This window comes from Lycium ferocissimum, chromosome 3 (genome assembly GCF_029784015.1).
Source record: "Lycium ferocissimum isolate CSIRO_LF1 chromosome 3, AGI_CSIRO_Lferr_CH_V1, whole genome shotgun sequence".
NCBI classification, from domain to species: Eukaryota; Viridiplantae; Streptophyta; class Magnoliopsida; order Solanales; family Solanaceae; genus Lycium; species Lycium ferocissimum.
In genome coordinates, this window is record NC_081344.1 from 12,935,138 (window position 1) to 12,994,900 (window position 59,763).

Sequence of the window (59,763 nt, forward strand, 5' to 3'; positions counted from 1 at the left end):
AAATTTCTTACTCCTTTAATTTCTTTGATTCCTTGCATTTGTATTGAAATATTTGGGCATTTGTATTGAAATATTTGGTGTAGTTTGTGTATTTTCAGATTTGAATATTGTGTCTAGAGATAAAACAATATTAGGATTTTGATTATAATCTTATCGCTTTTATATTAAGGGAAAATGACCTAATAATACTACTTAAGACTCTATATTACAAAACATAAGGATACTTTTCCTTACTTACAAAACATACCAACAAAATTACAAATTATACCAGATTTGAGTTTAATGAAATCCCACGATTTTAGTCTTTTTTTAAGGAAAAGAATCTGATTTTAAATGTGGACTTAATTTTAGGATAGTTACCAATCAACTTCTTCTTCTTTTTAAAAAGATTTCTCTCTCTCTCCCTTTCCTTCTATGATAGACATCATTTCCAGACCTAAAATTCATCTTCTCTCCTAGAATAAATTTTCAAACCAATATTACAAGTATTTTTTATTAATGACCTGTGTATTAATTGTATATAAAAATTGGTTTGTATCGTTTTGAGATATGTGTGATCATTGTGTGTTTAAAACCTTTATTTATTATATAAACTGTAGATTTCAAAAACGTTGAAAACTAATATATGTATGAAATGTGTATGAAATCTGCTATATATCATTTAGATATATGCGGTACAATGTGTATGAAATGCGAATAAATTCTATATGAATTAATGTATGAAATGTGTATGGAATCTGATTTGTATCAATCAGAAAACTTATTATACATATATACTTTCTCATAATCTATACATACTTTGATCAGATTTTATACAATTTATATGTACTTTATCATAATCAAAATATACATACAACTTTTACACATATTTCATACATAAAACTTATAACGAATTTATACAGTTGTACATATTGCATACAAAAATTTATACATATTTATTTTCTGGTGCATGAACTTTGTATGAAGTCTGGTTTGTAACAATTAGAGATTTATTATACATATTTTCTCAAAATTTATAAATACTTTGATTATATTTTATACAATTTAAATGTACTTAATCATAATCAAAATACACATATGATTTTTATACATGCTTCATATATAAAAATTATAACGAATTTATACAGTTATACATATTGCATACAAAAATTATACATATATGTTTTCTGGTGTATGAACTTTGTACATAAAAATTACCGATTAGAATAGACTTTTTGAGTAAAAGTTGGAGAAAATTAGGGAACAGTATCTCTTAATTTTGAAAGGAGAGAGAAAAGTGCATGAAATAAAAGAGCAAAAGTTGGAAAAAATGAGGAACAATATCTCTTAATTTTGAATGGAGAGAGAAAAATGGATAAAATAAAGAAAACAGTTTATTTAATGTATTTTATTTACTTCTTTTTAATTTACTTGATTCGTAGTTTTTGTAACAAATCTATTGATATATTTTGTAAACTGAAAAGCATCGTCATGTTCTGTAAATATACCCTCTTACTATGTACATATATGTTTTTTGCCCCTAGTATTAATTGGGTGCTTAGTAGTCTATCAATGGGTCTTCGTTTGTCTAACTAATTTTGTAATATTATTGTTTTTCAAAGTAAGTGATCAACCTTAGGACATCCCCTATTATCTTTAATTAAACTCGAGAGAGGACATTAGGGATTGGACTTTAGATTAATTAGTGCGATTTGGGGCTTTAAACCTAATCTAATAGATTTAACGTAGAGATAGGAAGAATCTAAGTGTAGCCTAAAATTGGAATATGCTATTAACTGGTGAATTTTAGCATTCACCCTCCAAATCGAAGCTGCTTCTTTTTTTTTTTTTTTCAGTTCCAGGAGATCAAAATGTCCATTGGTGAAGCTTGAACTTCACCGGGGTACTCAATAAAGTTGGTAAAATGCCTCCAGCAATTGAGCACTGAAATTAAAGAAAAAATTTACTTACATGAGAATGTTGTTTAGTACCGATAATACCTTCTATTTCTATCCCTAAATGTAGTTGTCAGTGTGATTAAGATCAAACAAAAGCCTCAGCCAAAATACTGAATCTTTCCGGTTGCTTGAACCAGCCCCCTGCTGAATATTTCACTTCTGTCGAAACAAGTCAGAAAGGGAAAAGCTAGATATACTAACTGATAGACTAGAAGAATAAGAGCAAATTTTCCAATTCAAATTGTTTAGGACGAAAAGGATGACCGTTCTAAAAGTATCCTGCAAAACTTGGCTACATCGGCTATTAGCATCTATGTTAACGAAAAATCAAAGATTTGCTTGTACCAACAAGGGCAGGAAGTTAGAGTATGTACAATTGAAAAAGAGATATTTGATTATTTAGGGATGAGTAGTGGTATGCCAGGATGACTACTCAAGGTTCATCTGCATCGCTACCAAGCTGAGCATCGTGGCTTACTGTATAGAGGCTTCCATCTGGACCCGCGACCTTAAACCTATGCAGTAGGACAAAGAAAAAGAAAATAAAATTAGGCTCTTGAAATAGCAAGACGCAATACTTAAGCTAGCGCAAAAGCACACTACATACCTCTCAAGAATGAATTTCCCTTCCTTATACTTTTGGGTCTTGTCATGTGCAGCTTCCTGGAATATTTTGAGAGTTGTCAGTAGGAATATCAGGATAACTAGAGATTAGATGAAGAGTTAAAAATCAGATCAGGAAACTCACATATTTCCAGCCCACAATTGAGCCACACCCCACACAGAATATGTCAACAACAGTGTGCATTCCGGTCATCATCAGCCGTTCTTCTTTCTCTCCAACGGTGACATTCACACTGCAATGCACAAAAAAGGAGAAAAACATAAAACACAAAATTGCAAGTGCGAATCATGAAGCATTGGATGGAATGGTGGTTGCTAAACTATCACATCTCCAGAAAATGCAAAGAAAGTTGTGACCTCAAGTAGATTAATTGTGTTGCTAGTACTTCAAGCAATTGAAAAAGACTACCAGCCAAAAAAAAGGTTACTAGAGAATGCAGAGATGCCTGAATCAATATAATACAAACATTCACTGCCAAATTTAAATTTATTATAGCTTCAAGGTTTTTAAGTGTAAAAGAACATCCATATAAAATGGCAGGTATATTTGAGCTTCACAAGTCAAAGAGCACTTACACGTTATCAAAGAGGTAAGCCTTCCCATGACTGCAGTGGAATGACTGTAAAAAACTCAAAGGTCATCTTAGAATACATATATGTGAAGCATTCAGAAATCACGCAAGTGTAATGATTTGTAAGCGACCCAGTTTGCAGTTAGTAGCATAAAGAACAACATAATCCAGAAGCCCAGGAATAACCCCAGTACGAACTACTAATAGTGTCAGCAAAGCTTATTAGAATGGCCAACGTGCTCTTTTCGAGGGAATAGCCATTAGAAGTGAATAACTCCACTCAAAATTCGAAATAACCTAGCAAGCTCAATATTCACTGGGATAGGAAAAAGGTAGCAATATATTGAACATGAAGGTTCAAGGTGGTCTTTTCAAGGGTGTAGCCATTAGAAAGTGACAAATTTCATTTATATTCCAACCTAGTGAGTTCGATACTCACAGAGATTTGAATAAGATAGCAATAGATTGAAAAGGTTAGGCTTAAGGACCAGTTTTTCTGGGTGTCTTTATATAAAACTGATAACAACAAATGAAAAATTATCCAAACTTCATCATAGAAAAATGGACCGGACCCACTAAGACTGAAGGCTAACCTTCAAGATGAAACAAATCAAATAATTACCTACAAACGTAACTTATAAACACGAACCATTACATTCATCAGGTACCATAGGTTGTCAGTACAAGAAGTATGTCAGTTGCTCTATTTGGTTGTTACGTCTTTTCCCTAACAATATCAAATAGCTGATGTTTTACATGTCTTCGTCTACCATGGTTAGTATAACAAAGTTTCACTGGTGATAGTATTAGAATGACTTCGATATACTACAGAAAACATCCAGCAAATTCAATTCAGACCAAAATATCTTCTATAGATACAGGATAGATAAATGATAATGAAGTATTAGTGTGCCAGTGTAATCAGTCATGGTTATTCGAAAAAACGCAGACGTGAACCCAGCAATTAGTGGTCATCTACAACTTAACTCATTTAAAGAAAAGAAAACTCTGTAGCAGCCCTATGCTAAAAAGACCAGACTAGGCCCAGTAATTCTTGCCCGGGGTAGCTGATCTATTGCAAGCTACACTAGCCTCTACTCCAGAGGTGCAGATTATGAGAGATAAGCCATGTGAAGCCAACCTCAATGAACCATACTGGTGGGATCCATTTCATTGTGGATCCTGCCAGGGCCAACACATTTGCACAATCCTACTAAATCGACGACTACAATTTTGACCAATCAGAATGGCGTGTCTAGGCCCCAGAAAAAATTAATAGATAAGACGCCCTTGTATCTGAAGTCCGTTATGAGCGCCACAAACTTGATCTCAGAACATAGGCTTCACTTAGGCTACCCAATTTATTTTTTGCACAGTTTTCATCTCTCTAAATGTTTGTTTTGGCATGAAAGGAAATTAATTGATCCTTCCCTTGTTTGATATCATTGAATCTGATCCTGCAACTTAAAATGGAAAAGAATCATTTGTAAATTGCATGCACATTTAAGGATTTAACAAGTTAATAAAACCTACAATAATAAGGCAAGTAAATAATAGGTCCACATGAACTGAGACCAACATATTCAAACTAATAGTAGGATCCCCCTTTCCTAACTAATCCCCTTACAGTAGTGACAGATTCACGAATCACAAAGATCCTATAACTTCATGATTCTGAACTTTTTAAAGCGCAAATGAGAACTTCCAAATTCATTGTATCTTGAAGATCCTATAATTTGAAGAGACTTGTATTTCTCTAAAGCACTGTTACTCAAAGTGCAAAAGCGAAAATGAGTCCATCATTATTAGTTGATGGGAGACCCCTACAAGAATGCAAATGAATACAGTTTGGGCTAAACATAGTCTAGTCCTACATGGAGGCAAATCAAGTAACTCTTAAAGAGAGAAGGTTGCCTACCAAGTTGGATAACGGAGAACTTCTGAGGGACACTTATCATCTCTCCAGCCTTTGCTTTCTCCCCATATCAAGACTCTAGTACCTCAAGATGTTTATCACTCCAAGATAATAGCCTACATTTTTACTGGGATATATCTAGCTAGGTCGCTTCTCATATTCCATTCCAAGTTTCCAACTAGTAGCAAAGGCACCAATTTGGTGGGGGTGGTGGGGTGAGAAGTGGGGAAAGGGAAAGGAGAGGGGGGAGAGAGAGAGAGATAATTATAATCATGCGATGGTTAAAATCAGAAACTGATCCATTTTCCATTCCGAGGATGATATATCACAGAATTATTGACTCTTTTTTCTGAATAGAACTAAAAACTTCACTTTTTTAATAGTTGATAATTGATATAATAAAGAAGTTGGTGGAAACACCATAACTCAATCAACTTTACCTCAGCCCCCAAATTAGTTGGGTCGGCCATATGAATCCTTTATATCCATTCCTCATTATTCGAGCCTATTTCGTTCAAATACTGACATATTTTAGACAACTTAATGGTTCCATAAATTATAGGCTCTATAAATGTTACACTTATTCCTACATGGACATACAAATATTCAACCAAACTAAAAAGACTCACACTGAACCTCATGTATGTATTGTGGGTGACAATTAGGCCTTAATCCAACTAGTATTGTCCAGATGGATCATTTCCTTCCATTTTGTTAGCTCTTAGCAAGATCCACAATGATTCGAAGGGATTTAGGTATTTTGAGACAATTTGGCTGCTTGCAATTTTAGTTCTACCTTGTCTTCTTTTAGAACCTTCAATCATTACGGTATCACACATGTTGATCAGCGTATTTTCAAGTTTACAAAGAACATGACACTATCTCAATCGTCCTTCTCTCTTTTTATCCTATGTGAATGTTGCTTGTATCCTCTATATGATGTAACCATTTCTCATCTGGTCCAATCTTGTATAACCCTATATCTATCTTAAGATCCGCATTTCCAAACTACTCATTTAGAATACATGTTTGAGGCTCAGCATTCACTTACATATAACATTGTTGGTTACACAACCATCACTAGAACTTGCCTTTAGCCATTCTCCTCGAAGACCACCTAGATTTCTAAACTGTCTGCATTTAAGAATCCTACCCAATCTTACTTCACCTCCCCTTTGTTCCACTTCTAGGAACTAAACTTATAGTGCAATATTCTATCTTACTTCTAATTATCCTAAAACCTGTACTCTTTAATACTGCTTCATGGTTCCGTTTGAATTCCGAGCTACTTTGTCAATATTAACATTGGTGGAAACAGCTGGCCCTGACTCTCAAGCAGGCTCATCCACAGCGTGGCCCACACCCTCCGTCTTTCGGTCTATCCTAACTCCCACCGTATAGAAAGTTTCTTCTTTTTTCTTTTTTCTTTTGAGCTTCAGAGTATGGAAATATACTAGACAAGAAAATTATATTCTTTCTCCATTTGCAATAAGGTGTTAGATATCATATAGCTATGATGGAAATAAGGAGCTTGCAGTAGACTGCAACTAAGTCCCTTCTAACAGAAGACAAACATTTCGACCAAGTATGTCCAAAGTTCCAAGAAACAATATCGGCACAAAAGATCTATAAATCAAGTATGCCTCGATCCAATATTAGTTATGACCAGTTATATGCATCCTCTGTATTCATTCCACTCTGCTCAAATCAGTTCCCTAATAGGCAGAACTAATATCAGCACTGAAGTTAGCAGGATATATATGGTAACGCAGTTTCTCTTCTAGGCAGCCGGTGGAGCTAGAATATTGAGTTTATGGGCTCCAAATCCTAGAAAAGGCAACTTAGTGGGTTCTCGATAAATTATTTATACACAGTAAGTTGATCTTTTAACACAAATACAGGATATGGGCCAAAGCTACGGGTACCGGACCCATTAGTAGAATTGGAGCTCCACCCCTGCTTGTAGCTTACGAAAATGTCAATAAATAAAGCATCTTTTTATCCTTACAAAAAAATGAATCTTTTATGAAACTTACAAAATTTCAAGTCCACCTGCAGATTCCTAATACAACCTTAATATAAAATCACAAAAGACATCATCCATAAAAATAAAGGAATCCAGGCAATCAGTAATACATGTGTATACAACAACAACAACATACCATTGCATCCCACAAATGTGCAGGGAGGGACGATGTGTGCAGACCTTACCCCTACCTAGTGGCAGAGTCAAAATTTTCACTAAGGGATGTCAGATTATAAAAGGGTAAACCCACGAAGAAGCCAAGAGGAGTCAATATATAGTATATATACATAAAGAAATTTACCTAGCTACACAATCCAGTGTAAAATTGACACCCCTTGAGTACATGTGGCTCTGCCACTCCCCTATCTTTGTGAGGAAGAGAGGTTGTTTCCAATAGACCCGATCTCAAAAATAATATAAGACAACAAAATAGCAAGATACAAAACAAATGCAACTACGGATAGCAATACACATTGAAGAATAAGAAACTACGGGATAACTAAATATTACTACTAAAAGTAATACATGGTGTATTATATGCAGATAGATATATACCTTAGAAATAATGTGATCAGCCAAAGCTAGATGGGTTTGACAGTGCTTGCATTTATAGCTGTTTCCTTCAAGAGTTATCACAAATAGCCTACCCATCTTCTCTAATTACCCTTCAAAACCACAAAGATCACTGTTTTATCACTAATCAAATCATAAATAAAAACCCAAAGAAGAAATAATAGAGAAGAACCACAAGATCAAAATAAGATTTGTGTAAACACATTACATGAATCAGTGTAAGTATCCTGTACGATAATTTTGCAAAATTAGTGCTACATTATTGGTACAAAATAACCGATCCATATCGTACCAGTTCGACATGAGTACGTAAATATCATATGATACAGTATACTCTACAACATCGAAAATACAGATGAAAGGAAAAAAAAAATGATCTCACCTAATCAATGATTGGAAAGAGAGAAAAGTATTATTAATATTTACAACAATTGAGGCATGTGTTATGTCAATTATAGCATGGCAATGTGATGGAAATTTTGAGAAACCCACTAAACCCCTGTTTGGATGGTGGTTTCCCATGGTTCATTAATGTATGGTTTTGTATAAAACCATGTTTGTTTTCATTGTTCTTAAAATTATGTGGTATGGTATTGTAAACCCGTGGTTCATCCCATGGTTATATAACCATGAAAAGTCCCAATTTTTGTAACTACGGATTTGGTGGTTTTTCCGTGGTTACATATTTCATTTTCCCATTATACCCTACCCTCCACCATCCACCCCACCCTCACCCTACCCCTCACCCCCACCCTACCACCCTTATCCCACAACCACCCATGTCACCCCACCCACCCCTCCACCACCCACTACCCCTCACCACCACCCACTACCCCCATCCTCATCCCACAACCACCCACTACCCCTCACCACCACTACCCCACCATCATCCCACCCACCCCTCCACTACCCCCACTCACTTCCTACTTATTTTTTAAACTAATTTCTAATTAAGAGTTAAGGGTATTTTAGTAAACTTACAAGTTATTATACAGTATTATACAGTCAAACCAAACAATACAAATGTTATTAAACCACAACAAACGATACTGTCTATCCAAACATTATGTTAATTAATACGGTACAATACAATACAACACCATACTATAACATACCATACCTTACATAAGAATTAAACTCCGGATTTGCAGCTGCCATATTTCCTCTTTTTTTTTTTTTTTTTTTGCCAACAATTTGCATGATAAATATTACTAGTATATCCCTCCATCTTTTATATTTAGTTTTTTTTTTCACATAATTAAATTGAGAAATGGTAAAATAGATTTATGAGACCTAAAATTTAAACTAGACTTATGAGTTAACTTAAACTAGCGACATTATTTCTTGAATTGTATATTTGGGGTGTGTGTAGTATATGACTGGAAAAGGTATTATTTTTTTTTCCTTGTTTCATTGCGCACTAAATATCTTGAAATATGTTTTTCTATGAAAAATGTTTTCCTCAAAATAGTAGAAATGTTTTTCCTAAATGTTTGAGGGAAAATATGCTTTGGATAATAAAAGCAGAATAATGCATCCCAACCCACCCCCGCACTATCCACCCTTACCTACCCCTAACCCATCTAGCCCCACACCCCTGCCTTGCCTACCCCCACGCTACCCCACCTCCGCCATGCTAACCCCTATCACTAGAAGTTGTACTCTGAATTCAAAAACCTAATGGTATTTTTCTTTGAATATATGCAAATGCCCTTAAAATAATATTTTCCAACTTACGTACCAAACACAAAAAAAATGAGTAAAAAAATCACTTATTTTTTGAAAAAAAAAATATTTTCTTGAAAAACATTTTTCAGCATACCAAACACACCCTTCGACTTGTAAACTATCTCCTAAGACCTGTTTACGAGTAAAGAAAATCTTAAATTTTGGCATGTGATATTAGCATTAATAATGTTAATTATTCGTATGAAAGCATGTTAGAAACCAACCTATATAATTTTCATATATCAAAATTGGGATGTAAGTATCACAAAAATTAATTATTATTGCATCAACGAATAAGTTCTTTCGATTTTTGTTGAAGTAAATGAACATATTGTTTCTATATTATCATACGTGTTTCGAACTTAATAAGTTTGTTGGAGAATTAGATATACGTCTTTTGATAATTAGGTGAGAGCCACAACAACACACAACTTTCTGGTAGCATAAACTATAAACTTAATTATAGTACATAAAACCTTCCTTTTTCATAACAAAACTAGTTTGTAGTTTGTAAATATTTAGTTCCAGTTGTTTTGTTTCCTTAAGTCCAAATTAAAGGATCGAGGAGAAAATTGAAAATCATCAATCTATAAAATTATTACTCAAGTACTTGCTTGTAATGAAAGCTCAACAAATATTATGTCACATCTGACTTGGTTTTGATAATGCCGTTCTTTTCATGACTCTTACGTATTAAGCTTCTTTTTTCTTTGGAGGGGGTTAGCTAGATATACTTCGAAAGGCCATTAAACTTTACATAATGTTTAACACAAAGGCCATTAATGTGAAAATAGATCAAAGAATAACCTTCTGGTAATCAATTCTCATTGGACAACCAAAGGCCGTTTATTGGAATAGAAAATTTCGGAAGAGTTAGGTTCGAATAAATTTCCTGGAATCCTCTTCCTTTCGAACTACAAACATGGGTGTATATATATATATATATATATATATATATATATATATATATATATATATATATATATATATATATATATATATATATATATATACCGTTTATTGGAATAGAAAATTTCGGAAGAATTAGGTTCGAATAAATTTCCTGGGATCCTCTTCCTTTCGAACTACAAACATGGGTGTGTGTGTGTATATGTATATCATGTCTTAAAATTGGAATGGGTTTGGGACCAAAAGAAGCTTAACGTATCGAGAGTTGTCCTGTGTTTTTTGCGCGAGCCGCGGATTGCTTTCAAAGGCGCTGGTCTTTAATTTTCGCCCCTCAAATTGCTGGTCTTTAATTTTTTCCCTTCGGTTAAAAAAATGGCCAAAAATACTCCGGGATTCTGGGTTCGAACCCAGCTCAATAAAAATAAAAACAATTTCGCAAGGCAAATCTTTAAGAAAATTCTGCCTTATAAGGCATAACTAAATTCTACCCTATAAGCCAAAATTTTGAATTTCGCAAGGCAATTTTTTTAAGGCAATTTTTTTTTTTTTACACTGCTAAGATTCTACAGAAGTTAGGCCTTAATTTTGACCGAATAGGCATAATTTGCTATTAGATTCTGCCTTGCGAGTTTTCTTTTATACTATGCTAGGGTTTGAACCCAGAATCTCAGGGATATTTTCAGCCACTTAAAGTGTCGAAGGATAAAAATTAAAGACTAGCAATTTGAGGGACATAAATTAAAGACCACCCCCGAGTAAGGATATTTGTGTGAATGACCCTTATCCAAGTGGATAGGCCCAGTAGTTAAGTGGGCCTTTCACAGTTACAGGGCCAATTAGCAGTAATGTCCTTATATTGGGGTGGTCTTTAAGTTTTAGCCATCAAAATGAAAGTATTTAACTTTTGTCCTTCACCTAAAACCTCAGAGTTTCGGGTTTGAATTCCTGCTCAGTTTTTTTTTTAAAAATAGCTAGGCAGAGGTTGCCAAAAACTCAACCTTCGATTTTTTTTTTTTTTTAATGAGCTGAGATTCCAACCGACAACCTCGGGGTATTAGGCGAAGAGCAAAATTTAAAGACCACCAATTTGAAGGGAAAAATTAAAGACCACCCCAAATGAAGGCCAATCCGTACAAAAAAAAAAGTAGTTATAGCATCTTTGGATAGCAAAGCCCAAAAGGACAACCATGGTAAACTGTCCTTTTTTTGAAAAGAAATACTCTCTCGTTTCAATTTATGTGATACATTTTTCTTTTTAGTCTGTCTAAAAAATAATAATACATTTCTATATTTAAAAATAATTTAAGTTCAAATTTCCCCTTTTACCCTTAATGAAATGATTTATAGTCACACAAATATCTATGACTTGTTTTAGGCCACAAGTTTCAAAAAAAATTCTTTATTTCTTAAACTATGTGTCTAGTCAAAGTATATCACATATATTGGGATAGAGGGAGTAGCCATTTTTTAGACCTTTAGTTAAGTTGCAGCCAGTATTTCAAAATTATTTTAATGTTTAATTATTTTAATGTAAAAATAAAATTTTAACAAAAATATCCCTATAATTAGAAACAAGGAAAAAAACTCCAGAATTTTTTTACTGGAGTTCGAACATTTATTTGTTGGAACTCCGTGAATTGTTCTTGTAGTTTGAATTTTGAAATTCTAGCAATTTATTACACTTAGATTATGAAAAGTTTGAACTCCATGGATCATCTATGGAGTTTGAACCTTCAGAAAATTTCACATTTAGATTGTAAAAAGTTTGAACTCCATGAATCGTTCCTGGAGTTTGAACTGATAAAGGTTTGAACTCCATTAATTGTTCATGGAGTTCGAAACTCCAACACATTTGTCGGAGTTCCACTTATCAAAGTTTGAACTCCAGCACCATGTGTTGGAATTTTTTCGTGTTTTAACTAAGGATATTTTTGTTTAAATTTTATATTCGCATTAAAAATTGCCACTTTTTACTAATCATCCCACTTAAATTTTACCTTTTTTGTGTGGATCAGCAGCTAAGCCCAATGGGCAGATGTTTATACACTAACATAAACTCACAAAGTCCCTTTTCAAGGTCCAGCTCTGCATTCCTTTGGAATTCGAAGTGACAAGAAATTAATTAATTCCAGAATCCAGATCAATACCAAGGCTGGGAAAATGGAGGTGGCTGTCCAAGCAGGATGAAAGACATCTCAACCTGCCCAATTTAATTCTCTTGAATTTATGATTGTATTGGTCAAAACCATTTGTATCACATTACTAGTTGGGGATGGCTAATAGCTAGAGGTAAAACTAGTAACTAAATAATATCGAAAAAAAATAAATACTCCCACAAAAAATATATTTAGATTGCAGCTGGCAAGAGTTTTGATGTATGAACGCAAATATGAATGTGCATGTAAAATACAAAGTAAGCTTGCTAAGATGCTTACCTTTTCGTACCCAGTTGTCATGGCCTGATATTGGGATTTTCTTTTTGCCATAACTTAATTGTGTCTAATAGATATGTACGTGTTTAATATTTTACTGTACGTGTTTAATATTTATAAAAATATATATATTTCGGGAAAAAAAATAAAAAACGAAAAAAATATGAAAATCCGTCATGTTTTGTTTATTTACTTTAATTATCGTTACGTTTTCGTAAATATTTTAAGGTATTATATTTTGAAAATAACTTTTAAAAACATTCTAATTGTTATTATATATAGCAACACATACAAAATGTATTTTATGTACCATCACTTTAGTTATAATTAAAAAAATGGAGTTGATGGAATTAAGTCTTTGAGATGGAAAGAGTCGGACTTTTTTCTCATTATCATGACAATGAAAGTTATTCATCAGTGTAAAAGAAAATTAGTAAGAATATGGGGAAAATTAATATTTTGATTCTAAATTTTTTCTTTTAAATTCTTTAATATTTTATATGTATACCGATTGTGTTGATATCCATTTCAATTAAGTAAATCGTTCGATCCAAATATAAGAACTATTGTTGTATATATTGGAATTTTTAAAAGCAAAACTAATAAAATATTTTTATTAAATTAATTAAAAATATAATATAATTTTTTTTATATTAACAATTATAGATAAAACAAATTGTTACAAAGAAATCAAAATTAGAAAGATATATGTTATATTATTAATCACCAAATTTTAATTCTGAAATGAAAATATAAAGTAATACATTTTATAAACATAAAGAAACAATAATCAGAGACTGCAAAGGAGAGTAAATAGGTAAAGTATTGACAATGAAGGAAACGGGGATAAAACGGGGATAAAAGTTACTCCCTCTCTTTACTTTTACTTGTCGACATTAACATATGAAGGAAGAAAAAAATCTTCTTCTTATTTTACCCTTCACATTAATTATTCATTTTCAAATCATTGTCTGAGGCTATTGAGACTATATACCAATAAATATGGATATTATGATAAAATATATACTTTATTTATTAATTATCAAAGAACGTGAAAAGTCAAAAGTGAACAAGTTATGTGTAGGAGAATTAAAATAACTTTTGGTACAAATGCATTGCTATTGTTCGTCCTCTCTTCACGTTTAAAGTATTGACAAATGCAATTATTAATTAGTGTGAAACTTCAATTATGTTGATTGTGTATAAAGATAACGACTACGCATATATTATAGGCATACATATTTGTATACATGTCATCCTTTTTTTTGTATTCTTTTATTTATCATGGGGACCATCAAGCTAGGCAACGCAAGAAGAGCGGTGAGAATCATGCAGAAGGGGCTGGCCATTAATTTCCATGGAATTAATGAGTGAATATTTGTGTGTTCTTATTATTAATTTTACCCCTTAATTACCTATTTTCAAATTATTTTCGAAGGCTATTGAGAATTACACCAATAAATATGAATATTATGGTAAAATATATACTCTCTCTGTCCCATATTACTTGTCACTTTCCTTTGCACGCCCTTTAAGAAATCGTAAGTAAAAAGATATATTTTACTATCTTATCTTCTCTCCAATAAATACATTCTAATCAAAATTGACTATTTTCAAAAACATTTATTACTAATGATAAGATGGGAAAGATTTAATTAATTTTATCTTGATTTTGTAAATGGACAAGTAATTTGGACATATATTTTTAGTAATGTGGCCAAGTAATATGGGACGAAGAGGATAAGATGTGAAAGATTTAATTATTTTTTCTTGGTTCTGTAAATGAACAAGTAATTTGGACATATATTTTTAGTAATGTTGGGCACTTCATTTATGGACAAGTAAAAGTGCATGGACGAAATAAAGATGTGTCGGACAATTAAAATTGAAGTGCATACTTGTATACATGAGCAGAGAATAAATATTCGGTAAAAAAGTAGTTTAGTAATGTGACCAAGTAATATAGAATGGAGGGAGTACTTCATTTATTAATTCTTAAAGAACTTGAAAAGTCAAAAGTCAACAAGTATAAGTGCACGGAGGAAATAAATGTGACGGAGAATTAAATTTGAAGTGCATACGTGTATACATGAGAAGAGATAAATATTCAGTACTATGACTTATGACCACGTGGAATAAAAAAGTAGTTGGTTAAAATGTACAATTTATATAGCTTGTGGTACAAATTTCTATTGATGTGTTAGTCCTCTCTTCACACTTAGATATATTAGAAATAGAAAAGAAGAAAAATATAAAATAGAAAAATAGACATATATTTTAGTAATGTGGCCAAGTAATATGGTCGAAGGGAGTACTTCATTTTTATTAATTCTTAAAGAACATGAAAAGTCAAGTATAGTAATGTGGCCAAGTAATATGGGACGAAGAGAGTACTTCATTTATTATTTCTTAAAAAACGTGAAAAGTCAAAAGTGAAGAAGTAAAAGTGCACAGAGAAAAAAAATATGTGTCGGATAATTAAAATTGAAGTGCATACATGTATACATGGGAAGAAAATAAATATTCAGCAAAAACGTGAAAAGTTAAAAGTGAACAAGTAAAAGTGTACGGAGGAAATAAATATGTGTCGGAGAATTAAAATAGAAGTGCACACGTGTATGTATGAGAAGAGAATAAATATTGATCTATGGACATATATCCACGTGGGATTTATTAATTCTTAAAGAATGTGAAAAGTCAAAAGTGAACAAATTAAAGTGTACGGAGGAAATAAATTTGAGTAGAAGAATTAAAATTGAACTGCATATGTCTATACATGAGAAGAGAATAAATATTCAACTAGAACACGAAAAGTCAAAAGTGAACAAGTAAAAGTGCACGGAGGAAATAAATGTGTCGGAGAATTAAATTTGAAGTGCATACGTCTATACATGAGAAAGGAATAAATATTAAGTACTATGACATATGTCTACGTGGGATATAAAAATAGTTGGATAAAGTGTACAAGTTATATAGCTTATGGTACAAGCATTCATTGCGTGTACAATTTGTGAAGCTCATGGTACAAGCTGGAGGAGCGGTGTTCGTCCCTCCTCCACGCTTATATATAATAGAAATATGTATATACCTATTTATGACATACTAAGTAGGCGTTTGGCCATAGATACCAAAAACAAATTCACTTTTTTTTGGAATTTTTGAAGTTGGAGTTGGAGTTGATTATAGTATTTGCTTTTTTGAATGTACTTTTTTCAATAAACATCAAATCTGATTTATACCCCCCAATTTTTAAGAACTAGAAAAATCACCCAAGATAGAAAACAATAGTTCTCAAATATCTACATAGATGTAAATACTGATATTCTCTTCACAAACACAGCCAAGAATAACTAGAGAAACATTACAAAGCACTAACTGGTGAATAAAAGAGCGAGCAACTCACGACTAAGGAAATATTGACAGGAATTAATAAACATAATTACATCAAAATCTCTGAACATAATTATTAAAACTCAACAACACTATTAATTTGATATTCTTTAATATAATCCTCCCACATTGTGTGAACAATCTGTTCTCGTCGAGCATGCATTTCCCGATCAGCTGACCGAGAAGACGAAGATGCATTGTTAATCCCCGTTCCTTGTTCAGCGGTGCCATCAACATCTATATCATCATGTTCATACTCTATAAATATTCCATCACTGCTTTGGTGTTCCCGTAAAAAATTATGCAACACAGCATAATCAATCACAATCCTAACTTGTGTGTCTACATCATAATTGTTCATGACATGTTGGAATATTCTAAATCTACTTTTCCATGCTCCAAATGTTCTTTCGATCACATTGCGTAAAGATGAGTGTCTACAGTTAAATAACTCTTTGCCGTTTTGAGGCTCTCTTTCACTCCCTCTGTAGTCCTTCAAATGGTACTATATTCCTTTGTATGGCGCTAAAAATCATCTCATGTTCCGAAGACCAGCGTCAACAACGTAATATTTATCTATCAAAGTAACTACTCAAACAAGCTAACAACAAATGAAATATAATGTATTTTAGGTTATATACCTTGTGGTGGAAAAGAAAATTTTGCCTCCGAATCAACAATCACATTCTCAAGCACTCTACAGTCATGTGCAGTACCTTCCCAACTTGAAGGGTAAAATTTGAAAAATGAAAGAGAAAAGTAACAGTCCAAAAAGTGAAAATTGTGAAAAAATTCCAAATTCCAGAAAAAAGTGGAAAAAAAATTTCGAAAAAAAATGAATAATTCGCATGGCCAAATGGGTCCTAAATTATGCTTAAAGTGGGTAGCCCCAGTTGAATTTCCCTAAGAAGTTAATTTCAAAAATTGAAAAATTTGATATGCCCCACCCCCACTATTCTATTGTCGTACTTTTCAGCGTACCTATAGCAATGAAGCAATGAGTTAAAAATTGACAACTGCGGTTGCAACTTGCAATGAGTGCTTTTAAAAGAAGAACAAACCCACACATAAGTTTAGCATTTGCCGAGGTGGAAAGAAAATTTTCTAATACAAGAATATACAATAAAAAGGGGACATGCAACGGTGTAAGAATGTTGATGTTTTCCTATTTAAATAATCGGAAAAGGGCCAAATATACCCTGTACTATTGAAAAAGGTTTAAATATAACCTTCGTTATATTTTGGATCCAAATATATCCTGCCGTTATACTTTGGCTTCAAATATATCGCTTCTTTATACTTTAGTACAAATATATCTCTCATTTTAACGGAGAAACACTTGTCATCATCCTATTTGCCCATTTTAAACTATCCACTAATTAATTAAAATTCAACTCATAATCCGGTGTCCAATTAAAAGACTCGTGACCAGATATCCTATTTTTCAATGGCTGCTTCTTCAAATGCCGGGCACCCTGTTCGCCGGTATGCCGGAGCTACTCAATGCACGACGATAACTACCAAATGGTGGATAAGAGGTCCTGCCCGAGCAAAAATTCTTCAGTCTACCTTACCTCGTTAGAAATCATAAAACCATTCTAACTTCTCAGGATATAAGGGAGTTAACAAAGCTCAAATGCAAGAAGTTTGAGTTCACTCTAACTAACATTTTGTTCGGATGATTCTAAAAGGAAGTTCGCATGGTATAAATTCCGATCATCTAGAATTCCATTTTCATGTTCTTCTTTTTTCAAAGCATTGAAGCGGATCGAAACACAAGTATTTTCAGTCAAATAACGAACCAAACAAATAGATTTTTTTAATTAATTCAAAACCGAAAGAAAATTAAAATGCACCATTCAAATTTTTCGGGTCATGGATCTTTTACTTGGATACTGGGTTATGAGTTGATTTTTAATTAATTAGTGGATAGTTTAAAATAGGCAAATAGGATGATGACACGTGTCCTTCAGTTAAAATGAGGGGTATATCTGTGCTAAAGTATAAAGCAGGAATATATTTAAACTCAAAATATAACGGCAGGGATATATTTAGACTCAAAGTATAACGAAAGTATATTTAACTCTTTTTTCAATAGTACATGAGTATATTTGGCCCTTTTCCATTAAATAATTGAGGTTGTTGGTCCTTCTACTCTACAAGTCTTCTTAAAAAGAGTTGTAAAGACAGACACAGAGACCAAAAAAGAAACAGACTAAGAGAAAACTAAGGATGGTTGGACCAAATAGACCACAAATAGTTCTATTTGGATCATCAATAGTACAGTTCAGCTATAGTCATGAAGGCTGGGGTGCTATTCTCACTGATTTATACGCTTGCAATGTATTTATCTCTTCTTCTTCCTTTAATTTGTTGTTTTCTTTTCCATGTTTTTGTTTCTTTAGTTAGTTCTGTAAGTAGAGGATAAAATTGTTGAGTTTGGGTTTTAGTAGCCTAATTGTTAATTAGGGGTGGGCGTTCGGTTTTTCGGTTCGGTTTTTTTCAAAGTTCGGTTCGGTTTTCGGTTTCGGTTTTTTGAAAGTGGATAATAACACCGCACCGAATTAGTTCGGTTCGGTTCATTTTTTTTTTGAAGTTCGGTTCGGTTCGGTTTCGATTTTTTAATTCGGTTTTTTTAGCAATTACAAATCTCTCCATTTATTTCCATTTTTCCTTCTTGATTGCTTCGAGTTACGGAGGTTTACGCTAGACTAAATGTTTGAAGGTTTGACGACTTTAGAATCCAACCATAGTGATCATCCACACATACAAGATAATATCTTCTATATACAAAATATAATGTACTATACAACGTATAATAAAATCATACGAGGTATATAAAATTTTATATAGTGTATAATCAAATTATGTGAGTTATATCTAATTTATTATAATAGGTGAAATAAATTATATGAATATTATTCTATGTATAACATTTTTATTATACTATATATAATAAAAATCAACACTCAAATTATTAGTATACTTGTATTCAATATCTTGTAGTGTTAAATGAAAAACCGAGATTTTATTTTTATGAAACAATGAAAGAAGTTGAGAATAAGGAGGAAGTAGAGAAGGTAAGAAAAAAAATTGGAAAAAAATCTTGCGAGAATAAGGAGGAAGTATGAAATTGTATAAAAGAAGCAGTTATACTATGAAAAACAAATAGGTATTGGAGTTATTCACGTACGAAGGGTTTCCTTATATATAGCAATTTGATTTACTATAAAACATTTAACTTGTCATGTAATGTTTAATAACATTTAGTTGCTAAGAGTATGTAAATATTATAATATTATTGTCTACTTATGTTTTTTTTCCCAAAAATAAATTGTATTCATGTAGTAAAAAAAAAAAAATTCGGTTTAACCGAAAAACCGGAACCGAACACCGAACCGAACATCGAAATTGTTATTAAAAGAAACCGAAAACCGAACCGAAAAATTGAAAAATCGAAACCAAAAAATCGAATTAATTCGGTTCGGTCCGGTTTTTCGGTTTTGGTGTTTATGCCCACCCCTACAGTTAATGATTGTAAATTTTAGGAATAACTACATGATATAACAAACATATAGTGGGTATTGACATTTAGTAGCTATAATTTAATTTAATTATTTCTCATAGCAAATATTTATGTATTAATACCATTTAGTAACTATATATATACACACACAAAATAGAATACTCATCCCACTATTCACTTCCAACCCATCTCTCTCTCCCTTCTTCTCCCCACTGCTCCGCCGCCGGCCACCACCGCCGCCGGAGCTCCGGCGAAATGCCGTGCCCCTTCACCACTGTCACTACCAGCCCCTTCCCCTTTTCCCTTTCTTCTCCGGCCATACCCTTTTTCCCTTTCGTCTCCGGCGCCAACAAAGAAAAAAAAAACTCAGATCTACACCGGAAAAGCGCCAATAGTGACGGATCTGAGCATTGTTGGAAGCAAAAACGAAAAAAAGCTCGGATCTATGACGGATCGATATTAATATTTCGAATATGTATCAAGAAAGATTGACGGTGGCTTCTTCTGAGAAGAAGAAAAAACTCGATATCTACGTATAAAAAAAAATATTGTCGTTGTATTTGCTAGAATTTTTTCCGGTCAGATCTAGAAAAAATCTAGATTTTTGCTGTATTTGTTGTATATTTACCGTATATACAATATTTTTCGCTTGTATTTGTTTTATACATACCGAAAAATATGGCGTACTTGTTAATTTTTTGGTGTATCTATGTTGTATACGTATTTTTTTTCGTATTTGTTGTATATACATACCGAAAAATATGGCATATTTGTTAATTTTTTGGTGTATGAATGTTTTATCTCGTATTTTTTTCGTCGTATTTGTTGTATACATAATTTTAAAATATGATGTATTTTGTGTAATTATTAGTGTATATGTTTTCGGTTTTTAATCGTTGTATTCATGAATACAACAAGCCAATTTATGAATACAGATAGTTATTTTATTAATACAGTTAGAAAAAAATTGTTGTATTCATGAATACAGCTAAAAAAAAAATTGAATATACATGTGGGAGCTGGGCTGATTTGCTACAGAACGTAAATATTGAAACATTAGCTATGCAGCTTGATTAAACCCTAAATGTTTGCTATTTATGTAAAATGCCCTAAATTTTAATTGAAGAGCTCTGAGAGAAAGCACTAGTATTAAATACTACTTTTGGCCTTTTTATTTTATTTCAAATTACAGTGTCCGCTCAAAACTTTTGGGCCACATAGGCAGTTGCCTAAGGGCCCACAATTATGGGGGTCACACATTATTTTATAGGCCAAATTACACCCTATGTTAATTAGGGTAATAATGCTATCAAAATTAACCTATTTTTTAAAATTTTACAAAATATGACCCACTCCCTCCTTCTCCTCTCTCTTTCTACATATGCACATGAACTCCCTATCTCTTCTTCCACCAGACAAGCCTATGTGTGACAGTACCTTTAGTAAAATTTCAACAATTCAGAGAAAATAATGAAATACACAAATATTAGCAACAATATTTGGAGTAATTCATTTTTTAAATACAAGCCAAGTATATGACAAAGCTCAATTTTGACATTTATAGATTTCGAAGTTATCTTTAATTTGATTTGAGGAGTTTGAATTTGTTGAATAGAATCTATTGTTTGAAGGTAAAAAAAACGTGATTATCTATTGATTTAACATGAACAAGAAGCAGAAACTCCATAAGCGGCCATTGTTAAAGCTCGAAGCTTCAAAGTTTGAAATCGGGTTTTCATAAATAAGCTCCATTTTAAGCGGGTATTGTTGCAAAAGATCGGGTACGTATTGAGGAACCTAAATATGAAATTTAGGGGATGTGGTGTAGCTTTTGAGGTGTTTTGGATGGATTTGGTGCTTGGATTCAAGGAAGAAGATGAAGTTACTTTTTGTATAATAGTATATAATATTGTATAATAGCGTATATGAGTGTATAAACACCTCTTATAATTTTTTATAATGTTGTGAAATATTGCAAAAAATAGAGTATATTTGTATATAAACATCTCTTATAACTTTGTATAATGTTTGTATACTGAGTGTATAATATTGTATATCGAGTTTTTAAACATTATAGTAAAAAATAAAAAAAAAATCGAAGTCTTGTAAAATGTTGTATACCATGTGTATAATAATGTGTACCAGATTTTGAATGATTGTGTATAAATGTGTATACGCGATTATTTTCGTATATAATGTTGTATAATTATAATTTTTAGTGTATATACCTACACATTGTACAATATTTGTATAATTGTGTATAAATGTGTATACGTTCATATTTTCGTGTACAATAATATTTTTTTAGTGTATATACCTACACATTATACAATATTTGTATAATTCTGTATAAATGTGTATACCTTCATATTTGCTTGTATAATATTGTATAATTATATTTTTTAGTGTATATGCCTAAACATTATACATCTTCAAACACTTATATACATACTGTACCTGTCTTTTGTATATAAGTGTATAATACTGTATAAAAGTGTTTTTGGGCTAAAACTTTGCAATGTAAATTTTGGGCTATTTTTTTTTCAATGTAAGTAAGCAAGTCGTATATTTATGAAATTTTCCCTATTTTATATGTACTTATTTTTTTTAAAAAATATCTAGTAGTTTAGAAAAAAATTACCACGTATTGGGTTGTTGCATAAAAAGGAGAATCAGCAACCAAATAAAAAAAAAAAGCATAAAAAAGGGAAGAAAAGTGACTGTTTGGGATTGAAAGAGAATAAGAAGAGTTGGTGAAAGAAAGATGAAAAGTATCATTTATAAAGACAATATTTTAGGGACACGTAATTTCATACCAAGAGAGTAGCACTATAGCTGATATATCTTTTCTCTATTAAATTATTATACTTTATATTTAACTTTTAAATTTTTTCTAAACATTTATTTAACTTTTTCTCAATACTCATTATTTATCAAACACAAAAGTTCTCTTTGATTTTTTATTCTTTAATCTCCAACTAAACTCTTTAATCTTTCTTCTCCATATGCTCAAAATCAATTGATCAAACACTATTTTGAGATGAAAAAAGAGTCGAAGATATACTTTGGATTTCGTTTTTAAGTTTCAAGGGTTGTGGATTTGGAAGAGCGAAAATTATTTTAAAACAAGTTATCCATTTATTGAATCAGGTTCTATCTTTCTACTTTTATTAGTTTTCATACTTTGCATTGATATTAATATTTCATCTGTATATGTATCAAGAAAGATTGAACGGATTAGCTATATTGTCAATTGAAAAAGAACTATTAGAAGATATTGATATAAAAAAAATTATTTGTAATTTTGCGTCTCAAAAAGCTAGAAAAAAAAAGTCTTAATATATATATATATATATATATATATATATATATATATATATATATATATATATGGAATCTATTCCAAACATATATGCCATGGTTCCTTACTTCTTAGGTACAAATATCTAAATTTGATATTTTTAGATACTTTTTCGTACCTATTGCCAATACTAAGTAGCATTAAAAATTTGTATCCATTTTTTCCCGATATTATGCATGGATCAGGTATATCATGGCGAATTCTTCAGAAAAAATTGTGTCTTCCACAATGGAATCTGATAAGTGAGATAAGTGAGATAAGTGAGATCTCGAGTAAGTGTTTACATAATCTTTCGAGCTCTCTTATTGAGAATGCTCATTCAATGAGCATTCTCAATATTATGCCTTGAAGAGGACTCGAACCTCCACGCTCTTTAGCACGAGATTTTGAGTCTCGCGTGTGTCTACCGTTTCACCACCAAGGCATCTTGAAAGTGAATCGTATTCCATGAATATGATATCTATCTAGTGTGATGTATGGAATATATGACAAAGGTGGATCTATTGATCGGTCATGTCATATAGGCCCGAGTTGACATCCAATTGCTTCGATTTGAATTATTCCGGAGAATGCAATGCCTAATATATATAAAAAAGATGGACATCAATTGCGCTCATATTCATTACCGTAGGAATTGGGTTCAAACTTTCACCATTTCCCCCTTCTCACCAATGGACTCGACGTATATTCGCCGTTCGTTCGAGAAATTCCTACCTCTCTATCTATCTCTCGAGATGTTTGGATTTTTCAAAACTCCATGGACATGCGTAAGAGAAATGCTATCCCCACTCGGACCAAGACAGAACTTTTACTTGTTCAAATAACAATTAAGGTGAAGGCCCCTCATTAGAGTTTGGCCTTAGGCCCCCGATATGGTTGAGCCGCCCCCGGTTCAGAATAGGTGTCCACTTACATAATCAAGATAGTATTAACTTTATTTTTTTTGGATTTGCACTTATTAAATGCTATGTCACCAAATCTCAATGTGCCAAGTTAATAGTACTCATGCAAATTTTAATTAAGAGTACTTTTGTCAAAATACCTATTTTTTCTAGAAGTTAGTATTATCTTAAGGGTATGCGAACGGCTAAGTGGGTACTTATTTTGAACCAGAAGGAGTACTTACTTGCACCTTGTGTTTATACCAAACGAACAAATGCAAGACACGTAGCTTTTGTTTACATATTTTCACTTAAATCATGATTAACTTATATATAATTCTTACTTTAATTTGTAACTGCAAAGGTTAACTTCTTGATTGGTGTAACTGTAAACATGCATACTCAAATTAAAATTGAATGTCCAATGTGCTTAGTTGAACGATAGGATAACACAAAAGATGGAGATAGTATATTAGGGGATCAAAACAATATTTCTTTTTTTTTAGGATAACGCAAAAGATGGAGATAGTATATTAGGGGATCAAAACAATTTTTTTTTTTTAAATATCCCCTGTTATATTAAAACCAGTTTGATTATGCTTTTGTTATGGGCAGATATAGTGCTTCGTGGATATGGCGGTTGGAACACAAGGCTCGCTCTTCAAGTCTTGGACCAAATATTTCCCAAGGTATTCAACTTTACCTACTTCTCAAATAAAATGTCTCCTTTGTTTATTCTCCTAATGACTTTCGGTGATACTTACACAAAGTTGAATGACTTTTTTGTTACAAAAATAGTTTAGTAACTTTCGTGATACTTAGGTAGAATCATTAAAAAAATTAGTTTATAGAAAAACAAAATAATAGTTGAGCGACCATCCATATAATTAACCCCGTAGATTGTTGAAGATGCTATCGTATGCTTAATAATATTTATTTGTTCATATAATTAAGGATGCAGCTGTGCAACCATCACTTGTAATTGTATACTTTGGTGGGAATGACTCAGTGAGACCTGATCCAAATGGTATAAGTACTTCTCATGTTCCTCTTTCTGAATATGTACAAAACATGAAGAAGATCATACTTCATCTCAAGGTAACCAATTTAATTTGAACTCAACTGTGTGTCCATCATTATATTATTCTTGCCAAATGAAAGTGCAAAAACAAAAAAACTCCGAGCAAATAATAAACAAAATATTATAAAGATTAAAATTATACGATATCAAATTGAAATTTTTTGATTTATTAATATAATTGCTTGCAGAGCCTATCGGAAAAGACTCGGATAATAATTCTTAGTACTCCAGCAGTGAATGAAGAACAGATCATCAAAGTATACGGGTAATATATAATGATATTTAACTAAAACTGGGCTTTAGACTAATTTTCATAACTCGGGAAGGAAATTTGTCGGAAATTGGCTTGTTGGAAATGATTCCAAACGAACTTTACGTCAGAAATCTCACATTTTTAATAACATTTTGATGGAATGTCCATATGAAATGTTTTCGAGAACTTTTTGTCAAAATGTCATATTTCCAATACCATATTCTTACAGGATGTCCGTCGGAAATTCACGTATTTTAGTTCTTAGCAGGGAAATTCGTCGGTAATTGGCTCGTCAGAAAGGGTTTTGACAAACTTTTCGTTTGATATCTCACATCTTTAATAGCGTTGTAACGGAATGTCCGTCGAAGATTGACTTGTCGGAACATTTTCAACGAACTTTTCGTCAGAAATTTAATGTTTTTAACAGCGTTTGGACGGAATAATTCGCATTTTGTTAGTGATGGCTTGCTATTATTGTTTGCTTTTGGAAACCAGAAATTCTCGGCGTTCGAATGAGTCATCACAGAAATATTCAGAAGCTTCCATAAAAATGTGCCAAGAGTTGGGCATCAAGGTGATAGATCTTTGGACTGCACTTCAAAATCGAGACGATTGGTTAACAGCTCATTTCACGTAGGTTTGCTATCTTAATTTAAAGCTTCAATTATTAGTTAGTGGTAAATAATTGATTGAAAAATTAAATTCGTGGCTTAAGTTGTATAATATTCTTGCAATATGGTTGAACCCCGTCTAATTCTTGGACCAAACCTTCAATATTCTTGACAAATCCTTAAAGGCAGGAAATTTTAGATTTTTAATTTATATAAACTCATTATATATTTTCTTATATGACCAATGCAGTTTAATCTATTAATATATAGCAAGCATGATGCTATAAAAGGATTTTTCTTAAAATATAGCAGACCTAGCTAGGTACTACTTTAACTATTGCAGTATAACAGTATTTTTGCATGAAATCTGAACTCTAAAATTGGCCCCGTTTATCCATAGATACCAAAAAAATATTCACTTTTTTGGAATTTTGGAGTTGAAATTGGAGTTGGAGTTGTGTTTGGCCATAATTTTTGAAATTGTAGTTTTTGATGAAATGTAGTTGTAAAAAAGTAAAAAAAAGTGAAATTTTTTGAAAAACAAGTTTTTGAAGTTTTTGGTATTCCTGAATACAACTTGAAGTTGTATTCGGAATTCTTATGGCGAAATGCTGAAAAGTGAAAAAAGTGAAAAAAAAAATCGGAATAAAGTGAATAATTCTTATGGCCAAACGCCTACTTACTAAACTTATGATGCAAAAACATGATTACTCCTTTTTAGAGCTTACTAGGAGAAAAGAACTCTTGAATCCTAACTCTTGCACAACATTTTCGTATTGAGAAACCTTAATTGGCTCACAAGCGCAACCCCAACGAGTGATTTTCTTTGGTATTTATCAGAGGATTTAGTTTATATATATACTAATAGTGTAGATTTTTTATACCATTTAATATAAGGGTAACTTACATAAATAACTACCTTTTAGGAGCAATTAACCATCTTTAACTACCTTTTTCATATTTACAATTCGTAGCTACCATTAGACATTTTCGCTGTATTTGAGTGTATTTAGATGCACTCTTCGCCATTGTATCCAACCTTATCTGATGTCATATGTATTTGACTGTATTTGTGTATTCGAGCTGTTGCGAAGCTGAATGGAATCACTGTATTTGAATGTATTTCAACAAAATTTCAAAATACGCTGTGTACATTCAAAATACATATGAAGCCAAATACATTCAGATACAAGACAAGAAGCAAAAATACATTCAGATACAAGACATGAAGCCAAATATATATGAGATACAAGACATATGAGCCAAATACATATAAGATACATATCATGAAATACACTCAGATACACTCAAATACCCTCAGATATGAGATACAAAGGAGAAGAAGCCATGGATTCCGGCTAGACGAGATACATTTTAAAGGGGAGAATACAATCAAAACCGGTCGGATCTCTGGCGAAATACAAAATACCACTGTATTGACACAAAAAAAATGAAGAATACATTCAAATCCTTTTGAAAAATACACACTATGTACACTAAAAAAAAAAAGAAGGAGAATACTGTCAAATCCGGTCAGATCTCCGGCGAAAATACAAATACCTTTTAGATCTGAAATGGGACGGAAGAACTGGTGAACGAGTTGAGGTCGTTTAATCTGAGCCGTCGGATCTCCGGTTGTGAATTTAAGAGGCGGGATATGGTGGTGAACGAGTTGAGGTCGTTGAATCTGAGCCGTGGATCTCCGGTTGTGGATCTGAGAGGTGGGATGTGGTGGTTGCTTGTGGTTTGCGGAGCTCCGATTGCTCGTCGAAAGAGAGCTTTGGCAATCGTGTGAAGGAGAGCTAGAGGAGAGAGGTGTTGTTGTCGTGGTTCGTCGCCGGAGCTCCTGCAGTGGGGCAGCGGCGGTTGTGTTAGTGAGAATAGGAAGGAGAGAGAACGTTTTTTAGGGTTTGGAGAAGATGAAAAATCTGAAATGTGTAGTGAGAGATAATATAGAGAGGTATATGTATTTTAGTAGGAATTTTTACGCATTATAGCTACTTCTAATACATAATTAGTGGTAATAACTACCTTTTATTTTAATTACTAATAATAACTAAATACTTTTCTAATTTAACTATTATAGCTACACAAGAATTTTTGAATTACCATTTCACAAATACACCTAAAAATTAGCACCCCCAATCCCATATCCCCTTTTAATGGTAACAATATTAATCACTTAATATACATTACCATTCTCTCTCCTTTTTCATAACTTCTTACCTTTTATGATCGTCTTCTTCCTCTCTTCACCCTTCTGCAAAAATTTCACTTCCATTCTCACCAATCAAGAAGATTCGTCGTATTCTTTCTTTTTCTTTTTTTCAAAAAAAAAGGAAAAAGAAGCCTTAAAGTACTCACGTTCTATCCCATCTCCTTTGTTTCGTGAAATTTTCGCTATTTGTGTTATTATTCTTCCACAAAATCAACTTAGTGGAAGTGATTGTTTTTGCTTTAGGCCATGGTGGTGGTTATGGCGGCGCACACGAGAGAAGGGGAGAGAGAAAGTTTTTTAGGGTTTTGAGAAGACGAAAAATATATGTATTTGTGTATGTTCTATGATATAACTATCAATTGTTGTGGTTGGTGGTGTATTTTTATAAGTTTTTCTATATATTTGTGTATATTGTTCAAATTAATTCCATCAATTCATCTAGTTTTAAATACACAGGTGACGCAAATACATGGTAAGTTTCTATATATTTATGTATTTTGTTCAAATTAATCCCATCAAATACATGGGTGATGCAAGTTGTTACTCACACAAATATATGAGATTTAATTTAAAATACATGGGGTTTGATTGGAAACTTCAAATACATTAGTTATGCTATCAAATACATGGGTAAATAAAAAACGAAATCAATATTGAAAACTTCAAATACATTATCACTAAATACATGAGTGATGCAAATTGTTACTCACACAAATACATAATATTTAATATAAAATACATGGAGTTTAATTGAAAACGTCAAATACATTAGTTATGCTATCAAATACATCGGTAAATAAAAAACGAAATCAATATTGAAAACTTCAAATACATTGGTTGTTGATTGATCGTGTTTGTTTTGTCAATGTATTTTCAGAGGTGTTGAAGATTTAATTTGACTTCCATTCTCACCAATCAAGGAAAGAGAATATTACAGGAGATTTTGCGGAAAAGAAGGTAAAAAATATCTTAATTTCTCATTTAATACCACCACCGTTACAGCCTAAAATAAAGGAGCATGTTCCTTTTTTTTACCGCATGCTCATGTATTTGCTGGCAACAAATACATGCGAAAACATACACAAATCAGCTGATTTTTAGCTACGAATGGTAATATTAAAAAGGATAGCTACAAATGGTAGAAAGCTACAATAAGGTAGTCATTTGAGAAATTTTACCATTTTAGTATAGCTACCAATGGTAATTTAGAAAATTAATTTTAGCTACTAAATATAAATAAGTTAAAAAGTAGTTATTATCAATAATTACCTTTTAGAAGAAGCTATACCAAGTAATTTTTCCTTAATATAATACTCCCTCTGTTCACTTTTACTTATTCACTTTTGACTATGCACACTTTTTAAGAAATAGTAAATTAAGTGCATAATTTAACAATGTACCCATATTAATTTGTGCATATTTTTATTGGATTTTAAAAATGATTTGAAGTGAGTTATTTAATACTATGGGTAAAATAAGAATTTTTTTTTTGTCTTGTCTTGATATTTTAAAAGTGACAAGTAAAAGTGAAAATCTATTTTTGAAATACTGGACAAGTAAAAGTAAACGGAGGGAGTATATCAATTTGCAGTAGGTAAACTTCCTTATATTCCAAATTTAGATTCAATTGCTATGAACAATAACCTATTACTACTAGTATATATAAGCTAAAGCGTTTATGTCGTCAGTTTATATAAGTTAAACTCCAAATCAACTCTGACATTTTCTTATATTTGGCTGTGAAGGGATGGGGTTCATTTATCAGCAGAAGGAAGCAAAGTTGTAGTTAAGGAAATATTAAAGGTTGTAAAGGAAGCAGAGTGGGAGCCAAACCTACATTGGAGATCATTGCCCACTGAATTTGCAGAATATTCACCTTGTATCTTTGTTGGGCCTGACAGTAAGACTGCCGTTAATGTTGCTGATATGGACTTTGAGTGGCAAGCCCAGTGGATCTGATCAATTGTTTTGAGACTGCTAAAACATGATGCCCATCTCAGGAGGGGGCTCCAATATCATTTTGGGAAAGCCCACTTTTCTTGACCCGTTTCAGAAATAATTTGAAGTTCTCTTAGATGTTCACGATATCAATTCTTGTCTTCAATCTATATTATCTGTTTGTTAAGATTTTACATAGCTTGAACTGTGATGCCATAATGTTTAGCTATTTTTGATCCACAAGACGCCTTTGGTTGACGTTCACATTTGATCCACCATCTACACTTACTACATTCACTCTCGGAAATTGAAACAAGAATCATAACCTTCCAATCTGTAGTCAGCCTCACACTATGCCTGATTAACGAGTCTGAAGTGCTCATGACTTTTCCTTTTTTGCGTTGTTCCTCAAGTCTTCGAGTGTCAATCTTCATTTGGGCCGGCTGCGAGGTTCTACCTTGCCTTTTCATTGATTTCTCCCCGTTGAAAGAGAATTAATCATAAGATAAAACATGAAATAAGCGCAAGAAATGTTATTCAAATATCATAAATAAACATATATTTTTAAAAGTAAATCCTTGTGTCTCAGTTCTTTAATATTCAAGTTGGATCAAATGGCCTCACCAGTTTACTTATTGTATACAAAAAGCATGCATGCATAACCTGATGAGGTATTATGGTAATAAAAAGATACATATATGTAGTGTACATAGTCATTTTGATCATTCACAATTTTCATGTTTATAGTACGTCTAATCTTTGAATGTTGCATTCATAAAATATTCGGTGTTGTACGATTGAAGAAAGTTGGTTCTTCTTTCATCTAAGAATAATTTGAGAATGGAATATTTAGGAAATACTTCGTAACTTAGTACGAATGAACTCTAAAATTGTTAGAACTTAAAATTATAAATATTTGACATTCTTATGTAATTGGGTTACTGATAATTGAAAAAGATGTTGGTTTAAATACAAAATCATAAAGGGTAAAAACTTACCCACACCGAGTGTTTACACCAAATCAATAGATGCACGAAACGTGTTTAAATATATACAATCATCACTTGACCATAGTTAGTTAATATATATATTATATTCATTAAATCAATTAACCATGGTAAGTTGCATTGATTTAATGTAAATACCTAGTGTGTATAGTGAAAGAAACAATGACATCAAGCACTCCTATCTAGAGATACTAATTCAAAAGGCCACCCAATTTTGGAAAAATTTGTACTAACAAGGTCACTCAACTTTTTTTATATCACATCAAAAGTCATCCAATTAATATTTGGCGAACAAAATATGACATGACATGACATTTAATTTATTCTATATGGACTTTTTTTTCTCAATCCACATGATAATAAGACCCAATCAGATCCAAACCGATAACCCAAATTAACTCTCATTAGTGCTATTCATTTCGACAAAATCACGATGGAAACTTTTTGCTCTCACCAAAAATTCAAAACTTGAAAACTACGGGTGTAAACCGGACATCAACTGTATTTTTCTACATTATATGTCTGCATTACACAAGGAACAGTCGCCACATTGCATTCACGTCTGACAGGCAAAAGGTGAGACATCAACTGTCCTAATTAATTAATGCATCTTTCCAGTTTATTATTTGATCGGGTTGGGTTAAGTCTTATTTTCATGTGGATTGAGGAAAAAAATGAAAAAATTCACGTAAATTGAATGTCATGTCATATTTTGTTAGCCTAATATTAATTGGACTACTTTAATGTGATTATATAAAAAATTGGGTGATTTTATTATTACAGAAAAAAGAAGCTATGCCTTTGAAAGATCATTACCATGATCGTCCGTGTTAGTCTTAGTATCTCTTATCTAATCGAGTATACTATTAGTATAATTTAGAAGACCATCAATATTATATTTTTATTAACCGTTGTACTAAAAAATTATAAATTTTCTTATCCGATGTTATCAAAAAAGAAATCATAATTATTCTTATACCGATGTACCACAAAAAAAAAAAATCATAAATACTTAACTTTTTAACTCCCAATTCCAAAATCGCACATACAATTCATGTTCACTGGCTAAAACAACTGATACAACCAGAACTGAACGTTGGACTGCCACACACAACAACCATCACACATTAATTCACCCAAATCAAGCCACAAAAAAATCAATCCAAAAAAGCTGAAATAAATTGAGCACTTCAATTCATTCTCCTCCTCCGCCACCACCGTCGCCTCCACCGCCACCACCACCGCCATGAGAACTACCATCCATGTCAGCTATATGTGACGTGGCGATGACCGCTAATGCGGCTGCTCCCGCGTTGTTGCCACCTGTTTTTAGGGGCGTGCAAAAACCAGTTTAACCAATAAACTGATAACAATTAATCTTTTTGTAATACATTTCTTTTTTAGTCTCTCTAAAACTAAAAAAGAATGATATATTTTTATATTTAGAAATAATTTAAATTGAAACTTTCTTTTTAACTTTAATGAAATGATTTACAACCGCACAGATATCTAAGGCTTGTTTTGGACCACAAATTTTAAAAAAAATTCTTTCTTTATTAAATTTTGTGTCCAGTCAAATACAGTCGTATAAAACGGTGGGATGAAGGAATATCTTATTGACTCGGTTATCGATTTATCATGCTTACAAACTGATACCAGATAATATAATAAATTGATCCGAACTGATCGATAAGCATCCCTACCTGGATTGGTGGTGGCTCCGACGTGGTTACTACCATAACTGTCGGCTGACATGGCGTTGTTGATACCTCTACTTCTGTGACTTGATTTTGAATGTGAAGATGATCCTTCTTGCTTAGCTTTGCTGCTCTTACGATTTAGGAAGCAAAAACACAAGCTTTTATTAACCATTGTAAACACGATTGTGACTAGAATCAATGAATTATGAATGGTTAAATATACTTAGTAACATGTTTTAGCATCGAAAACATGTTAATTAGCCACAATTTTCTCTATGGGGCCAACTTGGGAACTTTTAACTAACCTTTCATGACAATTGACAGCTAACAGCTTGGTAATTAAAGAGAAAATTCCTTCCAGTAAATCTATCTACAATTTTCTATCTCTATGGGGCGGGTCGGATTACTTTTCGGGCTTTGATTGGGTTATTTCGAAACATTTATTTTTAATTATAAAACTGCCTTATCCATAAATATCCATCATTCATTTACAATTGACAGCTAACTGCTTCCTGGAAAATGCAGTGCTCTATGGAACAAACTAAACAATCATTAAATATTGATCACCAATGCTATTGCTTCATTTAATAATATTGCTTCCTATGTAAATTATCTATCCATCTATCTATCCACACGATTTGCCTCGAACCAATGTTTGCCAAATCACGAATTCCTTGCAAGTTGAGAACTTGGGATTACCACTTCGCATGAAATATGAAAGAGTTGGAACTCAAATCTTATAATCAAAAAAAAAAACGAGAGGGTTTGTTTCTTTGATGAGAATTGAGAAGAGAGAGAGTTTTTTTTTTTTGATGAGAAGGAAGAGAGTTCAACTTATGTTTTCAACTTTAAGAAATAAAAAAGTCAAAGATTAAAAATTAAATTAAGTCAACAACTATTATAGAAATAAGAAAAGAGAATATAAAGTTAATGGGAAATAGTTTTTGTATCAAACAGTCACATTGTTAATTTTTTGGGCTTATTAAAAATAAAAATAAAAGTGTGCGGCCTTTGGGATTCAATCTACGACTGCACGAAGAAAAACGAGCCCTTTCACCAAACGGGTCATTTTGTAGTGGGTGCCACTTTAAATATTTGTATATAGTTTCGAATATATACATAGGGTTTCAATCCAAACTTGCGGGGTTTGGCACTCTATCTAATGATCTATCTATCAATATATTAAAAGCACAAGTATAGGCAAGGTAGATATTACTACTTTAGTAATATTTTTTAGTACGTCTTACAATTTTAATTCAGTACTTAACATATTTGGGCCCCGTTTGTCCATAGATATCAAAAAAAAAAAAATCATTTTTTTTTGGAATTTTGGAGTTGGAGTTGGAGTTGTATTTGGCCATAATTTTTGAAATTGTAGTTTTTGGTGAAATGTAGTTGTAAAAAAGTGAAAAAAAATTGATTTTTTGAGTTTTTGGTATTCGGAAGTTGTATTCGAAATTCTCATGGCCAAACGTCGATTAGAAAAAAGTGAAAAAATTTCGGAATAAAGTGAATAATTCTTATGGCCAAACAGGGGCTTATTCTTTTTCCTTTCTTTTTCAATATTCTCAAATAATAGTTAGTTTTTCTTTAAATTTTTGAACTTTTATTTTCAATACTCAAGTTGCCGAATTGAAGTACATTACGTGCGTTGAGTTTATTTTCTTTATTAATCGGGTGTGTTATCACTCCTGTGTTGGTTTTGCTTCTTGGAGTGTCGCATGAACGAATATTGTGTAAACTACTGTAAGTGGATTTGAATTGTATCCCAGAGAAAACTACCAGAGAAAACTAAGAAGTAAGAAGAAATGGTTTTAAATAGTACTCCCCCCGTCCCATTTTATAAGAAGCTGTTTGACTTGGCACTAAGTTTAAAAAATAAATTAAAATTTTAGAAACTTGTGATCCAAAATAAATCATAAAAATTTGTGTGGCTAGAAATCACTTCATTAAAGGTAAAAAGGTAAATTTAAATTTAAATTGTTACTCCCTCCGGATAAAAAAAAGAGTCCACTTAGCCTTTTTTTGGATAAAAAAAGAGTCCACTAATTAGCAAATCAAGAAAGAATTAGCCTTATTTTTTCATAGTTGCCCCTATTAAATGTTATATGATCAAATCTCAATGCCTATTTAATTAGAGGTAGTTTAGTTAAATTATTATTTTTGTCTAGGAGTTAGTATTTTCTTAAGGGGTGTGCAAACAAGTTAGCATTTTCCTAAGAAGTGTCTGTTTTAAGTGGACTCTTTTTTTGATCCGGAGGGAGTACTAAATATAAAAAGGTCATTTTTTTTAACTGACTAAAAAGAAAAAAGTGTTATATAAATTGGGACGAAGATAGTATTATTTTCTCATGGCATGATTTTGTAGAGTGCACAGTTCAAGTTTCCTGGTGAGTTAGGGCTCAAAGAGTTGGTAAAACTAAAATTCAACTGATTGGTATGGCAAATACGTGTCGTTGATAACATGTATAACAGTATAAGAACCTGATCATTTTCATATCCTTCCTTATGGGTTCTTGGGCATCTACGATTGCAATATCCATGAGGTTGCAAAACTGGCCTGTAAAATCAGTTATCATGTCCTAGAGTCAAACCTAGAGTCTAGAAGCAACAGTAAACGCTAGAGTGGCTAAGCAAAAATCTAAGTATTAGTAGGCGTTTGGTAAGTTTAAACCCGTTTTGGACATACGTTTGACAAAATGGTTTCAAAGGCGTTTGGACATACGTTTGGAACCATGGTTCAAACCCCAAATTATGCCTTGGTTTCAACTTTTTAAAATATAAAATTTAACCCATAAGTTTATATTTTATAAAAAAAAGGCCCATAAGTTGGTAGATATTTTTAACAATTACCCCAATTAATCATTTACCAATTTCATTAATTTCCACCAACCTTTATTTATGTCTACCAACCTTTAATTTATGTGGAAAGATTATATTAAAGAGTAGTTACATTACTATTCATGTTAAATTTTCGTTTTTATTGAACTAAAGTTTGATTAATTGATGTTGCTTTTTTTAGAAAGACCTTCTAGTAGTGTACTAATTTTGTTACAAACTATGATTTGCTCATTTGGTAAGATTATATAAGAATTGAGAATGTTTTGATAGTTTTCATAATTTGTGGGGTTTTATGTCTATAAAAAATACAACTTAAAATGTTCAAATTGTATGTCCAAATATGATTTGAAGCCATGATTTCAAACCATGTCCAAACGGGGCCTTAATCACGACAAATAGAGAGTCGGGGAGCAAAGATGCTGGGCAATTAGCTTTCTTTGTTACCTCGCCATCCAACTGAAATAGGCAACTAAAGGTAACTAATCCCAAACTGGATAGTGTCAACCATGAACCCTCCATGTTCATTCCGCTCTATTCACACTCAATTTGTTCAAACATTGGTAAATTTCAAGATAAAGTAGGAATTAGCTGATTTAAAGCAGTTTTATTCTATCTCTAAATAAGGTCCAAAACCCTATCACTCAGCCGAACTTTACTACATTTAATTTTCGACCCAAAAAACGTCACCACCCAGCTAAATTACCTCACAGTATTATCCAAACTTCTTTTGTTATGATGATGGTGCTCGAGCCAATTTGCTCGCACCTAGAAAATTTCACTAGATAACTGCTACCTCTCTCGCATGGGTATAAGGTACGACAGATGTGAAGAAATCAGGTAGCATCTCCTCCTGCTTCATGATCAAACTTAGTATGCACAATGTATTTTAACTCAAATATCCAATGGACAATAGTTACTAAAAACTACAGTACAAAATTAGAAGCACCAAAGCGCACACAATTTCTGTAGTCAGTACCCACAATGACGCACTTTTGATCCTTTTTTCCAACAAAACACAAATCCATCACAGCAAAAACTTCACACATTCAAAAAATGTACCAAAAACTCATCCAAACACATTACATAACTTGTCGATGCATTCATAGTAGAAACATGCAAAAGGAATGAAGAAAACAAGAATAGCATCAGCAATGTAAACATCAAGCTAGAGTTGCTTCAGAGGAAGTGTAAGGTTACAAGTGCCATTACAACGTCAGCCAGTAACATGAGGATTGAAATGGCGGAAATAGAAAGCCCCAAAAACGACCACGAATGAGGAAATATGCTTGGTTAGCGTCATCAAGATGTTGGTAATCGAAACGGAGGTAGACAATGAAGAGGAAAACGAGAAAACACACAACTATAGCGGTGATCACTCGACCCAAATTTAATTCCTCCATAGTTTTGCGAAAATATCTCGATTTGAATGGATTCGCGAATCGTGTTTTTACATATATGTTTGAGATATGAGGGTAATCTAGGCATTAACTTTGATGGATCTGATACAACAGCTCCTTTACAGACTTACTTTAGAAGAAAATCAAGACAAGCATGTGCACAACAGTTATTACAAAATTTACTGCAATAGACTAGTATATTTCTCCTAGTTTTAAGAGTTTGTCGTTATGTTTTAGTTTAAATGTCAGTCTCTATAAGGATTTTAGTAAGAAATAATTATCTGTACTTTGCATCTGGAGATTTGTCCACGTTATACCGACATAATTATTGTTTAATGCAGTATTTAAGATTCTTGCACTTCATTTAGCCAGTAAAAATTCTTCTTCATATCTCAATATCCTCGCATATCTTACCAGTTTGGTGGTTGATCCAAGATGATGTCTACTCGTTCTTCCAACGAACGGCCACTAGGAGCACTTTGGAGTGTTTTTTTTTTTTGTCTAAATAGACGGCATGTGCAATCCGCAGCAATATGACAGTACTGCTGGTTAGAACATACTCCAATTTTGAAATGGTAAATGATTTCCCTATCTTCTATAGTTAATATAAATTTGTGGCTCAATGGCAAACTTCACAAGCATAACATCACCGATAAATCAAATGTAAAATGTAGAATCTAAAGAAGAAATTTAGATGGTAGGAATTGCCTAGAAGCACACAGTACTTAAGATATAGTATGACATTTGTTGCCTATTGTCAAAGGGTAATTAAATGATCACCAGCTTTACTCCTTTGGGAACTTTTGGTTGAAGCTGCAGCATAGCCAGGTCTCTTGCTTTCTCTTTACAATTTTCTCTTACATCTTTAAACCAATTTCTTACATCTTCAAACTCGTTGGGGGGATCAATAATGAATTTCTCAAGTGCTAAAGTATTTTCAAGAAGGTAAATTGCAAGTTCCACATCATTTGTATCTCCTAAATAACCTCTATATTGAACTACTGTGAGATGTTGATGGGGAGATTTCACAGTCTTCGTACAAATGCTTCCTTCTTGGACATCCTTAATATCCCTATGAAGCTCGATTATAAATTTATGCAGGTATGGAGCTGCCTCTAGAAGTGGAGTGATTCCAAGCAGAGAACCAGATTCCACGTAATTGAATCTCAATGTTAGCCGTTTGAGATTGTTGAATGTTGGAAAAGAACCACCAAAATGACGACACACTGATTGATGATAACCTTCAAGTGAGAGCATCACCAATTGGGTGAAATTAGTTGTAATCATGGGAGCAAGGTCATGATAAAACATTCCGCGCATGGCTTGATTAATATCAATATAAAGAATTGAAGTAACGTTCTTGAGAAGCAAGGTTTTTATTAATCCCCTAAATGTAAAGGAGACAAGATTAGCATTACGGATTTCCAACGAATCTAAAGGGCAATACCATATCACCAAATGCTTCAATTTGAGGGAAGGACCAAAAACTTTCAAATGTACTAATGGTTGAGACCGTGTGATAGATAACAATTCAAGAAGGGGTTAGCTCGAGATTAAACTTTCACCATCCTGACCACCCACATCAACTCTATTTAGAGTCAGCCTTTTGAGATCCTTAAATCCAGCGCTTAACAATTCAATGGGAAAAGAATATTTACCGAGTCATGTAGGCTTTAACCAATTGAGATCGACTGGGAAGTCTAATTTAAGGCTTTGAATCTTCTTAGATGACGCAAACTTGAGCCACTTATACATTTCACATGTAGCAGCAGTATCAGTAATCTCAAGAAAAGGAAAAGCAATGCTGAATTCTTCTAAAACAGGAAACTTATGCGAATCCAAAGCACGACTAATCCAATTGATATGCCTCGTCACTCCCTTTGTGCAGACAATTGAATGATCCAACCCCATATCGGAAGGTTCGGATTAATAAAGTTGAGACGTGAGATATACGTCCAAAGGTACCGCCATCGACTTGAAAGCAAACTTGTGACAACTGCTTCTTCAACTGTCCCCTTAGAGAGTATTGATACAAGAAGTTCCTAAGGCAATTGGCTAAGCCTATACTTGTTGGATAAGTTTTCTCCGGTGACAGTTCGACCACCATTAAAGAAGAAGAAGGTAAAGTGGCGGACAGAACGAAGCCTCTGTTAACTGAAGTGGTTGACTAGAATTATAAGGGTGAAGTGTTTGACTAGACTTATAAGGGTATCGGACCCAAATTTATTTAGTCACACATTTTGGGCCTACGCATTCCATTGGACCAGACAACACAACTTGGGAATTCAGAATGCACAAAACTGGCCCAATACAAGAGATATACAAATTGCTTACATCACATATACATACGTCACTGTCTATTGTACAGATTTTCCAATTTGTTAGGAACATAACCAATAGAATAGTGACAAGTGTATAGTTTGTTTGGTTTCATTTTCATTCCTTTTGCTATTTATAGCAACACTGTACGTGACGTTGTTTTCATCAAGGAATATACAAAATATTCTCTCATCTTCTTTTCTTTCATGGTATCAGAGCATCTGCTCTAAAACCCCTATTTTCGTATTCATCTCTCATCAAAATCTTCAGTTTTTTCTGCGGTCATCTTCAATTTTTTTTTTTTACTTTTCTTCAATTTTTTCCAATTTCTAGACATCAAATATGGCTGATAACACTGAAATTGATCAAGCTGCAACTGTAGTAGTCACCACTGAAACTGTGAATGCCTCACACCCATACTTCATTTCCCCTTCAGACACACCTGGTATGCAGCTGGTCAACTCTCCTTTTGATGGAAAGAGTTTTGCTGGTTGGAGAAGAGCTATGCTCATAGCTTTTCTTTGCCAAAAACAAGGCAGGCTTCATAGATGGTTCTTCAACAAAGCCATCAGGGGACTCAGATCTGGAAAAGGCATGGTCAAGAGCAAACAGTATGGTTATTGCTTGGTTACTGAACTCAACTTTCAAAGGAAATTTCTGAAAGTGTAATCTATTTTACCACTGCTAAGGACATATGGAGTGATTTAGAAGCTAGGTTTGGGTAGAGCAGCGGCGCCAAACTATTTCAACTCCAAAAGGAGTTGAGTGACCTAACAGAGGGTGCAAGTGACATTGCAACTTACTTTACCAAGATGAAAAGGCTTTGGGATGAGCTTGAGAGTCTGGATGCATTCATCTGCGATACCGTGTGTGCACCTGTGAAGCAAAAACAAATGCTCAAAGCAAAGCAAGATGAAAAACTGGTCAAGCTTCTTATGGGGCTCAATGATATTTACTGTGGTGCTAGAGGCAATATCTTGATGATCTCTCCACTTCCCTCTGTTGCTAATGCTTATGCACTCCTAATGCAAGAGGAAAAATAAAGGGAGATGTATTCTACACCTAAGTATCCAGGTGAAACCTCCTCTTTCATAGCAGCTGGTCCAGGTGGTCAGAGACCATACTATAATGATGCAAAAGGACCTAAAGGAAATGTTGCCAACAAGAAAATCTCTCCTACTTGTAGATACTGCAAGAAGGTTGGACACACCATTGACCAGTGCTACAAGATTAAGGGTTTTCCACCAAATTTCAAGTTTATTAAAACTAGGAACAATCAGAACTTTGCTTAAGGTAATGCAGCATTCAAACAGGAAGGAAATGGGGACAATTCTTCTACAATAATGACTCTGGGGATGCAAGTAAGCAGCTCAGTCAAGAGCAGTTGCAGCAAATTGCACAAATGCTGAGTCAATTCAAGGCAAATGATCAAAACAATGAGCAGACCAATGAACCTAATGCAAACTATGCTGGTATACAAACTGTTTGTTTCTTTTTTAATTCAAATTCCCCAAACAAGTTCCTAAATAGCGATTCATGGATCATTGACTTAGGTGCTACTGAGCATATGAGTTTTAACAGAAAGCTCTTTATTTCAATCTATCTCTTTATTTCAATCTATCCTTTACCTAGTCCAATCTCTATTAAACTACCTAATTCTCAACAAGTTAGAGTTATTCATGCAGGTTTAGTCAAGTTATTCACTCAAGTAATTATACACAAAGTCTTGTTTATTCCTAGTTTCCATTATAACCTTCTTTCCGTTCACAAACTGTGACTTCAATTTAATTATTAGCTAATGTTCAATTCTTCTCATTGTTTCATACAGGGCCCTTCAATGAAGAGCCCCATGGTCCTTGGCAAAGCTCACAAAGGACTCTATGTGCTTAAATCTGCTCCAGAAATAAGTCCTCCATTAGTTCCCAGTTTAGTTAGATCTTGTAATGCTCTATCTGTTTCAGTTTGTCAATCAAAAGGCACTAGGCCATTAGCTTTGTCTTCAGTTTCAGTTTCTGATGTAACTAGTAAGCTATGGCATATAAGACTAGGCCATATGCCCTTGTCCAATATGAAAAATATCAATGAAATTCCAGTTTCCTTTTGTTCTAAATTTGATGTTCCATGTGATGTTTGCCCTTTCGCAAAACAAACCAAGTTGCCTTTCCCTAATAGCAACATTACTTCTAAAGCAGCATTTGATCTAATAGACATAGACATATGGGGTCTATACAAATCACCTACCTATGATGGTTTTAGATATTTTCTTACTGTAGTTGATGACTATACTAGATGCACATGGACTTTTCTTCTATCTACCAAAAGCAATGTTTTTCCCATACTCAAGTCTTTTATCGTTATGACTGAAAGGTAGTTTGATAAGAAAATAAAAAAGATAAGATCAGATAATGCTTGGGAACTAGGGGCCAGTAATGAATCCTCTGAGTTCTTAAAATCTCAGGGCATTGTTCATCAAATATCCTGTGCGGAAACCCCTCAACATAATGGCATAGTTGAGAGAAAACACATATATTTATTAGAAGTTAGTAGAGCTTTATTATTTCAGTCAAGTCCTCCTCACAAGTTTTGGGGAGAGTGTTTGATGACAGCCACTCACTTGATTGATGTCCTACCAAATTACTGAACTTCCAAACTCCTTTTGAAAGATTATTTGGAAACAAACCTAATTTTTCTTCTCTTAAAGCTTTTGGTTGTCTTGTTTTTGCATCTACTTTAGTTCAAAGCAGGTCCAAACTATGTCCTAGAGATAAGCCATGCATTTTCTTGGGTTATCCTTTTGAGAAAAAGGGATACAAACGTATGAGTCTCAAAACTAAGAAGATTTTTGTATCCAGAAATGTCATCGTCCATGAAACTAATTTTCTTCTTTCACAAAAACATCTTACACCTCCTATTTTTGCATCTCCCTTACTTAATCCTAATCCTACTTCACAATATCCTTCCATTGCTCTTCTAGAAGACTTAATTGAGCAACAACTATCCTCTACATCTCCTTATTCCTCTATTCCTACTTCTACCCCTGACCTCACACATTCACAATCAGAACTTCCCAATTCTAATCCTAGTTCATCTGACCCAAGCTATTCACAACCATCTTCCCACGCACCTAAACCTACTTCATCAAAACCTCCTATCATGAATCAACGTATTCGTCCTCCTATTTTTGAACAACCTGTACCTCCTCTCAATCCTATCATCCTTAGATAATCTATAAGAGCTACAAAAACTCCATCATATTTAGAAGACTATATTTGTGACATAGTTCATCTAGCAAATGTTTCAACTACTTGCTTCCTCTCCCCTGTCTCTCCTCACTCTTTCTCATTTACATCTTTCTCTTCCTCCAATCAACATTTCCTTAATGCTCTCTCTCACATTCAAGAACCAACCAGTTTCAAACAAGCTAGTCTATACCCAGGATGGCAAGAGGCCATGTGTAAGGAAATTAATGCTCTAATTTTAAATAAAATTTGGGATGTTGTTCACTTACCCGAAGGACTGAAGGCTCTCCCTTGCAAATGGGTATACAAAGTTAAACTTAAATCTGATGGTAGTGTTGAGAGACTAAAAGCCAGATTAGTTGTCAGGGGAGATGTTCAAAGGGAAGGTATTGATTTCAATGAAACTTATAGTCCAGTTGTCAAAATGACAACCATCAGATGTTTGTTAGCTATTGCCGTCAGGAGGAATTGGGGTTTGTTTCAGCTAGATGTTGACAATGCATTCCTACATAGGGAGCTTAATGAAGAAGTTTTTATGAAATTCCCTCCTGGAATGGAGGTTTCTGATCCTAATTTAGTTTGCAAGTTGAACGTCTTTATATGGATTACGACGGCCTTCACGCCAATGGTATGCAAGACTGACTTTAGCTCTTAGTTTCAAGGGATACAGTCACTCACTCAATGATTACAGTTTATTCTTTAAGAGGAATAGGCTAGATATCACAATCCTAGCAGTCTATGTTGATGATATTGTGATAACAGGCAATGGCTTAAGTGAAATCCATTCAATCAAAGCCTTTCTAGACTTGGAATTTAAGATCAAAGATTTGGGAAACTTACAATATGTTTTGGGAATAGAAGTACTCCGAGAACCTCAGAGTCTGATCTTGAACCAGAGGAAATTTGCCATGGAAATGTTGAGTGAGTTCAATTGCCTTGATCTTCATCCAGCTTCTTCTCCATTAGATCCATCTCACAAATTACACACAAAACAAGGAAAATTGTTAGCAAATCCTTCCATTTATCGAAAATTAATAGGAAAGCTGAATTTTTTAACACATACCCGACCAGATCTTTCATTTTGTGTGCAACATTTAAGCTAATATGTGCAATCACCTCGAGAACCCCATTTTGATACTGGTATTCACATTTTGAGCTTTGTCCTTTTAGATCCTGGCCTTGGTCTTTTTATGTCTTCTTCTCCAAACTTCGAGTTAAGGGCCTTTTGTGATGCCGACTGGGCCACTTGCCCGGAAAGTCGTCGTTCCATTAGCGAATACTTCATCAACTTTGGAGACTGGCCAATTTCTTGGAATTCCAAGAAACAAGTCTCTGTTTCCCTCTCCTCGGCGGAGGCTAAATACCGATTGATGCGCCGAGTAGTCGCAGAAATCACTTGGCTTGTTCGCCTCTTTGAAGATCTATCCTTTTCACCACCTCTTCCGATCTCCTTATACTCAGACTCGCGACGACTCTTCACATCGCTAAAATTCCCATGTTTCATGAAAGAACGAAGCACGTGGATCTAGATTGCCATTTTGTCCAGTAACAATACCTTGCCGGACTCATTTCCCTCGCTTTTGTACCCTCAAACTCACAAATCGCAGATATTTTCAATAAACCTCTAAATGGTCCCACTCACCGGCACATTTTGGGCAAGTTGGGTCTGCATACTGCCCCCTCCAACTTGAGGGGGGGGGGGGGGGGGGGGGGTGTTGGACAAGTTTTCTCCGGTGACCCTCCTACCACCATTGAAGAAGAAGAAGAAAGAGGTAAAGTTGCGGACAGAACGAAGCCTCTTAATGGCGAAGTGGATGACTAGAATTATAAGGGTGAAGTGGTTGACTAGACTTATAAGGGTATCGGACCCAAATTTGTTTAGTCACACATTTTGGGCCTATTCGTTCCATTGGGCCAGACAACACAACTTGGGAATTCAGAATGCACAAAACTAGCCCAATACAAGAGATAAACAAATTGCTTACATCACTACACATACGTCACTGTTGTATACGTGTATATTCTTATTGTACAGATTTTACAATTTGTTAGGAACACAACCAATAGAATAGTGACAAGTGTATAGTTTGTTAGGTTTCATTTTCATTCCTTTTGCTATTTATAGCAACACTGTACAACATCGTTTTTATCAAGGAATATACAAAATATTCTCTCAACTTCTTTTCTTTCAATCCTCCACCTCCATACTTGCAATACTACTTACACTTCGTTGTAATTTTGTTCAGTTAAATAGACCTAAATATGAAAACCTCTTAGCCTCCGATCTGTAGTGATTTTATTACAAAGGCCAAGTAGATCATAGACTTCTCCTACAACTACAATATTAGACTTTTACTATAACTAAAAATTTAAATATTCTACTAATTCAGATATTAGATTCCTCTTATAACTAAACTACTAATTAATCCAGAAAAACTATAGCAGTAACAGATGTAACACCAAACATCATGCACACAACAAAAACTAATTTTCTATGAGACTTCTGGATTTAGACAGGCAAGGGTCTTACTAGTAGAAATATGCCTCCTAGAAATAAAACGAAATACTTGTGCAATAATACACGTTAGTACACATCATATTGATATTATATTAACATAATGAACTTCCAGAAACTATATGATCCTTTTTGTTTTTGGTAATGAGCTATATGATCCTTAACCTTTGAATTTGATTTGATGTCACGAAGAAAGTATGGACCCCCCCCCCCCCCCCCCCTCTTTTTTTTTTTTTTTTTTTTTTTTTTTTGACCTTTTCTGGTTGGGTATTAGCGTCCAAATCACCAGTTAATGACTTGTCCATGTTTTGGTAACGGATGACTCTTCTCAACGTAATACGTTTTTTATGGAAATATTAGATCTTTGTCAAGATTGATATATAACCGACGAAATAATTGTAAGGGAGGAACATGTCAAGGGAAATTGTTGGATTATGATCTATTTTGAAGATTTATTCAGCAGTTTGCTACGAGAGACTTGACAGATTTTTCCTTACCGAAACAGAGTTTACAATTGATAATAACCTCCATCCCCTAATGAGCACCTTGGCAAAGCGTGGCTTTGAGCCATTATTTTGTTACTAACACTATTTAGGACGATTCTTTTATGAAAAATTGTTGTTGTCCAATCAGTTCTTTTTTGTACACTCTTTTTTGTCGCCTTTACTCTCTATTTTTTTTTTTTTGCCTTTTCCTTCGCTTTTGTTACAGACTACATATTTTGGTATGGTAGAAAATATTTATCAAATAAATATATTTCTAAAAATTATAAGTTAATCTTCACACGTAGTTGAAAAATATTTTTAAAAATATGTTTTACCAAACGGAGGACAACGACGGCTATGCATTATTCGGATTCTTTAGTTTAGTTTTTTTTGGTTTGGACAACTGGAGATGTGCATATTGTTTTTCTTTTCAAAATGTTTACAACTGAATTCAAACAGTACTAATCGTTCCAGAAACTAAACCGGTATAAATCCAAACATAATGTTAGTCCGGTTTCAAGTTCTTGTTTTTTCATCTAGTTAACAACCCTTCAAATGTATGCTACTGTAACAAATCTATATCAAGAATGATTTGTAGGTCATATATGCAATGGCTGATTAATATATGCAATTCCAAAAAGATTATGCCTTTTTTTTTTTAGTTTGTTTCAAAAAGATTGATTTAATAATTTAATGAACCAAGTTTAGTACTAGGAGGAACTTTAGTTAGAGTTAGGAACTTAGGTTTCTCCTTAAATTAACTCGGGAGTAACATTAGTTGAGAACCTAGTTTGTACTGAGATCCACTACATAAGCATTTATGTCATAACAAGTCTCATCAACATCAACACTGTCGGTGGGATTATTTCTATCAATTTGATCTGTTTTGTGACTTTATGTTCATTTTTAGGTTGAAAAATTTAAGAAGAGCCTAAACGAATTCAAACGGAGGAAAGAGGCATCTCAACACAACATGGAATAGTAACATGTCATTTATAGACCTTTCTAGTCTAGTCTAGTCATAATAACGAAAACTAAGAAAATAAAGAAAAAGAAATACTCTTTCCGTTTCACAATAAATGGTGTTTTTGTTGGGAAGAAACAAGCAATAACCAAATTACACGACGAGATAACGGCGGAAGAAATACCAAAGTCAAAAACTTCCCACACTATTTGAATCAAGAGAAGACAATAAACACTAAGACAAACGGAAGTCCGTGCAGCAAAGCTATACCAACAATAAAATGGACAATAAATCGAATACATTTTAAAAGTTTTCTTTTATTTCTTAAATTTTGTTTTAGCACCAAAACTAGTGAAGAAAGGAGAAAAATTAAACTCTTGTTCGTACTCGAAAACCGGAGCTACGGACCACAAAATCCGATGAAATCTTGTTTTCAAATTTAGACGATCCAAGCGATTTTAGGAGGAAATTTAGTTAGAGTTAGGACCTAAATTGACATCCAATTCCACATACAGAAGGAAAACTAGGTTTCTCCTTAAATTAACTCGGGAGTAACATTAGTTGAGAACCTAGTTTGTACTGAGATCCACTGCATAAGCATTTATGTCATAACAAGTCTCATCAACATCAACACTGTCAGTGGGATTGTTTTTATCAATTTGATTTATATTTTGTAACTTTATGTTCCTTTTTAGGTTGAAAAATTTAAGAAGAGCCTAAACGAATTCAAACGGAGGAAAGAGGCATCTCAACGCAACATGGAATAGTAACAAGTCATTTTTAGACCTTTCTAGTCTAGTCTAGTCATAATAACGAAAACTAAGACAATAAAGAAAAAGAAATACTCTTTCCGTTTCACAATGAAAATCTCTTTAACTTCGGTTTCATGCTTGTAAAAGCAAATTGCTTTAGCCAAGTTATCAATCTCTCTTTTCTATGCCATAACGTCTCTTCTTTCTAATCGAAGCTCTTAAGCCCGAAATAAGTGTTCTTCAATCTCTCTTAAAAATTAAGAGCCACCACCAATGCTTTTACTAACTTACTTATCTCTAATCAAATTTTCAAAATTGCCGGAGTATAAGTTAAAATTTTACCTCAAGATTTTCTAAGATATCTCATTCTTAGAAAAGCTTGTATCTCGAGGATCTTACTTGAGTTACTTCTCCCCTATCTTCAAGAACAAAACATCGGAGTTTGAAGTTAAAAGAAGACGAAGCTTGAGATCTTCTTATCTCTTCATTCAAAATATTATCCGCCTTTATATATTTACACCATTCTTGATTATATAAATGGTTTCCCAAGAGTTTGGATAATTTCTTTTGACACCCAGAAGCTAACAATATTAATTTCTTTTGAATTCTTCAATTGTTTCAAGAGAATAACTTATTATTTTTAAAAGTCTCTCGAGAGTTTTTAGCATTTGTCTCATTCACAATATGATTTCGAATATTATCACGATATATTGATCCACCTCAATCCTCATCTTCAATAGACTCGTTTGGCAATTGACAAATAGAGCATCTTTATAAGTAATTATCGTCATTATTTAAACAAACCATCTTGCTATATTTGCCTCCATCATTCAAATAGACAATCAACACAACCAAATACAACCACAAGCTCCGATACCACTTTGTTTTTGCACGTGAGGTAATAAATGAAGAAATCTAAGTCGAAACTTCCCACACTATTTGAATCAAGAGAAGACAATAAATACTAGCACAAATGGAAGTCATTCATACCAACAATAAAATAGCAAAGCAAGCAAAAATAAATCGAATGGAAGAGACACCAAATTTTAAAAAATTAATTGGGACCTTTGTTTATAACACAACAATCGAAATGTTTACAATAACAAAGTCAAGCAGGAACAACAATACATAAAAATAGCACCAAAACTAGTGAAGAAAGGAGAATTCACCCCAAAAATGAGTTATCGTTCGTACTTACGGACCACATAATCCGAAAAAAAAAAATTGAACAAATTTCAGACGATTACACCAACAATTTTTTTTTTTTTTTTTCTCTATATTTTTCTTGTGTTCGAAAATAAGACCTAAATATCCTATATTGTAAAATTAGCCTGGTCCAAATTGGATTTTTTTTATTCCACCCATCCAAAACAGTGCTTTTACTAACTTACTTATCTCTAATCAAATTTTACCTCTTTCTAAGATATCTCATTCTTAGAAAAACTACTTAATGTTTTTTGATTATATAAATAAGAATAATTTTAAAAGAACAATATTAATTACTTATTTTAAAATTGAAACAATATTTATTTAGGCTCTAGGCTCTGGGAAGGTTTTCTCCACTTTGGTTATTGCTCAATCTCACGGCAAGAACCTTTACTGCCATCTACATGCAATACAATAAAAAAGATATGAAGTCAAACTGATTTTTTAATGGAAATTTAATTTGGTGTAGGTGATTCCTCTGTCAATTCTTGGTTGTCAATGTATAAATTATGTGTCCCTACGGTCCTGTCACCATTAACTGCTATTTCTTGCATAGGTTAAGAACAATTATTAATAGCCACAGGGCAAAAGCCGATGTAGACTTCGATAGCGGGTGCCACCCTGTAGTGGAGAGTATATGTCTTCCATTCCAATTAGGCAAAAGGATATCATGCGGCCTTCAGAAATTTTAATGGCCCAAATTTTATCTTAATGCCGCGAAATGGACTTTCGATTCAAACTGTTGACGAGAATTAACCGAGAAATGATGGAGGAAATTTGAGCCTCTAAGAAATATCCCAAAATATGTATAATATGTGTAAAATTATTATATAATATTAGTAAGTATACGTTGATTATATATTTATTATGCAAAATTATACAATAATGATATATTTTCCAAACACATAATGTAGGGATACATATTCTATACAAAAACAATAATGATACAGTTTCTATAAGTATGATACATTTTCTATACACTTCTATACATATACAGTAGTGCTACATATTCTACACAATAATGATACAGTTTGTATACATATGTTGGAATTAGTTGAAAAAATACTACAAAACTAAATTATTTTAAAAAGCTAAAAATGTATTTTAAGCTTTTTGGATCATTCGATTATCAATAGTATGGGCCTCATGACTACTTATATCCTTTTCCCTTCGAATTATGCCCAAGAATTAGTTTATGAGATGATGATTATCCAAAATCATAAAAATTGATGAAATTCTCAAACACTTGCGGAGAGCCTAAGCCAGCGGGCCTGCTTACTAGGCAGTGGATAACATAAGACGTGGTCCAACATCAACATTGAAATGAGTCTAATTCTACTATCATGATAAGAAAATGAATTTTTGGTCTAACTCTACAGCAAGAATTAATTCATTTGGTGAGGATTGCCGAAGAGGCCATAAGCATACGATTAGGAGACCAAATTCCCATTCCACAATCTATGTTGGACAAACTTGGATAACATATATTTATATCAAGTAAGCATTCATGCATAGAAATAATAAATAAAGAGTTTAAGTCATATACTTCGTCAACATTAAAAACATTTACATCATTAAAAAAACCTCATTAAAATGTGAAATTTATAATCTTGAAAATAAGATAAATTATTTGCTAGCCTACAATAGGTAAAAGTAACATGATGTTATAAAAAATCCAGACAATATATCATAACTTAAACTCATCAATAAAATAATATCTTACAAACTAATATACTTTAAGTCTAAGATGAGTTTGGAAAATCAAATCCGAACAACTCCGGAAACTTTGAAGGCAACAGCTGAAAAGAAGATGAGTTTTTTAGCCAAGTGCAGAAGTGGTTGTTCTCTCCGTTCACTTTTACTTATTCAATATTTTAAAAATAAATTTTTACTTTTACTTATCACTTTTAGCATATCAAGAGAAGATAATTTTATTTTTTCTGTTTTATCCATAGTATTAATTACTCACTTTAAATCATTTTTTAAATCCAATAAAAATATGCACTAATTAATATGGGCACATTGATAAATTATGCACTTTATTTATTATTTTTAAACAACGTGAATAGTCCAAAGTGGACAAGTAAAAGTGAACGGAGGGAGTAATTAGCTAGAGTAATTTTCTTCTCCACGTACACAACAATTTTTACCCAATATCATTTGCTGCAACCAACATATATATGAACAATACTTTCAATTTTAATCAAAAATTACAAGATTATGCTATGCTCATATCAGCGGCTAATTTACAAAATTTACAAGTTCAGGCAAGAGAAGAAAGTAATTGTAATTTTATTAATCTTTTACATATATATCGATACTTTATGTCAAAATATTGAGTTCAGTTGAACTGGTAGTCCATCCTAATAAAGAAATGAATTTTGAACAGAACTCAACCCAATAGCTAGCGGGAGAATCTTCAAGACCATATAACAAGACAAAATTATCATTTGCCCACCGGCGTGAGACTCAACACATCCACCTGGTGGTGTTGACCAGTTAATTAACTATATGCTTAATTAATCTCATCAAACTAACAATTGACTGAAACACTAATTAAGTTTGTCCCAACCTGGCGTGGACCATTTACTACTGATGATTCATAGGTGCCTTACAATAAAATCCTCCTTTAATAATCATAAATGCAATAATTATTTAATACAATTGAACGCATGCTAGCTGAATCACAATGAAAGCAGCAATTAGACTTATTTAACACAATTGAAGGACGGCTGGCTGAATCACAATGAAAGCAGCAATTAGACTGAAAAAAGAAATTAAATAAATTAATCCAATCTGATCCCCACTTTAAAGGTCAACAGCAGGACTAATCTTTTGTCATGAAAATTTTAAATCTAACTTGAAATTGTATTTCAAATGTGAAAAACAGCTTATAACCTATTTTTTAACTCACTTTTTACTTTAAAGTTGTATTTAAATATATTCAAACATAAATATTATTTTTAAAAAGTATAACCCGATACAACTACATAAATTCTAAGTAAATTGAAAAATATTTGAAATCTACGGCCAAACGCCTAACTAGGTAGTGAGAAAAAGCGAGTACTAAATTCTCGAGAAAGAAGAAATAAAATTGAAAGCTACTGAAAGTTGTCAGCCATTTTTAGGTCTACTTGATCTTTATTATCACACTGGGTTAAGAACATCAATGGACAAGACAAGCAGATGCAGACAGTACGTACGTACCTCCAGTTAAACGATATATAGCTGTATTCTTTTAAAATATACTTTCTTCTTTACCAATGTATGTTACAAACTTTTTTTTAATCGATTCCATGCAGCTTTCTAAATTTTGAAGTGACTTAACTAATATTTTTCATTTTATCTTTAATAATAATAATCTTTTATAATCACAGAAATTTATAGTTTGTTAAGTGCACGAGGTTTAAGAAGTTTACACATAAATATTATGAAATATTTAAAATACAAAAAAAAATCATTTTTTCTCTTACTCCGTACTCATTCTAACTTTGCCACATAATTAAAACGGAAAAGGGTCAAATATACCCCTGAATTTTGAAAAATAATTCATTCATACCCTTCGTTATACTATTGGGCCAATTATGCCCTTGCCGTTATACTTTGAATCCAAATATACCCTTCTATTATACTTTGAGTTTAAATATACCCTTTCTCCGTTAAAATTGTCTAAAGTGGATATGAGATATGACGTGGCACTAACAACTCAGTGAGGTGGACACCACATGGCATGCCACCCCACTACCCCAACCCATTTACCCCTCTCTTCCCCTTCTTCTTCCACCACTACCATCTCCTCCCCTCCACAACCATTAGCACCACCAAATCTCATCTATCGTGCACCAAAATCCGTAGTCAAATTTTCCTGTCTAAATTGAATACTAAATAGACCCATATTAACTAATCAATAATCTGACATAAAGAAATTTCACATTTTTGTTCATCCTTGGAGAAGAGGAAGTGACAGAATAATTAAAACCACAGAAATTTGATAATGGTAGTAAAGTCACCTAATTCCCCAATTTCCCTCCATATTATTCTCATTCTCCTCGGTCCGCTCTTTTTTCCCTACTTTGTCGTTAATGGTAATAAAATCAAAGGGAAAATAGAAGTGACTCAACTGAATCAATTGATTGAATTCGAAATATTCTGGATATATCGTGATCGATAATTGATTATATTCTGAATCAATCGGTGTGATGGTGTTAATAGTTGTAAAGGTTGTTGAGGGGAGGAGATGGTAGTGGTGGAAGAAGAAGGAGAAGAGAGGGATAACTGGGTTGGGGTGGTGCGGTGGCATGCCATGTGGTGTCCACCTCACCGGATTGTTAGTGCGCGTCGTATCATATCTCGCGTCCATCTTGGACAATTTTAACGGAGAAAGGGTATATTTGGACTCAAAATATAAAAGAAGGGTATATTTGGACTAAAGTATAATTAAAAAGATAATTACCAATAAAGATATCTTGAAGGGTATGAATAAATTATTTCCCAAAGTTCAGGGGCATATTTGACCCTTTTCCGTAATTAAAATCACCTAGTCAAACTTTGCTTGTAATTTCTAGCAGCTTCTCTCATTTTAACTTACCTTCTGCGACAAATTGTTATACTCCCTCCAGATAAAAATAAAAAAAAAATTCACTTAGCCTTTTTTTTTTTTTTTTTTTATAATAAAAAAAAGAGTCCATTTAGCAAATTAAGAAAGAATTAACCTTATTTTTTCATATTTGCCTCTATGAAGTGTTATTAACTATAGTGATAATAAATTCACTTAGCCTCTTTTTTTTTTATTTTTTTTTATTTTTTTAGACTCATCAACTATAGTGATAATAAATCAAAGCCATAACACATTCTGGACTTCAAATTATTCATCGTGAGCCATAACATCAAAGTACGTTCAATCTGTCTTAAAAGGCACTAAATAAAAGTAAAGACCACGTATATAAAGTCGGAAAAGGGCCAAATATACCCCTGTACTATCGGAAAAGGGTCAAATATACCCCTCGTTATAGTTTGGGTCCAAATATACCCCTGCTGTTATACTTTGGGTCAGATATACCCCTCATTTTAACGGAGAGACACGTGTCATCATCCTATTGGTCTATTTTAAAATGTCCCTTAATCAATAAAAATCCAACTCATAACCTGGTATCTAATAAAAAAATCCATACCCATACCCGGTATCCAATTAAAATGAAATCTTTGCTCCTCCTTCGCCGCCGGTCCATTTCATCAAAGCTTTCATCTTTATGCATTTGCATTTTGCTATACTTTTGCTTTTTTTCCATCAATCAAAATCCAATTCTTCTTCCACTTCAGCAAATCTTTCAGCTCTCTGCTTTTACTATGCTACTGGGTTGTTTATTATCAATCGGATGGACTTTTTTCCTATTCAATATTTTCAGCTTGAACAAAATTTTCAACTTTATGTATTTACTATGCTTTTATTTTCTTTATCCTCCATCAAAATTGGTTTCTTTTCTTCATTGCGACAAAGTTCTTAGCTTTCTGCATTTACTATGCTATTATGTTATTTATTCTCAATCAATATTGAATTCAATTTCAATGGTGAATTGGATGGTCCCACTATTACCATATTTAATCTGCTCCAAGGCATTTAATCTGCAAAGAAGAAGAATGGGGAGCAAAACTTTCATTTTAATTGGATACCGGGTGTGGATATGAATTTTTTAATGGATACCGGGTTATGGGTTGGATTTTAATTAATTAAGATATAATTTAAAATAGGTCAATAGGATGATGGCACTTGTCGCTCCGTTAAAATGAGGGGTATATTTGTATACCCAAAGATATTTGAGCAAAGATAAGGGGGGATATTTGAATCCAAAATATAACAGGATATATTTGAATTGAAAGATAATAGGGGTATATTTGACCCTTATCCGATATAAAGTCGATGAAGAATATAAAACTGTTCCCTGTTTTATAGTAATCTTGTCAAGTGTCCATCAAAGCACTTGAGGGTTTGGATTATTGCAAATAGAAAGTAGGACCATTTTCACATGTAATGTGTAACACGTTACCGAGGTTCATTTTGCGAAGTTATTTTGGGCTCGTGCATAGAAGTATTTTCAGTGGATATCTATTATTCCCTCGTTTTAATTTATGTGATACAATTTAATTAGACATAAAATTTAAAAAATAAAGAAGACTTATGAAACTTGTGATAAAAAGCAATTTATAAATATTCGTGTTTGTGTAAATCATTTCATTAAAGGTAAAAGAAAAAATTTCAATTTAAATTATTTATCTAAATACAAAGATGTATCTTTTTTTAGAACAGACTAAATAGCCAAGTGTATCACATAAATTGAGATAGAGAAAATGCATATATTTAGTGCTATAGCAACATAGAGTGAAGGATGACCAATTTAACATCCATAGTAGTAAAATGATACTGGATATATAAAATATCTTACAGCATACATAGGTGAAAAATTCCTTTATATAGTTAAATTTTAAATAATCTTAACGAAATTTCTGATTTCCTATCACTTTTCGGGAGAAACGTCACCTTTCTGCCCTTCAAGCAGTACTGAGAGAAGAAACACAAAGGTTTTAACCTTTGACCGGTAATTTAGAAGAAAACATAATGTTCTCAAATAGATGGAATAATAATACAAAATACAAAATCCAATTAATTGATATATTTGTCGTGGAGTTTCCACTGTAATCCAAACTTTATGGCAGTGCACAATATGACAATATTAGTAAATCATATGCACGACAAGTGAGTGACTTTGAGCAAGTAGTTTTTTTCTCTCCAGCTATATGAAATTTTTTCTTTTCAGCGACTAATGTGAAACTTTGTTTGCACACGTTAGAACACCACATTATTATAGGTTCTTCTTTAGGTATCGACATAAAAAATATCTCTCTACTTAAATAGTCAAAAAAGTACAGCAATTACCAACAATGACATATTAGCACTAGCAAGTAGTTAAAAGTTGGCACAAGAGGGGGCCTCTCCATTTCTTTTCCAATTCTCTCTCCCTTTCACTTTGTAAGCAAAGTTGACAGAAATGTCTAAACAAACATACAGAATATGCTGTTTCCAAAGGAAATTCAAGCTGAAAGAAGCTGAGGCACCTGATGAGATCAAGGACTTGTTTGGCAGATATTCAGAAAATAATATCATGACAGCAGAACATTTATACAAATTCTTGAAAGAAGTGCAAGGTGAAGAAAATATTACAAAAGAAGAAGCTGAATCTCTATTTGAATCTGCGCTCAAAGTTGTTCATGAACATCTTAATATTGTTTTCCATAGAAAGGGTCTCACTCTTGATGGATTCTTTCGTTACCTCTTTAGTGATGCTAACGTGTGTCTCTCTCCAGACAAAAAGGTATAAAATAGTATAGTACTCTTTAACTTATTGTTTTTCTTGATATATTTATATTTATGCTGCAGAAATCTCAAAGTCATTTTTATATTGGTTGTTGTTCTCTTTGCACAAAGCCAAAAAACAGAATTTGATTTGATTTGGTGCTGTAAGTTAGTATATTATATTGCTCTTTGTTGACTAGTAGTTGTACTATTATCATATAATAGGAAAGGAGATAAAAGTTTACTTTTTATTTGTCTTTATTTGCAGTTTTAAATACTTTGGTCAAATCTTTATTTTTATATGCAATCAATTGTCTTCTGTCTTTTAGAAGAAAGAGTAGTAAATTACTACTCCCTCCGGATAAAAAAAAGTTTTGAGTCAAAAAAAGTGTCCACTTATTAAATCAATAAATAATTAGTCTTATCTTTTCAGATTTGTCCTTTTCAGTGTTACGTGATCAAATCTCAATGCCTATTTAATTAGGGGTAGTTTAATCAATTTACAAATTTTTTTCTTGGAGTGAGTAGTTTTAAGCGATGTGCAAATGGCTAAGTGGACTTTTTTTTGATCCGGAGTGAGTAACTGTTTAAGAGTAGTACAGAAGAAATAGCAGCAAATCTAGAAATTGGTTATTGGGAAGACATTCTGATCTTTCTGTTTTTTCTTGCAATTTGATTTTTACTATGATGCATATGTTCTTTCTCCAACTAATTTGATCTCATCATGATGACTATTAATAATTCCATTTTGTTGCATTCCAGGTGCAACATGACATGACTGCTCCTTTGTCTCACTATTTCATTTACACCAGTCACAATACCTACCTCACTGGGAATCAACTCAACAGTGATTGCAGCGACGTGCCTATAATAAAGGCACTCCAACGAGGTGTCCGAGTTGTTGAATTAGACATGTGGCCAAATTCATCGAAAGACAATGTGGATATCCTTCATGGAGGGTAATGCTTTACTTTCCTCTCTCATATTTGCAAACTTAGATTTGGAGTCTGTATTATTTTCTCATATGCTCAAAGAGTGTTCATTGTTCAACAATCTGTTAAAAAAGAAAGGGTTGTAAGACGAGATGATCACACAATTAAATATGGTATCAGAACAGACACTAGTCTTGAGTTTAAGTCTCACTGCTCCCATTATCAAAAAGAAATTCTCACGTGCTTGGCCATGAAAAAGAACTAAATCTACACGTGAGAGGACTCGTTGAAGATATAATTACGTAAAGAAAAGTGTGTTCTCTCTGACGGCTTAAACTTTTGGATGAGATGGTTAGATAATTCAACATGTTGCACTTAAGAAGTACCTACAGACTAGCCTTGATACATTTTTTCTCTTTCCAACTCTATCTTTTAACGAAATGTTTTGAAAATGCAGGACATTAACACCTCCAGTGGAACTTATCCAATGCTTGAAATCAATAAAGGAGTATGCATTTGTGGCATCTGAATATCCTGTAATTTTAACTCTAGAAGATCACCTCACTCCTGATCTTCAGGCTAAAGTAGCTGAGGTATGTAAGCTTATTCCTACCATCGATCATTAAGATCATGTCTCATGGTTCAAAATTTTGTTGTCCGATTAACCGTATTTAAGTTCATCTATAGATGGTCACTCAAATATTTGGAGATGTACTTTTTACCTGTGGGGCAGAATGCTTGTCAGAATTCCCTTCTCCAGAATCTTTGAAGGGGCGGATTATCATCTCAACTAAACCACCAAAAGAATATCTTGAAACTAAGAAACCAAACGAGAAAGATAGTGGTTCTCAGAAGGGGAAGAACTCGTCAGAGGAAAAAGCATGGGGAGCAGAACTTTCTGATCTTTCACAAAAAATGATGGCTTTAAATGAGGTGATCATCAATTCATCATATAAGTTGTTTTTGTATAAAAAAAATACTAAGGAAACTGAGTCAAATTTCCTATTTAGACTAAATTAAACCACTTTGCAGAATGAAAAGAATGGAGAATGTCAAGATGAGGAAGCCGATTCTCATCATGAGAACCCTAATATACAGCAGAATACAGCTCCCGAGTATAAACACTTGATTGCTTTCCAAGCAGGGAAATCAAAAGGTCCAACAAGGGAGTGGCTAACCGTGGATCCTATTAAGGTGAAACGGATTAGCTTGAATGAAGAAAAGCTCATAAATGTTTCCCTCAATCACGGGAAAGATTTAATCAGGTGAAGGCATACTCACAAGGCAATGATTGCAATCTTTATCATAGTTTAGTTATTCTCGTCAACGTTGTGTCTACGAATGCATGATTGTCTATGATATGATATGCTGCTCCTACAAAGACAAATTTAAACCTCACATTAACTATAATCCATATTTCAGAATTTTGGTGGTCAAATTCTGCTTTACTTTTGAAAATTTGGTTGGACCAGAAACTACTGATGCCTTTAAGCGTGCATGTTGTTATTTGTTCAAGAAAACCTTTCTCGGAACTGACTACTTTTCCTTTCAACATTATGCACTGTCGAATTTCTCCGTAAAGGTTTACTCAGAGAAATTTGCTGAGGGTATATCCAAAAGGTATACGAGTCGACTCTTCCAATTACAATCCGCTAATAGGATGGATGCATGGAGCTCAGATGGTTGCATTCAACATGCAGGTTCCAATAAGTTTCTTTGCTCCTTTATTCTCAATACAACATTAATATTTTAGTGGTGCAAGTTTGTATTTTTACATCTGTCCTTCTAATGTATCATGTCTAATGTATAATGCGATTGTCTTCTATCACCAGAGACATGGAAGGCCTTTGTGGTTAATGCAAGGGATGTTTAGAGCAAATGGTGGCTGTGGTTATGTCAAAAAACCAGAGCTTCTATTAAAATCTGGCCCAAATAATGAGGTCCATGATCCTAAAAGGCTTTTATCAGTGAAAACTACCCTGAAGGTTGAGCAAATCATCTTTATTTGAGATATGTGAATTCTCTGCACTTATAAAAGAATATGTAATAAACTTTTGCATTCTTTTAATTTTCAGGTGAAAATATACATGGGAAGTGGTTGGCATTTGGACTTTAAACGCACACACTTTGATGTATATTCTCCACCAGACTTCTACGTCAAGGTTGGCCTAATGTATTTGCATTTGATTTTTGGTTTAAGATGGATTTGTTTCTTTTTTTTTCTTCAAATTCTGTTCCCATGTAATGCAGATTGGTATTGCTGGAGTCCCTGCAGATTCAATAGTTAAGAAAACCAGGCCGATAGAGGACAACTGGATACCGACATGGGGTGATGAATTTGAGTTCCCATTGACAGTTCCAGAGATCGCATTGCTTCGGGTAGAAGTTCATGAATATGATATGTCAGAGAGCGATGATTTTGGTGGACAAACTTGCATTCCTGTTTCAGAGCTCAGAACAGGAATTCGAGCTGTGCCTATTTATGATGAAAAGGGAGATAAATATCCCTCTGTTAAACTACTTATGCGATTCGACTTTGTATAATAAAAAGTTTCAGGTATCGACTAGAAAATTGCACCGCTCATTGCATACTCAAAATATGTAATCGATGTTACAAGTCATTTGTCAGACAAACCATATCTTAAAGTTGGGAGTTTTTATTATGAAAGATTGAGGATTTGCTTAGTTGGCCAGACGCGTCCATTTCTAAAAGTTGGTCGGGGTTTTAAGTCACCCTAGGTAAGTGGGGAATCACTGATGATCTCCTGAGCATAGAGGATAAAAGAACCATTCTACTGATGAACTTGAAATTACAGAACTTTTGCATTTCTTGTGCTGGCATTACTTAATAGTTGATTTCAGGAAGTGTATAATAGGGAGGACCAACAATCTTGTGTCATTAAACAAAAAGAAGACAAACAAAATGAGGAACACTTCAATTCATATAGCCTAAGCTTCAACTGCTAATTCAATATACAATATCTGCTAAGGATAATACACCATCATGGACAATCAACTTTCCTTCCCCACAGCTTGTAGTAGTATAAGCAATTGAAGGAAGTAATATGACGCACCTCCGATAG

At 33.2% G+C, this 59,763-nt stretch overlaps 5 protein-coding genes and 1 long non-coding RNA gene across 8 annotated transcripts; 3 read left to right on the forward strand and 3 right to left on the reverse strand.

Moving 5' to 3' along the window:
- Window positions 1–2,113: 2,113 nt before the first annotated feature.
- Window positions 2,114–8,794, reverse strand: LOC132049768 (protein yippee-like). Of its 3 annotated transcripts, XM_059440691.1 has the most exons (7): window positions 8,773–8,794; window positions 8,030–8,138; window positions 7,630–7,739; window positions 3,138–3,181; window positions 2,686–2,794; window positions 2,545–2,600; window positions 2,114–2,452 (listed from the first exon to the last, which is right to left on the reverse strand). In XM_059440691.1, exons 3-7 carry the CDS (start codon window positions 7,723–7,725, stop codon window positions 2,371–2,373), a joined length of 387 nt encoding a protein of 128 aa, XP_059296674.1. In that variant the 5' UTR covers window positions 7,726–7,739; window positions 8,030–8,138; window positions 8,773–8,794; the 3' UTR covers window positions 2,114–2,370. The 3 variants fall into 3 exon arrangements, with proteins under 3 accessions (XP_059296674.1, XP_059296675.1, XP_059296676.1); XM_059440692.1 differs by lacking the exons at window positions 8,030–8,138; window positions 8,773–8,794 and adding an exon at window positions 7,856–7,993; XM_059440693.1 differs by lacking the exons at window positions 8,030–8,138; window positions 8,773–8,794 and adding an exon at window positions 7,940–7,967.
- Window positions 8,795–23,165: 14,371 nt separating this feature from the next.
- Window positions 23,166–25,224, forward strand: LOC132048706 (GDSL esterase/lipase At2g38180-like). The gene is made up of 4 exons (XM_059439403.1): window positions 23,166–23,265; window positions 24,490–24,563; window positions 24,829–24,972; window positions 25,144–25,224. Exons 1-4 carry the CDS (start codon window positions 23,166–23,168, stop codon window positions 25,222–25,224), a joined length of 399 nt encoding a protein of 132 aa, XP_059295386.1.
- Window positions 25,225–25,573: 349 nt separating this feature from the next.
- On the forward strand, window positions 25,574–30,016 carry LOC132050953 (GDSL esterase/lipase WDL1-like). Its single transcript, XM_059442279.1, has 2 exons — window positions 25,574–25,841; window positions 29,783–30,016. The coding sequence occupies exons 1-2, from the start codon at window positions 25,669–25,671 to the stop codon at window positions 29,994–29,996; spliced, it is 387 nt and encodes a 128-aa protein (XP_059298262.1). The 5' UTR covers window positions 25,574–25,668; the 3' UTR covers window positions 29,997–30,016.
- Window positions 30,017–31,988: 1,972 nt separating this feature from the next.
- LOC132050954 (glycine-rich protein DOT1-like) lies at window positions 31,989–32,924 on the reverse strand. The gene is made up of 2 exons (XM_059442280.1): window positions 32,686–32,924; window positions 31,989–32,305 (listed from the first exon to the last, which is right to left on the reverse strand). The coding sequence occupies exons 1-2, from the start codon at window positions 32,852–32,854 to the stop codon at window positions 32,178–32,180; spliced, it is 297 nt and encodes a 98-aa protein (XP_059298263.1). The 5' UTR covers window positions 32,855–32,924; the 3' UTR covers window positions 31,989–32,177.
- Window positions 32,925–43,248: 10,324 nt separating this feature from the next.
- Window positions 43,249–44,267, reverse strand: LOC132050955 (uncharacterized). The gene is made up of 2 exons (XR_009413534.1): window positions 43,542–44,267; window positions 43,249–43,450 (listed from the first exon to the last, which is right to left on the reverse strand). It is a non-coding gene; the product is annotated as an uncharacterized LOC132050955 (long non-coding RNA).
- An 11,008-nt stretch (window positions 44,268–55,275) lies between these two features.
- Window positions 55,276–59,348, forward strand: LOC132049769 (phosphoinositide phospholipase C 2-like). Its single transcript, XM_059440694.1, has 9 exons — window positions 55,276–55,767; window positions 56,511–56,707; window positions 57,138–57,273; window positions 57,368–57,613; window positions 57,713–57,945; window positions 58,263–58,380; window positions 58,513–58,665; window positions 58,756–58,842; window positions 58,931–59,348. The coding sequence occupies exons 1-9, from the start codon at window positions 55,444–55,446 to the stop codon at window positions 59,222–59,224; spliced, it is 1,788 nt and encodes a 595-aa protein (XP_059296677.1). The 5' UTR covers window positions 55,276–55,443; the 3' UTR covers window positions 59,225–59,348.
- Window positions 59,349–59,763: the final 415 nt, after the last annotated feature.

Coding starts and splice junctions, on each gene's coding strand:
- LOC132049768 (XM_059440691.1), bottom strand. CDS start 7,725: ATGGGTAGGCTATTTGTGATAACTCTTGAAGGAAACAGCTATAAATGC. Junction 2,601..2,685: donor CAATTGTGGGCTGGAAATAT/GTGAGTTTCCTG, acceptor AAAATATTCCAG/GAAGCTGCACATGACAAGAC. Junction 2,453..2,544: donor GGGAAATTCATTCTTGAGAG/GTATGTAGTGTG, acceptor CCTACTGCATAG/GTTTAAGGTCGCGGGTCCAG.
- LOC132048706 (XM_059439403.1), top strand. CDS start 23,166: ATGCATGGATCAGGTATATCATGGCGAATTCTTCAGAAAAAATTGTGT. Junction 24,564..24,828: donor TGGACCAAATATTTCCCAAG/GTATTCAACTTT, acceptor CATATAATTAAG/GATGCAGCTGTGCAACCATC. Junction 24,973..25,143: donor AGATCATACTTCATCTCAAG/GTAACCAATTTA, acceptor AATTGCTTGCAG/AGCCTATCGGAAAAGACTCG.
- LOC132050953 (XM_059442279.1), top strand. CDS start 25,669: ATGGCTTGCTATTATTGTTTGCTTTTGGAAACCAGAAATTCTCGGCGT. Junction 25,842..29,782: donor TGGTTAACAGCTCATTTCAC/GTAGGTTTGCTA, acceptor TTGGCTGTGAAG/GGATGGGGTTCATTTATCAG.
- LOC132050954 (XM_059442280.1), bottom strand. CDS start 32,854: ATGGTTAATAAAAGCTTGTGTTTTTGCTTCCTAAATCGTAAGAGCAGC. Junction 32,306..32,685: donor CGGAGCCACCACCAATCCAG/GTAGGGATGCTT, acceptor CCCTAAAAACAG/GTGGCAACAACGCGGGAGCA.
- LOC132049769 (XM_059440694.1), top strand. CDS start 55,444: ATGTCTAAACAAACATACAGAATATGCTGTTTCCAAAGGAAATTCAAG. Junction 56,708..57,137: donor GTGGATATCCTTCATGGAGG/GTAATGCTTTAC, acceptor TTGAAAATGCAG/GACATTAACACCTCCAGTGG. Junction 58,381..58,512: donor TGGTTGCATTCAACATGCAG/GTTCCAATAAGT, acceptor TTCTATCACCAG/AGACATGGAAGGCCTTTGTG.